This window comes from Triticum aestivum, chromosome 1D (genome assembly GCF_018294505.1).
Source record: "Triticum aestivum cultivar Chinese Spring chromosome 1D, IWGSC CS RefSeq v2.1, whole genome shotgun sequence".
NCBI lineage: Eukaryota > Viridiplantae > Streptophyta > Magnoliopsida > Poales > Poaceae > Triticum > Triticum aestivum.
This window is the reverse complement of record NC_057796.1, coordinates 38,666,319-38,738,407: the sequence shown is the minus strand read 5'-3', so window position 1 is coordinate 38,738,407 and position 72,089 is coordinate 38,666,319.

Genomic DNA, 72,089 nt, shown 5'->3' with positions numbered 1-72,089 from the left:
CTTCTCTTACGTAGGGTCCAAGTCTCCTGGATCTTGTTCGTTCCAAAAATCACGCTTCCGAAGGTTTCATTCCGTTTGGACTCCGTTCGATATTCTTTTTCTCCGAAACTCTGAAATAGGCAAAAAACAGCAATTCTGGGCTGGGCCTCCGGTTAATAGGTTAGTCCCAAAAATAATATAAAAGTGAATAATAAAGCCCAATATGTCCAAAACAGAAGATAATATAGCATGGAGCAATCAAAAATTATAGATACGTTGGAGACGTATCAAGCATCCCCAAGCTTAATTCCTGCTCGTCCTCGAGTAGGTAAATGATAAAAACAGAATTTTTGATGCGGAGTGCTACTAGGCATAATTTCAATGTAATTCTTCTTAACTGTGGTATGAATATTCCGATCCAAAAGCTTCAAGATAAAAGTTCATATTGACATAAAAATAATAATACTTCAAGCATACTAACTAAGCAATTATGTCTTCTCAAAATAACATGGCCAAAGAAAGTTCATCCCTACAAAATCATATAGCTTAGTCATGCTCCATTTTCGTCACACAAGAATGTTCTCATCATGCACAACCCCGATGACAAGCCAAGCAATTGTTTCATACTTTAGTAATCTCAAACTTATAAACCTTCACGCAATATATGAGCGCGAGCCATGGACATAGCACTATGGGTGGAATAGAATATGATGATGGGGGTTATGTGGAGAAGACAAAAAGGGATAAAGTCTCACATCAACGAGGCTAATCAATGAGCTATGGAGATGCCCATCGATTGATGTTAATGCAAGGAGTAGGGATTTCCATGCAACGGATGCACTAGAGCTATAAATGTATGAAAGCTCAACAAAAGAAACTAAGTGGGTGTGCATCCAACTTGCTTGCTCATAAAGACATAGGACACTTGAGGAGGCCCATTATTGGAATATACAAGCCATGTTCGATAATTAAAAATTCCCACTAGTATATGAAAGTGACAAAACAAGAGACTCTCTATCATGAAGATTATGGTGCTACTTTGAAGCACAAGTGTGGCAAAGGATAGTAACATTGTCCCTTCTCTCTTTTTCTCTCATTTTTTGGGCCTTCTCTTTTTTATGGCCTTTATTTTTTTATTTTTTTATTCCTCACTTGGGACAATGCTCTAGAAAATGATGATCATCACACTTCTATTTATTTTCAACACAATGATTACAACTCGATACTAGAACAAAGTATGACTCTATATGAATGCCTCCGGCAGTGTACTGGGATACGCAATGAACCAAGAGTGACATGTATGAAGGAATTATGAATGGTGGCTTTGCCACAAATACTATCTCAACTACATGATCATCCTAAGCAATATGACAATGATGGACGTGTCATGATAAACGGAATGGTGGAAAGTTGCATGGCAATATATCTCGGAATGGCTATGGAAATGCCATAATAGGTAGGTATGGTGGCTGTTTTGAGGAAGATATAAGGAGGTTTATGTGTGAAAGAGTGTATCATATCACGGGGTTTGGATGCACCGGCGAAGTTTGCACCAACTCTCAATGTGAGAAAGGGCAATGCACGGTACCGAAGAGGCTAGCAATGATGGAAGGGTGAGAGTGTGTATAATCCATGGACTCAACATTGGTCATAAAGAACTCACATACTTATTGCAAAAATCTACAAGTCATCAAAAACCAAGCACTACGCGCATGCTCCTAGGGGGATAGATTGGTAGGAAAAGACCATCGCTCGTCCCCGACCGCCACTCATAAGGAGGACAATCAAAGAACACCTCATGTTTCAAATTTGTTATATAACGTTTACCATACGTGCATGCTACGGGACTTGCAAACTTCAACAAAAGCATTTCTCAAATTCACAACTACTCAACTAGCACGACTTTGATATTATTACCTCCATATCTCAAAACAATCATCAAGCATCAAACTTCCCTTAGTATTCAACGCACTCATAAGAAAGTTTTTACTAAACTTGAATACCTAGCATATTAGGAATATTTAAGCAAATTACCATGCTATTTAAGACTCTCAAAATAATCTAAGTGAAGCATGAGAGATCAATAGTTTCTATAAAACAAATCCACCACCGTGCTCTAAAAGATATAAGTGAAGTAGTAGAGCAAAACTATATAACTCAAAAGATATAAGTGAAGCACATAGAGTATTCTAATAATTTCCAAATCATGTATGGCTCTCTCAAAAGGTGTGTACAGAAAGGTCGATTGTGGTAAACTAAAAAAAAGACTCAAATCATACAAGACGCTCCAAGCAAAACACATATCATGGGGTGAATAAAAATATAGCTCCAAGTAAAGTTACTGATGGAAGTAGACGAAGGAGGGGATGCCTTCCGGGGCATCCCCAAGCTTTGGCTTTTTGGTGTCCTTAGATTATATTGGGGGTGCCATGGGAATCCCCAAGCTTAGGCTCTTGCCACTCCTTATTCCATGATCCATCAAATCTTTCACCCAAAACTTGAAAACTTCACAACACAAAACTCAACAGAAAATCTCGTGAGCTCCGTTAGCGAATGAAAACAAAAGACCACTTCAAGGTACTGTAATGAACTCATTCTTTATTTATATTGGTGTTAAACCTACTGTATTCCAACTTCTCTATGGTTTATAAACTATTTTACTAGCCATAGATTCATCAAAATAAGCAAACAACACACGAAAAACAGAATCTGTCAAAAACAGAACAGTCTGTAGTAATCTGTAACTAACGCAAACTTCTAGAACTCCAAAAAATCAGCCAAAATAGGAAGACCTAGGAAATTTGTTTATTGATCAGCAGCAATTGGAATCAGTATTTTATCACGTTCTGGTGATTTTTAACAATTGTTTTCGTGAACAGAAAGTTTCTGGAAATTTCTGCAAGATCAAATAACTATCATCCAAGAAGATCCTATAGGTTTAACTTGGCACAAACACTAAAAAACACATCTAACCAGAGGCTAGATCAAAGGTTTATTCCTAAACAGAAGCAAAAGCAAAAAAACTAAAAGTAAAATTGGGTTGCCTCCCAACAAGCGCTATCGTTTAACGCCCCTAGCTAGGCATAAAAGTAAGGATAGATCTAGGTATTGCCATCTTTGGTGGGCAATCCATAAGTGGCTCTCATGATAGATTCATATGGTAATTTTATTTTCTTCCTAGGGAAGTGTTCCATGCCTTTCTTTAATGGAAATTGAAATCTAATATTCGCTTCCTTCATATCAATAATTACCCCCATTGTTTTAAGGAAAGGTCTACCAAGAATAATAGGACATCAAGGATTGCAATCTATACCAAGAACGATAAAATCTACGGGCACATAGTTCCTATTTGCAACGATAAGAACATCATTAATTCTTCCCGTAGGTTTCTTAATAGTAGAATCCGCAATCGTCAAACTCACGGAAATCTAGCAAATCACACAAAGTTTTGGGACTAGTGGAAACACTAGCACCCAAATCACACAAAGCATAGAACTCATGATCCTTAATCTTAATTTTAATAGTAGGTTCCCACTCATCATAAAGTTTTCTAGGGATAGAAACTTCCAACTCAAGTTTTTCTTCATAAGATTGCATCAAAGCATCTACAATATGTTTGGTAAAAGCTTTATTTTGACTATAAGCATGAGGAGAATTTAGCATGGATTGCAACAAGGAAATACAATCTATCAAAGAGAAATTTTCATAATTAAATTCCTTGAAATCCAAAATAGTGGGTTTATCAACATCTAACGTTTTGATTTCTTCAATCCCACTTTTATCAATTTTAGCATCAAGATCTAAAAACTCTGAATTTTTGGAACTCTTTCTAGGTAAAGGTGGATCATATTCAGTCCCATCATTATCAAGATTCATATTGCAAAACAAAGATTTAATAGGGGACACATCAATAACTTTTAGATCTTCATCTTTGTTTTCATAAAAAATAGAAGAACACGCTTTCATAAAGCAATCTTTCTTAGCACGCATCCTAGCGGTTCTTTCTTTGCACTCATAAATGGAAATTCTCATGGCTTTGAGAGACTCATTGATATCATGCTTAGGAGGAATAGATCTAAGCTTTAAAGAATCAACATCAAGAGAAATTCTATCAACGTTCCTAGCCAATTCATCAACTTTAAGCAATTTCTCTTCAAGCAAAGCATTGCAATTCTTTTGCGAAATCATAAACTCTTTAACACTAGTTTCAAATTCAGAGGGCATCTTATTAAAAATTCCATAAGAGGTATTGTAGGAATTACCATAATTATTAGAGGAATTGCTAGGATAAGGTCTAGGATTAAAGTTTCCTCTATACGCATTGTTACACAAATTATTCCTACCAACAAAATCCACATCCATAGATTCATTATTATTCTCAATCAAAGTAGACAAAGGCATATCATTAGGATCAGAAGAAACACTCTTAGTAGCAAATAATTTCATAAGTTCATCCATCTTTCCACTCAAAACATTTATTTCTTCTATCGCATGCACTTTTTATTAGTAGATCTTTCAGTGTGCCATTGAGAATAATTAACCATAATATTATCTAGGAGTTTAGTAGATTATCCTAAAGTGGTTTCCACAAAAGTGACTCCCACGGCCGAATCTAAAAGATTTCTAGAAGCAAAATTCAATCCGGCATAATTTTTTTATAATCATCCACAAATTCAAACCATGAGTAGGGTAATTACGTATCATTAATTTCATCCTCTCCCAAGCTTGTGCAACATGTTCATGATCAAGTTGCTTAAAATTCATAATATCGTTTCTAAGAGAGATGATCTTAGCGGGAGGAAAATACTTAGAGATAAAAGCATCTTTGCACTTATTCCATGAATCAATACTATTTTTAGGCAAAGACGAAAACCAAGCTTTAGCACGATCTCTAAGCGAAAAAGGAAATAGCTTCAATTTAACAATATCATTGTCAACATCTTTCTTCTTTTGCATATCACACAAATCAACAAAGATATTTAGATGAGTAGCGACATCTTCACTAGGAAGGCCGGTGAATTGATCTTTCATGACAAGATTCAACAAAGTAGCACTACAGGAAACAGCTACTTTGCCATCTGCCATGGCGGACGGCAAAGGCTCGAAAGGCGGACGGCAAAGACCTTTGCCGTCAGCCGCGGACGGCAAAACGCTCCGGCAAAGAAGGCTACGGTAAACAGCTTCTTTGCCGTCTGCTTCCTGGCGGCGGACGGCAAAGGCTCTTTGCCGTCTGCGGCGGACGGCAAAGAGGGCAGACGGCAATATTTGCGCTGTCAGTCCGTTAAGTGGCTAACGGCAGACCTTTGCCGTCCGCCGCAGACGGCAAAGAGCCTTTGGTCTTTGCCGTCCGCCTTATGATGTCATCTACACGTCACTAGATGCCAGGTTCTTTGCCGTCTGCCACTGTAGGCAAATTGCAGGTTCTTTGCCGTCTGCCACGGACGGCAAAGTCTTTGCCGTCTGCCACTGTAGGCAAACTGACCAAATGGGTCAGCTCCCAGGAAGCACAGTTGGCTGCCACGTGGCTTCTTTGCCGTCCGCGGCGGCAAGAGCTTGCCGGGGCAGACGGCAAAGAGCTCTTTGCCGTCGGTGGCAGACGGCAAAGAGCCTGCATATTGTCTGTTTTTTCTGTTTTTTATTAAATCCCACAATTTGCAGCACATATCACATATATAAGTTTCATATCCAGCACATATCCAACACATATCTAGCACATAAGTTTCATATCACATATCACATCAGTTTCATCCATACACATTGTTCATACATAAGGAAGTTCCATCCATACACATTGTTCCATCCATATATATATTACAATGCAAAGTGTCATGAAGATAGCAAGCTAGATACAATGCAAAGTTTCATCAAAGGAAAAGCAAGCACTCCATCATAGCAAGCTAGCTTCCATCAAGTGAATGAAATCTGCAAAATGGTAAATAAGAAAGTTAGAAATAGGTGACTAGAACAAGAAGAAGACTAGAACAAGAAGAAGACTAGAACAAGAAGTATATGTCATTTATGAGCTAACTTAGGTGAAATGGATCATATATGAGCTAACTAAGTTGAAATGGGTTGTTTATGAGCTAACTTAGTTGAAATGGATCATTTATGAGCTAACTTAGTTGAAATGGGTCGTTTATGAGCTAACTAAGGTGAAGGGCATCGTTTTTGAGCTAAGTAAGGTGAAATGGGTCATTTTGGAGCTAACCTAGTTGAAATGGATCGTTTTTGAGCTAACTTAGTTGAAATGGATCGTTTTTGAGGTAACTAAGGTGAAATGGGTCGTTTTTTAGCTCACTTAGGTCAAAAGGATCGTTTTTGAGCTAACTTAGTTGAAATGGATCGTTTATGAGCTAACTTTGTTGAAATGGATCATTTTTTAGCTAATTTAGTTGAAATGGATCGTTTTTTAGCTAACTTAGGTGAAATGGATCATTTAAGAGCTAATTTAGGTGAAATGGATCGTTTTTTTGCTCACTTAGGTCAAATGGATCGTTTATGAGCTAAATTAGTTGAAATGGATCGTTTATGAGATAACCTAGGTAAGATGGGTCATTTTGGAGTTAACGTAGGTGAAATGGGCCATTTTAAAGCTAACGTAGGTAAAATGGATCATTTAGGAGCTAATCTAGGTGAAATGGGTCATTTTTGAGCTAACTTGGATGAACTGCATCATTTATAAGCTAACCTAGGTAAAATGGGTCATTTTGGAGGAAAATAAGCTAACTCTAGGTCATTATGGTAAGCATATTGGAGGAAATAAAGCTAAGTCTAGGTCTTTATGCATTTGTTAAGCAAAACACTAGAGAAACTTACCGTGATCAGGGAGGTGTAGGACCGGGGTGGCTAGTGCCGCTACCTGGAGAAGGATCGTGCGATGCGTTTCTGGAGTTAAGCTGCAACAAAGATCATTTCCAATGTCTCGTTAGCATTACGACACTCAAATGTTGAGACTACCAACTAATGTCCATTCAAACTAAACTCACCGTGCTCCCAGGAGCAATCACTGGCATCGGCGGAGCGGGCTGACCGGACTTCTCGCACACAGACTGCACATTTGGTTTTCAGAACAGAGTCATACTAGTTAGTAATGAGACTCAAATGTTAAGACTAGCAAGTAATCTGCAGAAGAAACTTACCACAAGGAGCTCGTACATGGCCCTTGCCTGCATGTCATTCCGTGCCCTCTCCTCCTCCATCATCTTTCTCGTCCTCTCCTCCATCTCCCGCTGCCTCTCCGCCGCCTCCGCCAGAAGTTTCTCCGTTCTATCTCTCTCAGTCTGTATAGCAGCCTGCAACACCACTCACATGACCATTTGTAATCATTGATGGAAGCGCACACAATGTAATGGAGAAAGATAACTGAGTACGTATCACTAACCTTGATGGCGAGTTGCACTGGCCGTTCACGAGGCCTTATCTCAGGAGCGGAGCTCGACTGGCGCGCCTTGATCTCCGGGAGAGTGCTAGGACAACGGATAAGTCCATCTCCAATGGCTATGGAGCCATGGGACCTCCCGCCACCAGATATCATCACCAGCTCTGGATCAATGGGACCCTGGCTCGGGTTAAAGTCCTCCCCTTTCCTCGCCTTCCCCTCATCTCTATATCTCACGAGCTTGTTGTGGGAGGAGATGTTGGTGAAGTTGTTTGCATCATCGAGGTCAGACTGAGAGAAAGCCTTGACTTTCTTGTAAGAGCCAGTGTGGGCCATGGCATACAGGTCGTACACCTCTGGCACCTTATCCGCCTTATTGTGGCGTGCCTGAAAGAGAGAAGCAATGAAAGTTAGTAATTAAAGGGCTCAAGCTAGCATGATGAATGAATTGCATGAATCATGAAGCAAACCACATACCCAGTTGCGCCCGAACTGATATAAGTTGGAGCTGCCTTGATGGTGTGGCACACCTTCCATTTGGGCACGTTTGTCCTTGGCCTGGTTGTGGAGGGCTAGCCATTCTTGTGAGCACCACTCATCGACCAACACCTCCCAACAATCCATCCGATCCGCACACCATCTCGGAGGCGCCTAAGTTAGCAAATAGAAACTTGAGCGCTACGGCTAAGAATTACTAAATGAAGGAACTTAAGTAGAAGGCCTTAAGAATTACCTTCATGTACTGCTCCTTACTCAGGAACTTATCGCGGCACGCCGGCTTGGTCTTCTTGATACCACGCAAGGCGTAGTAGTCTCGAACAGCCTGCACCCGAGCCTCGTGCCGTAAGTTCTGGAGTAGGCGCTTGCAGACGTTCTCGATAACATTTGCGCAGTCCTCCTCGTATCCCTCCTCACACCTGTAGAATGTCTGCAATCAAATGAGACAATATTGATTAGTACAATTAATAACTAGCTAGTTGAAGATTTTGAAATGTGTAAAGGAGAAATTACCCAGAACGTCCTGATCACCATGTCTGCCCTCGTGTCGCACACGACACCGTCGATAATGACATCCGGCGGGGCCGGGGCAGCCACGTAGTGCTCCCAGCTCAACCCAAGCTCTGGAAGCCGACCCTCACCAGGCAACGTGACAAACCCCGGGAAGTTTTGCCGGCAAAGAACTCCAAGGACGGAGTTGGGCCGGCGGACACTATGATGGTGGTCCCAACCCCTGCAGCATGACAAGGCCAACGCATTAGTTATTTGAAGAAACGTGAATGCAGAAGGTACAAAAATTTTAAATGCACTTACGTACCTCTCCCCATCAGGGAAGATCAACCACCTCTGCTCGCGGGTCGCCGGCACGGACGGGAGCCGTGTAGCACCACGCTGGTAGACGGTGCCACCCTCCTCCTCAAGATCAGTCGGCTCCCCGCCATCATCAGCATGGCCACTCGGCTCCTCGGGCTGATCCGGCCAGGTACCCCATCCGGACGTGTGCTCCTCCGGGGTCTCGTGGGCCGAACTCTCGTGGGCCGAAGGCCAGTCGACCCGAGGCTCGTGGGCCCAAGACCCGTGGACCGGAGGCTCGTGGACCGGAGTCCGTGTAGCCTCCTCCTCGGACGAGTCCACCCTAGCAGTCACGTGCTCGGGTGAAACAGCTGGGGGTGGCGGCGAGGAAGGCGCCCTAGCAGTCACCCTACCTCCTCTCCCGCGACCACGTGCCCCACCTCCTCTCTTCCTACCTCGTCCCCTGCTGGGCACCGCGGTGGACGAAGAAGGGCCCGGCGGTGTGGACATACTGTCCAGCAACGCTCGGCGAAGAGGTACGTCTGGAATCGAAGACCTCAGACCACGCGCCGAGGAAGAAGGAGCCTTGGCGCGCTCCCGACCAGCGCCCACCATCTTTCAACACCTGCCATGACAAACAGTAAACGAAATTAGTACAACATAAAAAAAAGACCGACATGAATAATAATATGTGTATCACTTAAGTGTATCATCATCAAGTACAACATTAAAAAATTTAATACCTGACACTACTAATAATCTCGATCAGTATCATCAATAAATGCATAATCATCATCATCACTATAATCAATGACGGGCTCATAGGGTTCAGTGGCATCAACATGTGCAAGGCCACCTTGACGTAATCGGTCAAGCAATGACAGGTCATCCGCAGCAGTAACCTCTTCTTGTTCCGGCTCTTCTTGTTCCTCCTCTGGGGTGATGTCGGATTCACTGTCACTGTCTACTTCAATGTTTTGGGGTGAAGTATAGCGGTTCTTGAAACGCTTTTTGGAAAGACGTGTCTCTTGGAAGAATTCTCCTTCATATGTGTCTGGGTTAATGTGAGGTTCATAATCCTCTTCCTTTGGGGGAGATAGTCTAGCACGTGGCGGCACTTCATAAACGACATCCCAACCTTTCAGATTTGGATTAGTTTGGCAGGCCCACGGTAGATAGAATACTTGGGTCGCCTGTTGAGCCGTAATATAGACATCAGGAACATCTAAATGGGTGCTTTGGTTGATTTCAACTAGCCCTATATGTTCATGAGTTCTTCTAGTCTCCTTCGGCTGAAACCAATAACATTTGAAGACTACGACATTCGGTGGGTTTTCACCATAGAATAGAAGTTCATAAATTGCTTCAACTCTCCCATAATACTCGGTACCTCCTTCGCCGATAGCAGATACACAACAATTTGTAGACTTTCGGTCGGCCATAGATAGCTCTTTGCCATAGGTACGAAAGCGATACCCGTTGATGTCGTATTTGTCAAATGAACGGACCTTATAGTCAAAACCATTAGCGACTTGTCTCAATTCGGCGTCCATAGACTCTGAATTAGCCTACAAGTTTAATATGAAAGGATTGTTGCATTACGCACAAATTAGCGAATGAAACCGGGATAGCCGCCTACAAATTAGCCTACAAGTCTAATAGAAATTACCGTTTGTTTGAACCAAGAGATGAAACCGGGATAGCCGCCACCTTGCTTTGCGAGAAGCTCATACTCTTCGACAGAATCCTTTTGGATCACCGCTCCATACGAGAATAAGGCGACGTATCGACTGTATGAAATATCCAGGAATAAGAGCAGTTCAAAGGAAATAGAAGTTGCGAAACTATGTACCGAGAACTTACTCGATGTACGGCCGCACTTCTATCAGGTTGTTGAAGATATACAACGAAATGGTCCGCCATTGTTCGTTATCCAAAGATACTGGATTTGAAACACTGGCTGGTGCGAGATTCCCTTTGAATAGGCTGAGGTTGGATCCACCCTTTTTAGGGTCGTCAGCATTGTACCGAGGCTTCGGATTATGCAAATGACGATTTTTGGCTTCGTAGTGTGCTGTCACGAAGTTTGCCGCCTCCTCAGTGATGAATGCCTCAGCCATCGATGCTTCAATTCTACGTTTATTTTTACATTTTTGTCGAAGCGTCTTCTGCATCCTCTCAGTTGGGTAGCACCAACGATTTTGCACGGGCCCCCCCAATCTTGCCTCGGTCGGGAGATGCAAAATCAAATGTTGCATTGGATTAAAGAAGCCCGGTGGAAAGATCTTCTCTAACTTGCAGATCAACTCCGGCGCCAACTCTTCCATTTCTTCTAGCACGCTAGGCGATAGTTCTTTCGCACAAAGAACACGGAAGAAATAGCTGAGTTCTGCCAGTACTAGCCATTCATCCTCAGGGATGAAGCCACGCAACATCACCGGCATTACCCGCTCAATCCATATGTGCCAATCATGACTCTTGAGACCAAATATCTTCAATTTATCAAGACTGGCTCCCCTCTGTAGATTCGCTGCATACCCATCGGGGAACATCAACTGCATTTTCACCCACAAGATAATTTCCCTCATAGCCGGCCTTCCAAGATTGAACCATGCCTTTGGCTTCGTCCAGTTCTGCTTTCCTTTCGGTTCTTTCATGTTTTGTAACGGCCTATCACATAGCGCCTCCAGATCGACTCTAGCCTTAGTATTATCCTTTGACTTCCCATCTATGCCGAACAATGTACCAAAAAGTGCCTCGGCGATATTCTTCTCAGTGTGCATCACGTCGATGTTGTGTGGGCAAAGGAGGTCTTTGAAGTAAGGCAGATCCCATAAGCATGTTTTGTGAGTCCAGGCGTGCTTAGAATTATACCCCTTGAAGTACCCTGGACGCTCGGGATCTGGCTCGAGAGCGTTTAACTGATCCAGGGTCTGTTGGCCTGTCAATGCATGTGGTGCAGAGTTTTTGACAACTCTACCTCTGATGAAGTTCTTCTTGTCTTTCCTGAACTTATGGCGAGGATTCAGGAACTCTCTATGCATGTCGAAGCAAGAAAACTTGCGACCGGCCTGAAGCCAACGAAACTCAAGAGCTCCCTTGCATGTGGGGCACGGGAACCTTCCATGCACACACCAGCCAACGAATAGCGCATACGCCGGCAAGTCATGCGTCGAGTACATGTACCAGACACGCATTATGAAGTTCCGTTTGCTATAGGCATCGTATGTCTTGAACCCATTATCCCAGGCTTCTTGCAATTCGTCCTTAAGCGGTTGCATGTACACATTCATATTTTTCCCCGGATAGTTGGGCCCTGGAATTATCAACGTCAGGAAAATGTTCTTTCTTTGCATAATCTGTCCGGGGGGGAGATTGAGTGGAAAGACAAATACGGGCCAACAACTGTATTGGGCTGCCGTCATACCAAACACACTGAACCCATCCGTGCTGATGCCGACTCGAGGATGCCTCGGATCTGCCGCTTTGTCACCATGTAATTCATCAAACTTTTTCCACGCAACACCATCCGATGTGTGTACAATCATCAGATTCCCATCTGCATCTAGTTCGGTTCTTTTGCCCGTTTTGTGCCATGTCATCTGTCTGGCCGTCTCTTCGACCATGAAAAGACGTTGAAGTCTTGGTACGATTGGCATATACCGAAGAACACTAACGGGGATTTTGGTCTGTGTCTTCTCACCCATACCGTTGTCTACCACAACATACCTGGAAGACTTGCAAATGGGACAACAGTTCAAGTCCGCATAGTCAAGCCTAAACAAGACACATCCTTTCTCACAGGCATGTATCTTATCATAGGGCATCTTCAGTGCACGGAGGATTTTGTCCGACTGGTACAGGTTTGCAGGCATTACATGGCCTTTGGGTAGAAAGCGTCCAAATACTGTCATCATTGCATCATAGCATTCTCTGCCCAAGTTGAACTGAGCCTTCAGAGCCATTACTTGTGAGATGGCATCCAACTGACAAAGCTCAGTGTGCTCATGGAGCGGACGTTTTGCAGACTCCAACATTTCATTGAAGGCCTTTGCAGATTCCTCCATCTCCTCGTCCGAATCCCGAGCATCATCAAAGTCTTGCACCATGTTTTCCATACCGGTACCATGCTCGTCGGTGCGACGACGATCCACCTCAGCTCGGTCACGTTGGGCAGACTCACCATGAAATGTCCACACCGTATAATCGGGCGTAAAACCACTCTTCTGCAGGTGTTTGCCCATTTCAGCCTCTGTCCTCTTTTCCCAATTGCCGCACCGTAAACAGGGGCACCAGGTTTTCCTCTGGCCATTTGCAAATGCGGCTCGCACAAACCCCTTGGTTTTTGTGAACCATTCAGTGCTCCATTTGTTCTGACCAGTGTGACCGGTGTACATCCACGCACGATCACTCATCTTGACTTTCAGAGCTACTAGACACACAACAAATATATATATATATAATTCACCATGTATGTATTCATCAGTTGATCTACTTTGTCAATTTTATTACGTCCATGCAACCTACACTCTAATAGGTAATGATAGGTCCTAATCCCACCCGAGTATGTTTAGATTGGGTTCATTTTCCCATGCTATGCCCCGGATCCTACGCAAAATTTCGGCAGCACCTCCCCGCTGTTCTCCTGATACACGTCTCTGCAATAAACAGAGAGGATGTGTACCCGGAGAACAACAGGGGAGGCACTGACGAAATTTATGCGTCGGATCCGGAGCAAAGCATATGGGAAAACGAACCCAATCTAAACATACTCGGGCTGTCCATGGATAGCGTTGGACAATTCGAAAGAATCAAGGTTATAAATATGCAAATGCATGCATATTTATAACTATGACGCTTTCGAACGGGAGACACATATTGGTTACGCATACTGATGATTCAAGACACATATATATCTAGCTATCAAGTTTCATCGGAATAGATCAAATAATTAATGGGGGAGGAGGACATGTCATTTGTGCTCACCCACGAACGAAGGGGCAGAGCTCGTCAAACGCACGGCGAGGTCGTCGAACACCAAACCTCGCAGCGATGAAACAACTGCACATTTAAAACTACCCGATCAACACAATTATATATGATGTTTTTCATAACAAAATGGAAAGATATATGACCTAACTAATAATTCACAAATATATGACCCCGTCGGCTTCTGGAAGGCCAAAGAACACCTTTTCGGGGTCGGGGTCTCGGGGTCGGGGTGTCGGGTCGGGGTGCCGGGTCGGGGTCGGGGTGCCGTGTCGGGGTCGGGGTGTCGGGTCAGGCTCGGGGTCGGGGTGTCGGGGTCGGGGTCGAGGTCGGGGTCGGGGTCTCGGGGTCGGGGTGTCGGGGTGTCGGGGGTGTCGTGTCGGGGGTCGGGGTGTCGTGTCGGTCTCGGGGTGCCGTGTCGGGGTCGGGGTGGTGTGTCGGTCTCGGGGTGCCGTGTCGGGGTCGGGGTCTCAGGGTCGGGGTGCCGGTCGGGGTCGGGGTGCCGTGTCGGTGTCGGGGTCGGGGTGTCGGGTCAGGCTCGGGGTCGGGGTGTCGGGGTCGGGGTCGGGGTCTCGGGGTCGGGGTGTCGGGGGTGTCGTGTCGGGGGTCGGGGTGTCGTGTCGGTGTTGGGGGTCGGGGTGCCGGGTCGGGGTCGGGGTGCCGTGTCGGTGTCGGGGTCGGGGTGTCGGGTCAGGCTCGGGGTCGGGGTGTCGGGGTCGGGGTCGGGGTCGGGTTCTCGGGGTCGGGGTGTCGGGGGTGTCGTGTTGGGGGTCGGGGTGTCGTGTAGGTGTCGGGGTGCCGTGTCGGTGTCGGGGTGCCGTGTCGGGGTCGGGGTGCTGTTTCGGGGTCGGGGTTTCGGGGTGTCTCCTCCTCCTCCTCCTCCTCTTCTTCTTCTTCTTCTTCTTCTTCTTCTTCTTCTTCTTCTTCTTCTTCTTCTTCTTCCTCTTCCTCCTCCTCCTCCTCCTCCTCCTCCTCTTCTTCTTCTCCTTCTCCTCCTCCTCCTCCTCCTCCTCCTCCTCCTCCTCCTCCTCTTCTTCTTCTTCTTCTTCTTCTTCTTCTTCTTCTTCTTCTTCTTCTTCTTCTTCTTCTTCTTCTTCTTCTTCTTCTTCTTCTTCTTCTTCTTCTTCTTCTTCTTCTTCTTCTTCTTCTTCTTCTTCTTCTTCTTCTTCTTCTTCTTCTTCTTCTTCTTCTTCTTCTTCTTCTTCTTCTTCCTCCTCCTCCTCCTCCTCCTCCTCCTCCTCTTCTTCTTCTTCTTCTTCTTCTTCTTCTTCTTCTTCTTCTTCTCCTCCTCCTCCTCCTCCTCCTCCTCCTCCTCCTCTTCTTCTTCTTCTTCTTCTTCTTCTTCTTCTTCTTCTTCTTCTTCCCCCTTCTACATAACCTAAACCTAAACTAACCTAAACTAAAAACCTAAACTAATTAAAACTAAACTATTTAAACTAATTAAACCTAAACTTAAACAGAAAAAAACAAAAAAACAGAAGAAAAAACAAAAAAACAGAAAAAAGGGAGGAGGGGCTCACTGTGGGGGAGGGCCGGGGCGGGGCCGGCGACGGAGGGCCCGGGCGGGGCGGTGGAGGAGGCGGCGCGGCGGGGGCCCGGCCGGCGGGGGGCCGGGGCGGGGCGGTGGAGGAGGCGGGGCGTCGGGGGCCCGGCCGGCGAGGGGCCGGGGCGGCGGGGGGATGGGGGGCGGGGGGCCGGGGCGGGGCAGTGGAGGAGGCGGCGGGGGGCCGTGGCGGCGGTGGGGCGCGGGGCGGCGGTGGGGCGCGGGGCGGCGGGGGGCCGGGGCGGGGGGGCGGCGGGGAGCCGGGGCGGCGGGGGCGACGGGGCGGCGGCGCGCGGCGGGCGGGCGGGCGGCGGCGGGGTGGGAGGAGAAGGGCAAGGCGAGGACGAAGTGAGTAACGGGCGGGGGGTACCTGCCGTTAGGCAAGTGCCCTCTTTGCCGTCCGCCAGCCTTTGCCGTCCGCCTTTCTGCCTCTTTGCCGTCCGCTAGCGGACGGCAAAGAGGTGGGCCGTTAGGATTTTTCAGCGGACGGCAAAGAGGTGGGCCGTTAGGATTTTTCAAACGAGCAGGGGGTGGGGGCCACCACACTCTTTGCCGTCCGCCAGCAGACGGCAAAGAGCTGGCAGATGGCAAAGAGCTTCTTTGCCGTCAGCCTTTTCTTTGCCGTCTGTTTATGTGTAGCTGATGGCAAAGAGCTTCTTTGCCGTCAGCTAGCGGACGGCAAAGAGCTGGCCGATGGCAAATTAGCTGATTCCAGTAGTGTAGCATTGATTTCACAAGATTCAGTATCTGTAAGAGGAGCAATCAGAGTGCTAAGGAAATCATTATTGTTGGTATTGGTAAAGTCACATAATTTGGTATTATCTTGAGCCATCGTGACAAACAAGCAATCCAACACACAAGCAAACAGAAAGCAAGCGAAAAAGAGGCAAACGGAAAAGAGAGGGCGAATAAAACGGCAAGGGTGAAGTGGGGGAGAGGAAAACGAGAGGCAAATGGCAAATAATGTAATGCGGGAGATAAGGGATTGTGATGGGTACTTGGTATGTTGACTTTTGCGTAGACCTCCCTGGCAACGGCGCCAGAAATCCTTCTTGCTACCACTTGAGCACTGCGTTGGTTTTCCCTTGAAGAGGAAAGGGTGATGTAGTAAAGTAGCGTAAGTATTTCCCTCAGTTTTTGAGAACCAAGGTATCAATCCAGTAGGAGGCTACGCGCGAGTCCGTCGTACCTACACAAAACAAATAAATCCTCGCGACCAACGCGATAAGGGGTTGTCAATCCCTTCACGGTCACATACGAGAGTGAGATCTGATAGATATGATAGGATAATATTTTTGGTATTTTTACTATAAGATGCAAAGTAAAATAAAAGCAAAGTAAAAAGCAAAGGAAATAAATAAGTGTTGGAAGATTAATATGATGAAGATAGAGCCGGGGGCCATAGGTTTCACTAGTGGCTTCTCTCAAGAGCATAAGTATTTTACGGTGGGTGAACTAATTACTATTAAGCAATTGACAGAATTGAGCATAGTTATGAGAATATCTAGGTATGATCATGTATACAGGCATTACGTCTGATACAAGTAGACCGACTCCTGCCTGCATCTACTACTATTACTCCACTCATCGACCGCTATCCAGCATGCATCTAGAGTATTAAGTTCATGAAAACAGAGTAACGCCTTAAGCAAGATGACATGATGTAGAGGGATAAATTCATGCAATATGATAAAAAAACCATCTTGTTATCCTCGATTGCAACAATACAATACGTGCTTTGCTGCCCCTACTGTCACTGGGAAAGGACACCGTAAGATTGAACCCAAAGCTAAGCACTTCTCCCATTGCAAGAAAGATCAATCTAGTAGGCCAAACCAAACTCATAATTCGAAGAGACTTGCAAAGATAACCAATCATACATAAAAGAATTCAGAGAAGATTCAAATATTGTTCATAGATAATCTTGATCATAAACCCATAATTCATCGGTCTCAACAAACACACCGCAAAAAGAAGATTACATCGAATAGATCTCCACGAGAGAGGGGGAGAACATTGTATTGAGATCCAAAAGGAGAGAAGAAGCCATCTAGCTAATAACTGTGGACCCGAAGGTCTGAGTTAAACTACTCACACTTCATCGGAGAGGCTATGGTGTTGATGTAGAAGCCCTCCATGATGGATGCCCCCCTCCGGCGGAGATCCGGAACAGGCCCCAAGATGGGATCTCGTGGCTACAGAAGGTTGCGGCGGTGGAATTAGGTTTTTGGCTCCTGTTCTGATCGTTTGGGGGTACATAGGTATATATAGGAGGAAGGAGTACGTCGGTGGAGCAACAGGGGGCCCACGAGGGTGGAGGGCGCGCCCTGGGGGGGTAGGCGCGCGCCCCTAGCTCGTGGCCTCCTGGAAGCTTCTCTTACGTAGCGTCCAAGTCTCCTGGATCTTGTTCGTTCCAAAAATCACGCTCCCGAAGGTTTCATTCCGCTTGGACTCCGTTTGATATTCTTGTTCTGCGAAACTCTGAAATAGGCAAAAAACAGAAATTCTGGGCTGGGCCTCCGGTTAATAGGTTAGTCCCAAAAATAATATAAAAAGTGAATAATAAAGCCCAATAATGTCCAAAACAGAAGATAATATAGCATGGAGCAATCAAAAATTATAGATACGTTGGAGACGTATCAGTCCTCGGGCTCCGCCGTGGCGACGGCGTTTGCTCCAGCGTCGGCGCGGAGCTTGGGAGGTAGTCCAGGAGCGGATGCAGATTGTGGTCTGCATCGACGACATCTGGAAGACGGAGCATGTGCTGGGCTCGTGGTTCGTGGATGGCAGATATGGTTTCCTCCTTCGGCGTTTTAGTCATGGTGGGGTGCTAGATCTGAAGTTCGATGGCGTGTCCAGGGTGTTGCCCCGGTCTGATTCGTGCAACGGTAAGGGCTTCACTTTTGGTGAGCCACCTTGGAGGTCCGCGAAGCTGCATATCAGCGATGGAGCCGCGTCGAGCTCGGGTGAGAAGGTGATTCGTCATTCTTTTCTTCGGTGGCTACTGTGGTGGTGCCGGAGGCAGGTGACGGGCGTTGATGTCAAGCTCAGAGATGTTCTGCTATCTTTTCAGTTTTGTCATGCCGGTCTTTACGTGACTTGTACTTTGTTCTTTATGATATGAATGAAACAAGTATTACCATGAAAAAAACAATGATTTCCCCGTGGATCGTGTGTGCAGGTTTTTGCTTTTCTCACCCCCTCCTCCCTCTCAGTGGTCTTTCCTCTCGGTTGCCATGCTCGCCTCTTCGGCGGCGGGCTCTGTTCTCTCCTAGGCACTAACGTCCCTCCCTGCCGCCGCGTGTTGTTTTCATTTTGTGCGCATGCAGGTTGCCAATCTTTCAGGACCGCCTGAACTTGTCTGAATCCCTGATGTGGTCGGTGGTAATCAGTTTTTGTGATGTGTAGTCATGAGGCATGAATAATGTAATTAGGGATTAATGTTGCTGTAGAGTTGGTGCTGCGATATGAAAACCATTTTGCTGGTTAGGTGCCACTTGTTTCTGTCTGCTTAAATATTTGTTCTGAAAAAAGAAATGTAGGTGATGTACTACACTGACTCGATTTCTTCCTGAGGTCAACGTTTTTAGACGGTTTATACAGAGTCGTTAGTCTGTGCTTGATTGCATGTTTTTGTGTGAGCTTAGCTTCGAGATGAATGTGTTTGTGTTGGACAGCAAGCTGGTTGGATAGTGCTGGGCAGTGTTGCTGTGAATGGGTGCTGCCCATCAGGCTTGTGCGGCTCTGTTTTTGGTGTTCATTTATATTTTTTTGTCATGCAATTAGGGTGGTTTTGTGCAGTGTTTTGATGCAGTGGGTTGTAGATTGCCTGTAGAAGGATATGCAGGGTGAAAAACAACCTACAAAAAATTAATGATGGATTAAAAATCCATGTCAGGGTGATGATATGCAGATTTCTTGTAGGAGGAGGGTTTCGGTTGGAATCGTTGATTGAGTGGAGTGAACTGGATTGGGATTTACCGGAACACATTCAGCACTACCAGCGAGATCAGACTGGAGCCACACAGCTGAAATTCACATGATCAAGAGGACTAGATTTTGTAGCATCTGCAATATTCAAGGCTACAAAAAGAACTACTTGCCCACAGAAATGGGACGCCCCCAAAGTGCAAAGCAGGCCAAATGCAGCAACTGTGATGTTGTTGGTCATAGGAAGAACACCGTTTCTGCTCCGGTGCTCCCCCCCGGGCTGAACGCGAGGTGGAAAAACACATCGACGGCCAGGATGAACCAAAAACGGTTCATAACGAGGGACACGATGGTCTTTGTTGCCCCCGTGTATAGTCGTCGAGGAGCCCTGGGAGGCCCGTACGGGCCCGGTTAGATCGTATGCCCAGCCCTATACGTATTTGTATACGGCGGCCTTTCGTGCAGGCGTGCAGCCGCCCGCGCGTGGGGCAGCACGTGTCACGGGTAGTTGCCAAAAATGTCCCATCATATAAATGTGGACGGCAACCACCTCCGGCCGCATCGCCCACCATTTCCCCCCACCGCATCGTCTCCCTCTCTCCACTCCCCACTCCCCACTCCCTCTCCTATCCAACCTACTCGTCTACCTCACCACATCCTCTCCATCGCCATGGCGGACGCAGGAGGCGAGCGCCCGGATTGGCACGCAATTCTGGTGGAGCAGGCGCGACAGGTCGCTGCGGGCACCTTTGTGAGGAGGCATGCCGGTGTCCAGCGCGGTGCTCCCTCCGCTGCAGATCTGGAGAAGGCGGGGGCGGGCTGCAGCGGCGCGGTCCAGCCAGATGCGCCCGCTCTAGCGATCTCCGATGAGGCGCAGAAGGTGGAGGCGGGCTCTGGCGAGGCGCAGAAGGTGGAGGCGGGCTCTGGCAAGGCGCACGAGGTGGAGAAGGTGGAGGCCGGCTCCGGCGAGGAGCAGGCGGAGCAGAAGGTATCTGCTTATCACTTTTAGTTGGTAGTTTTCAGATTGTAGGGTTTGTGGCCAAAACTTTGTCTGCTTAGATTTGTTGGAGGTAGGGTTTTCTTTGCATTAGGGTTTTTCTGTATTTGATTCGTGCAAGAATGGTGGACCACATATGATTATTAGATTAGGTTAGAAGTAGCCGGATTGAGGGATGGGTTTTTTTTCCAGATGCTTATTAGATTAGTAGTGGAATTTTTGCAATTCTTTAGGTGTTTGGCTTGAGGATTAGACGATGGATTAGTCAAATATATACTTCTCTATTGGTTTGGGTTGGTGCCTGCTTTAGTTCTTTGGCTTGATGATTAATTAAATGGGTGCTTAGTTCTAGGGATTATGCCTGTCATAGTTGCAATTCTTAGATGCTTGATTGATGCATGTTGTCATAGTTGCAGTTCTTTGATGCTTGATTGGTGCCTGTCAGGCAGAGGCTATGAGATGGGTTGTGCATGGCCTTGTGTTTTTGGAAATTGTCTACCTGAGGTGATTAGATGGTGCATTAGTTTGGTTGTGAATATAGTGAAGGATGTGCTCATGTAATGGGTGTTGTCATGTTAATCAAAAAGAGCTTCTCAATGGTTGGATTTGTTTGTGTTGGATTGGGGCTTCTGGAGGAGAGGGGAAGGGCCAGTCTATGCTTATTTAGTTTGGGTTACTAGTGGAATTTTGCCGTTGCTTTAGAGATATTTACAACATTGAACATCCTCTGCAATGTCGTTGCTTCAGAGATAAAAGCATCTTGGGGTTTTTTCAGATGCTTATTAGATTAGTAGTGGAATTTTTGCTTGTTAGATTTTAATTAGTATGAGGTTGAATACCTTATTTAAGGGGGAATTTAAGGTCAGATAGACGTCATATGATTATTAGATCTATAGTTCAATGCTGCAGACATATATGGTTATTTGATTTGATCTGTGGTTCAATGATACTGGATGGAAACATATTTGATTTGGAATGCATTAATTTTGATGTGCCAATGAATTGATTTAGATGATACAAGATTCATCTATAGTATAATTTGTTGTTGTTTAGGTAAGTAATGAAATTTTAGATGTTTGTTGGAGATGTATGCATTTATAGTTGAAGTTGTACCTAATTAACCACTGCATTATGTTAATATGTGTAGGAGCTTTGTTGCATTATCCCAAAAACAGTAATTTGTGCATATTAAAATTTGTAGTTGGCTTCTGTAATTAGTAGCAATGGATGTAATTTTATATTTAGGGGGCTAAGAGATAACTCACTTTACAATTGCAGAAGGGTGGCCTCAAAAACAGTAACATGGCCTTGCAATATTGTCCTTGCCCAAAATTTTATAAACCAAATGTTGTACTCACCATTTGTCCAGCCTCATAAAATTAACCTGGCAGACATTTTCCTCTTGTGCAAATACTTATGATGAATTACAAAAATATCCAGCTGGGATGTCACCATTGTATAACTATGAAGTAAACATTCCAAGGGAGGATCCTAGCAACAAAATATACTATATGTTTCCATTAAGTAGTGTGGGGGGGGGGATTCCCTCAAAAGAAAAGTGTTGGGTTAATCCAGGGAATGTCAAGAATCCAGCTTGCATTTTCATTAGCATTTATGAAGGAAAGCATTTGTCTGTTGATTGATTGCTTAGATTCTGTATTTATAAGGAAAGCATTTGGTCACTTGCAACATACCAATGTGGTTCACATTCACAATTTTGTTTGTAATGACATTCTGTGAACTGCAATTCAATTCATTGTAATTGATGTGCTTGTTTGACAATATAGCAGGAGGAGGACGATCTTGTGGGCAACAAGAGGAAGTGGGACAAGACTGTGTTCTACCCATATGACTCTGATGAAGATGAGCCGTACGAGGTAAGGCCTAGTTGAAATGTTATTTGTGCATTGAGTTAGTATTACGTGTTTATAGTTTTTGAATGCATAATGTATTATTGTCAGTCATTAATGTGTGTAGTATGAATCTGGAGATGATGTGGTCGAGGGGAACGTCGAGTCCTTTGAAGAGAAGGAGGTGTTGAAGATCAGGGCCCAAGGACCTGGTATGTACCACAACTGGAGGAAAAAAAAGTACTGCTGCCCCTACTGCAGCAGGGCCAAGCCCAGGTCTGGGTTATTGGAGCATCTGATGGAACATTGCCGGGCTACATCGATCTCAAGTGATCATCAGAAGCTGGAAGCCGTACTCATCATCAGTATATTTGATGATGTTTTACTTTTGGAAAGCTGCATCTGGGTCTGAACTGCTTGGAAACTAGCTCTATTAATGTAATGTAATGTATTGTGTGTCTGAACTGGATCTGTAGTGAACTGCCTGGTACTTGTGGGGGTAACCTAGAATGCTATCTATATATGTGTGGCCTTAAGTTTATTGGTGGTGAATGCTTCCTTCATGTTTAGTTGTTGTTTCGTTGGTGCAATGATCACAAATGGCGCTTCAGTGTTGCTTCAGACATGCTGCAACACTTGTCTATGCTGTGGGCAAGTGCAACATGTTGTGCCCATGTGCCAATTATACCAAATATTGAATCTGGTAATGTTCCAAAATGGTTGTCATGAATTATAGTACATGGGGTTTAGTAAAGTTACTGATAATTGTTCATCCTCACACATTCCATCAATGCATAATTTGAATAACCAAAAAGATCAAATGTTCCATCATTTGAACCTATGTTGCAATAACAGAGCAAATATTCCATCATCAGAGTGTGAAGGAATTAAATGTAAATTTAGAAGAGTAATGTAATACTAGTTAAAAATAATGTGTGCAAAAAAAGGAATTTGAAATAAGATGTACTTTATTTTTTAATAAAGTTATATTACCCTACTTATTAGAATTTTGAAAATGTCACTTATTTATAAGAAAAGAAAATATAAATATTCAAAAAGATGTGTTTGATAAAAATACCCTTTGAATTTTTGGTATGTTATTATTTGAGGGGTCATGTAATTTTTATGTTATTTTTTGAGTGCTCAAGTAATTTTTATGTAAACAGAAGGACCCAAATTTTCTTGCACATGACCCAAATGACCCAAATTTTCTTGCACATGGTGACCCACATGTGCCAAACATGGCTATGAAAGACAATTTGGAAAAAGAATATTTTACAATGCCCCCCTGAGGTATAGACCAATGTTTTGACCAGTCAGTCTAGAGGGCATTATAAATTAATAAAAAATTCAAAAAAATAGAAAACCTTGGAAACCTAGCTTTGTTTGTGCAAGAGGTCATGTGTGCCAAAATTGAGGTGGTTTGGAGGTGGTCGAAAAAATGACCGCATTCCGCATTCCAAATGGCCCTCCGGAATGCGGTCATTTTTTCGACCACCTACAAATAACCCAAATTTTCTTGCACATGGTGACCCACATGTGCCAGACATGGCTATGAAAGAAAATTTGGAAAAAGAATATTTTACAATGCCCCCTGAGGTATAGACCGATGTTTTGAGCAGTCAGTCTAGAGGGCATTATAAATTAATAAAAAATCACAAAAAATATCAAACCTTGGAAACCTAGCTTTGCTTGTGCAAGAGATCATGTGTGCCAAAATTGAGGTGATTTGGAGGTGGTCGAAAAAAACCCTAGAACACTGCCCCGGCGTGACGCAACGTGCGTTTTGTGTCCGAATTCGTGCACACCTTGCCTGGGGGGCCACATTGGCCATGCCCACATGCTCCCAAAAGTTGGGATCATCTCATGCATGCCCCCACATGCACCATGTACAAGCCGGACCATTCGGGTCTGCCGGAGGGCAAGTCTGAAAGAGGTTTTCCTTGCCGGTCCCAATTCATACAGCACGGCCTCATTTTTGTTGAAATCCCATTAATATCCATGTGTATTACATGTAAGTGAGCATGTGTAAAATTTATCAGATGATTTGAAGGTCAAAACATTAACTTGTCATATATGCAAAAAAATGTGTATTGAATGCAAGTGAGCATGTGTATAGTTTAGTGTGTCATTTGAAGATCAAAACACATGGCAATATGCCAAAAAAAGTGCCCACCTACCAGAGCAGGAGAATTCATACACCACGGCCTGCATACGACTAGGAACCCTACCGTTAATGGGCCAGGATGCAGGCCCATGGTGTAGAATATCTCCGCTGCTAGTAGGCCCCACGGGGCAGAGGGGACGAGAGTTAGGCAATGTACTGCCTGCATATGATAGGAGCTTGGGAGGGGAGTCGCAGCTGGGTATATAAACCGGGGCGGCGCTCTCTCGCTTGGCGAGGTGGGACTAAACTCCCACCACCCAACGGCTGTGCGTTGCGCTGTGCCCTGCGCGGCTCTGCCTTGGGTCCAATTCGGACGGGCTGGCCTAGGGCAGCCTTACCCGCGCGCTGATCTGTTTTACATTCTCTTTGTTTTTCACTTCTTAACTCCAAAATTTCTTTTCTTGTTTACATTTCTAATATTTAAAATCAAATCTCTTTTTTCTATATTATTTCTAACAGTGTTTACTAAAATTTAAAAATTATGCCAAATTCTGTTGTGCTTTATTTCATTTGTTTGTTCTCTTTTTTATATTGATAATATTTATGAAATATAAACTAAAATGGTGTGTTTTATTTCAATTCTTCATTCTAATATTTCTTATCTTTATTATATTTGAAATATTTTTAGTTTGTAAGATAAAATGTTCTGTTTAATTTCACTTCTTCACTCTAATATTTGTTCTCTTCTTTATATCTGAAATATTTTCAAAATGTAAGATAATATGTTATCTTTTATTTCACTTCTTCATTCTAATAGATCTTATCTTTTTTATATTTGAATTATTTTTTAAATGTAAGATAATATGTTGTCTTTTATTGTACTTATTCATTCAAATTTTTCTTCTGTTTTCTATATTCTCCCCTTTTCTTTGTTCTGACATTTATAAATTTAAATAATGTATGATATAATGTAGTCTTTTATTTCACTTTTCATGGTTGTCTTTCCTAATTATAAATTTTCTTTTCTGTTTCATACTTGAAATATTATTAAATCAAATATAGTTGCGACAATCGCATGTATGCCTCCACTTGCACCATGTACTAGAAGCGGGGTTTTCTTCTCGGTCACACCAATTGATACCAAACTTTTATGCACACCCTACGATGAGCATAGAACAGTGCCCCGACGTGACGCAACGTGCGTATTGTGTCCGAATTCGTGCACACCTTGCCTGGGGGGCACATTGGCCATGCCCACGTGCTCCCTAAAAGTTGGGTTCATCTCATGCATGCCTCCACATGAACCATGTACAAGTCGGACCATCGGGTCTGCCGGAGGGCAAGTTTGAAAGAGGTTTTCCTTGCCGGTCCCACCAAATGATGCCCAAACCTTTTGCACACCCTATCATGACCATGCCATGCATGTGGGAGGAGAATTCATACACCACGCCTCATTTTAGTTGAAATCCCATTAATAGCCGGTGTATTAAATGTAAGTAGCATGTGTAAAATTTATTAGGTGATTTGAAGGTCAGGAACATTAACTTGTCATATATGCAAAAAAAGTTTATTTAATGCAAGTGAGCATGTGTATAATTTAGTGTGTGATTTGAAGAGCAAAACACATGGAAATATGCCAAAAAAAGTGCCCACCTACCAGAGCAGGAGAATTCATATACCACGGCCTCCATACGACTAGGACCCAGCTTCATGGGCCAGGATGCAGGCCCGTGGTGCAGAACTTTGCTGCTAGTAGGCCCGACGGGGAAGAGGGACGAGAAATTAGGCAATGTACTGCCTGCATATGATAGGAGCTTGGGATGGGAGTCGCAGCCGGGTATATAAACAGGTGCGGCGCTCTCTCGCTTGGCGACGTGGGACTAAACTCCCACCACCCAACGGCTGTGCGCTGCTGCTGTGCCCTGCGCGGCTCTCCCTTGGGCCCAATTCGGGCAGGCTGGCCTAGGGCAGCCTTACCCGCGCGCTGATCTGTTTTATATTCTCTTTGTTTTTCACTTCTTAACTCCAAAATTTCTTTTCTTGTTTATATTTCTAATATTTAAAATCAAACTTTTTTTATATTATTTCTAACAGTGTTTACTAAAATTTAAAAATTATGCCAAATTATGTTGTGTTTTATTTCATTTGTTCCTTCTCTTTTTATATTGATAATATTTACGAAATATAAACTAAATGGTGTGCTTTCTTTCAATTCTTCATTCTAATATTTCTTATCTTTATTATATTTGAAATATTTTTAGTTTGTAAAATAAAATGTTCTGTTTTATTTCACTTCTTCATTCTAATATTTGCTCTCTTCCTTATATTTGAAATATTTCCAAAATGTAAGATAATATGTTATCTTTTATTTCAGTTCTTCATTCTAATAGATCTTATCTTTTTTACATTTGAATTTGTGCGTTTTGTGTCTGAATTTGTGCACACCTTGCCTGGGGGACCACATTGGCCATGCCCACATGGTCCCAAAAGTTGCGGTCATCTCATGCATGCCTCCACATGCACCATGTACAAACAGGATCATTCGGGTCTGCCGGAGGGCAGGTCTGAAAGTGGTTTTCCTTGCCGGTCCCACCAATTAGGAAGTCATAAATAGGACAACATTTAATCATACATATTTGAAATGAAATTGAAAACTATGAGAAGAAGTGATATGGAATTATGAAACATGAAAAAACAATTAGGAATAAGAAGGAGAAAACATAAAATAGCAGGAAAACCAAATTAAAAGGGAAAGAGGAACAATACATTTGAATATATAATATTGTACAAATGATAGAGATACTATAAATATTGTTGAACATATACAAGTATACAATAACTAATAGGTGTCACAAAGATTTTTTTTTGAGGGAAGAACCAATGATATTTATTTTGAGGGAAGAAACAATGTAGGTAGGTGGGCCGGCCCAGACCGCAAATAACTGTTGGATCCATATTGTCGGGGCCCACAACGCTGCGCTTTCCATGCACGTCGATCACACGCACGTCGATCACGGGAGTAGTTGTCGTTCTGTTACACAATTTCAGGATCGTGCTAATCCATATGTTCCTAATCCCTACGATTGAGGAGCACATTCAGACTCACTTCAACAGAGAAAAATATAGATCACAAGATTGGCCACAGGGAAGTTACGACGACCTAGGAGTCGACCTCGTATATAATCTCCTCCTTGTCGCACATGTCGTCGACTAGATCGCCTCCTGCCGGCGAGTCGTCGACAGCTCCGTCCGCCGCATCAAACACGCCACAAAAACCGCGAGAAGATCAAGGTCGTCCGCACGTGCAGGCCGACCTCGATGAACTACGTCGACAACGCATCGCCGACTTCTTTCATCTTCGTCGACCGATCAAGTAAGTTGTCCTCCTTACTTCGCGCCTTCATAGCAAGCTAGTTCCTCCGTCTCGTTGCTTTGATGGACTTAGGTTTACCACGTATTTTCAACTAGTGTGAACTCGACTAGATGCGTTCTGACCAGATGGCGTAGATGAACTAAATCTTTGGTTCTTTCATAGCATGGTAGAATAAGATGTTGTTTCTCGAGAAGCATGATGCAATAGATTTTTTGTCACATGATCCAATTATATTTTTTTTCACACGATCCAATTATATTATTGTGCACATAGAACATTAAAGAGTTATACGCATTAGATGTTGATGAACCTCAAATAGGTACTATTGCTATAGACTGTAGTTATTTACAGCTAATCAATTTGTCACCCTGTTAATAAGACGAACAGATGAATTAGTAACAGTTTACCATATTAAATTTATTGATTATATAATTTATCTTATACTCAGAGAACTTGATCAGATGCAAGTAAATTCAATTACCAATTGTAGTTACTTTTTATTGCCTCATGTCAGCACACACTTGGTTGCATGCATTAGTGTTATTTTTTCATTAGTGTTAGCTACTGCCAGAAAGTTTTATATTTTTTGCATGTCTATTGTTACTTTTGCATTAGTGTTTGCTAATGTCACGATGTTATATATTTTCTTTCAACAGGATGGACGAGCTGAATGGAGAAATAGCATGCGCCATTGAAAAATGGTGCAAGCTTGTTGCCGCTCTATCGAGCGGTCAGCGCGCTAGAGTGGCTGATACAACATTACGCAGCATGCTGCAGATACCATCTATTAAGATGCATACCCTACTGATTAGGTATATGATTGAGAATTTTCAGGCCAGCACGGCCAGATTCTTTATACAAGAGCAGGTTGGGGAGGTGACTCTCGGTGCGGTCGACGTCGAGTGCATCTTTAACCTCGAGAACGAAGGACTGTCCACTTCGGACATTCTGACTGAAGAAGGCGAGGACATCAAGGAGCGGGTGCCGCCACACTTTCTCAGTAAGACATCAGAAAACATAGTGATAGATAATCTCAATGAGGACATAATTAAAAGTAAAGCCACCTACGACGATTTCCTTCAGAAAGTAGTCCTTGTCTTGTTAGGAACAATTATTGCTCCCATGTCGAGCAAGAATGTGGCAAAGCAGTACTACGCTTTGGTCGATGATGTGAAACGTATTTCAAAGATTAACTGGAATGCCTTCACCCTGCGTGTTCTCCTTGATTGCCTTCGCATAGTTAAGAAAGGCAAACACCTCCGCCAATGGCCGAAAGGCAATTTGGCTCTCTTGCAGGTACACATATGAGACCTGTTGCATAATGTCAATTATCATATCATTGCAATTTTATGTGATGCATTATACTAACTCTAAATCCTTATAATTTTTTGTAGTACTTGTACTGGGCCAAGGTGCAACCTGTCGAAGGCGAATGCGCCTATAATCCCAAATTCTCCATACAACCTCTTATGAGGAACTGGACCGAAGGTGCAGCCACTAGGAGAGATCGGTTCGACTATGACAATGGGTGCGACCGTGGTAACGTCAGGGTAAGTAATTGTGTTCCGTCTTTCTTAAATGTTTTGTAACTTAATAATATTTATTTTTTATTCATCACATGTACTTCAATATCGCATGCAGATCGAAAATAATATCACCCAGGAGTATAGGGCGCAGGAGCCCAACATCCCAAATAATGCGCCTACCATGAAGCCAAAAACCAAGCCTGCAAATGAAAACGCAAAGAAGTCGACGACAGCCCCAATGTCGGAAGATTTGATGGAGCTTCTAATGAAGCGGTGCATGGACTTCATACACACCCAGATGAGGCAAATCACTGATCAAGTTGCTGAGGTGTCACACCCAAACTTTATAGTTTACAGTATGTTTGCTGTTTTAAACCATGCTAGCATTACTAAATTTATATTGCTATTGCAGAGGTTGTTGAAGAAGTTGAACAAATCAGGTGTCATGTACAAGCTGGCTGCTGCCGTGCCATCCGCAGACAATGATTTGGATGAAGAACTGGATTCGTTCGAGAACGGTCCATATGAAAAGAAGGAATTCATGTACAAGGATGACATAGACTCACACGGAGAGGCTGTCATTGACATGACACAGCCTGATGAAGTGGTTGCCAACCACAAAACCATACCTGAGGTACTATGTATATATATTTCTGTCTATAATTTTCTCCTTTAATTTATTTAAGTGCTGAAATGTTCACACGATTTTGTTTGCCAAACAGAAAACCCCACCGAAGATGAATGGACACAAGGAAGCTTCACCTTTTAGGCGTAATGATGAATGTGGCGCTACACCCGAAAACCCTTGGGTCGTTCGTACTTCTACTCAAGCACCTTCATCGGACATAGACATTTGTCCATCTTCTGTCAGCAAGTTCATGGCTAAGGCGAATGGAAAAAAGGGTGCAGCAATCGATAAGGATGAGGAAGTTATGTCCGGCAAGCGCAAGAGGACAGGTCCTAAGAAATTTGAATCCCCCTACGCACTTGACAAGCCCAGCAGGCGTACCAACCGTGGTAAAAAACCCTCCGGTACTTCTACTTCTACTAGAGGTATCGTAACTAACTTTCTTATTTTGTTATATACTACGAATGCATATGATCACCATTGTTGACGTTCATATTATTTCATGCAGCTCTGTTTTCTGAAAATCATGAGCCGGAGGTTGTGGCAGATGAGTTGACGCCGGAAATAATTGATGCAGCTGTTTCATTTGTCGAGTTAGCTGCTAGCACCGAGAAGAATAAGGGGAAGAAAGTTTACTACAGTGAAGGGCGTGGCATATCTCTGACTTCTGAAAGGATTCGACCGGTACTAACTCACAGATGGCTGTCGGACGATGTAAGTACTACTTGCATGTCCTGTTATTAAAATTCTCAATAATCTATGTCTCAACTTTCAACATGTAATGCCCTGATATTCTATGAAGGTTATTGATGCTTATATGGGACATTTGGAGCTGCGCGTTGGTCATGATCATTACCTCTGTCCAGCGTGGAGGTCCAAATTCCTTGTAGATCGTGCTATCACACGAGACGATCCATTGCCGTCGAGCTGCAACATGGATAGTGCTCTGTCCAAAGCTGGAGCAGTTAATAGAGTCAAGAAAGAGTATACTGTGCGTGATAAGGTAAGTTATGTTTGTAATTCTTCACTACAGGATATTTCATCAAGTATTTCGTTTGATCCATAATGGTTTTTTGCACTGCAGACATATATCGCGTTGAATATCGACAATGCCCACTGGATGACCGTGGTCATGCACTTGATCAAGCAAGAATTCCAAGTTCTCGATTCGCTCTATCCTCTGGACCTCACAGAAAAGACTGTGAAAGCACTGGTAATATAACCAACATTTGTACCATTGGTCTTACATGTTGTTTATGATTCTTCTTTAACACTATCCTCTTTATAGTGAATGGCTATAGCACACGATATGCACCTAGCAAATCTTATTACACCAGGGAAATATCCGGACGTAAGTAAGTGGCCTATCAAGGAGTATGACATGCCCCAGCAAGAGGATGGGTGAGTTAATAGGACATCATGCACATTCAAACAACAACACACATGTTCGTATTGCCCACCGCTAATGTTTGCATATGTACCAGGAACTCTTGTGGCCTTTTTGTCACAGAATGTCTAGAACATTGGGACGGGGACCGAATGACCCGCGATTTTTCACAGGTATGCTGTTATTTACATTTGTAGACTAGCTACTATGGTCATGTAGCAACTTCGGTTCATGTAACCTTTATGTCATTTCTTGCAGGCCACCATTGACGCAAGGAGAAGACGTTTCGTCGCGGAGTTGATTATGTCACCTTCGAACACGATGGAGTGTGTGAAGAACGAAATTTGCGAAATCGCAAGGAAAAGGCGCGCCTGAAGAATTCATGCGGCATGCAAGATTGAAGTTTTAGTGGTTTGGATTTAGTCCGGTCGAAGGTTTCGACGGCATGATTATCTTATTGGTTCTATCATTTTTATGTAATAAACAGGGCATCTCGAATATTGTGGCACATACATCTGTATGTGTCTGTCAGAAAATTCGCTCGTACGAGAGAATTCGGTCATACAATTCGCTCGGAGAAGACAATTTGGTCGTACCAATAAAGTTTTGGCTTCACTTATCAATTGTTCTTGCTTAATATTTTTCTCGTTCTCCAATTTTTCTAATTGTATTCTTCACGGCTTCACTTATCAATTGTTCTTGCTTAATATTTTTCTCGTTCTCCAATTTTTTATAATAGTCTATTTTTCTCTTCAACTGCTCTCGTAAGTTTCATATTAAATTTTTCACATTCTTTACTTTTTTTGAAACTCTACCAAGCTTAGCCTTCTGCCTTAGCTATCTGCATGTCATCATCTTGCATAATCTCCTGGTAATCCCCCTCATCACATGATTATTAAAAGTAGTCATGGTAGATAAGTAAATATATCGAGCCAAACTGTAATATTACACTGATGAAAATTAGTCATGTCAGCTCGTTGGCTCTATCGCGTGTTATCAGGCATCATGTTTTTCTATTTTGTTTTACAAACCCGTCGTTTTTTATTGTATGTATAATTAACTTTTTTTGTACTCACCATGATGCCAGACACGGCCCATCTAACCACGTGAGGGGCCCCACAGGCGGGCTATCATGCCGGCAGCGCTACACCAGCCCATTTTGCCATGTTCACATCGATCTTTCCCCTTTTCTCGTTTCCCTTTCCAAATCCCTAGCCCTCTCTCTCCATTTGCGTCTCCAAAACTCGATGGCGAAAGCATGACAGTGAGCTGGGCGTCGGGCGGCGGCGGTTGCGGCAAGAAGAGCGGTGGGGCGGATGCGGCGAGAAAAGCATGACCGCAAGTTAGGTCGAACCCTAGGTCCTGCAAGCAGGCGGGGCGGATTCAGAGGCACAGGAGGCAGCGGCGGCGGATCGAATGGAACAGGGGACGGGGGTTTCGTGGGCGGCGGTGGGGCCGGGAGAACCCACGGCTAGGGTTTCTTCAGTGCTACACTTTGGTGGCAAAAAGGTAAGTTCTTTACCGTTGTTCTTTACATCCCAGCATTATCGCCCACAATTCATGACCTGTGGCCATGACAAGCTCCATCTATGTGGTCATCAGGAAACTCCTGGTGGCCGTGTCTGCATAGATGCAGACAATTTTGGCAGCGCACTCAGGGGATGTGTGTTTGAGGTTAGTCTACTGAGCATGATCTTCAAACTAGTACTGCTATTGCGGCAAGCTGCAAAAAAGTTCAGTGTTTAACGCTTGCAGTGACAAGTTCAGTTATAAAATGACTTGAATTTCTCATGATTTATTTAGGATGATATCACTTCTGAGTATGTTGAATGGGTTGATGGGGAGTGGGATAGCAAAGCAAAGTCAGTCATTAAGTATCTTGCCATGAAGAACAAGAAACTGGAGACTAAGATTACAGAATATGAAGCTGAAATTAAAAGGAATGAGAAAGAAAAGAGGGCAATGGTTAAGATGCACAAGGAAATATTGCTCTATAGGGATAGGATTTTAGGATTTGAGGTCTTCAGTATCTTGGCCTGCTTGCCATTATGATTGCTGTCATAGTTAGCAAGTAGATTGTTCATAAAGTTATTGACATCATTGTAATTGACATGATGAAATGCTGCTGAATTATTTGCTATTCAGTTTATGGGCAAAGTGTAACAGAGATTGCAGCATAAATAACATGGGGCCATCATGATTGGTAGACAATGCACTTTTGGCATGTTCTATATTTGGCAGACAATGCACTTTTGGCATGTTCTATATTTGGCAGACAATGCACTTTTGGCATGTTCTATATTTGGTAAGTGATGGACATGGGCACATCACCTAGCAACACTACTGATTTATGCAGCAGCCCAGTTCATTGTCTTGTTGCAACATAGGAGCAACATCTAGCAGCACCTACACCTTTGATGCAACACTGAAGCAAAGCAACAGTACATACTCAATATTCTGAAATTTAACTGAACTTGACACTTAGGGTGAGCAGTAGATATTCAGTTCTTCAGCCACAAAGAACCCGATCAAACCGTACCGATTGCATAACTTATATGCTTACATATAAAAGCATACATAACCAACCTGAAACCCAAAATAATGTTAACTTATATGCTGAAACATATAACAACATACCTAACTTAAGATAACCAACAGCTTCCTCCTCCTTCAGCAACTGTGCCCATCTTCACTTCTTCAGAAATTTGAGGTGGCGTGAGCGGCGCACCACACACGGAGAAGCCTTCTTCTTGACCACCGTTCTGTTCGACAGCTGCGCCACCTGATCCTGAGCCACCTCCACTTCTTCCACCTTCACTATGTCAGGGAGGAGGGGAATGAGCTCGACGTCGATGGGCATTGTCTTGCCACCCTCGACGGCAACCGGGGCTACCATCTGCACAACGTCCTCCTCTCCCTCCTCATGGTCATCAGGGATGACCAGTACCTCCTCCACATCATCCTCCACGACGTCAGAGCCCAGCGACAGGACTGGCTTCGGCATGTGGCGGACCTGGTAGTCCGGGCTGACGGGCGCAGGGAGAGCGAGCTCGACGTCGACGCGCTCCGCCCTCGACGCGACGCGTGCTGAATCTGGCCCCAGCGTCATGGTGGTGGAGCGGTACATCCACCACCTTGCGCGCTGAACAGGGGAGTCGCTCAGCGTGGCCTCTCGCATTGCCCACACGAGGAGGAGAGCCGGCGGGACGCCGCGGCCGTAGAGGAAGGCGCGCTTCCTCTCGGCGTCGGTGACGACTTTGCCGAGGCCACGCGCGTGGTTGACCAACATCTCTGTGCTGGGGAACCAGCCGCACACCTCCGTCAACTGCGCGCGCCACCCCTCGTCATCGCCGGCGAGGTCCATCATCGCTCTCTGCCAGCCGAGGCTTCTCTCCATGGAGGCAGCTGCAGCGGTCGCCGGCGAGGGTTTTCTCATTCTACTGTAGGTGGGGATAAGAGGGGAATTCGAACCGGCGCCCGTGGGAGGTGGGTGAGTGTGTGGTGGGGAGGAGAGTGGTACAGTTACTTATTTAATGGCATTTAGGACGGGGTATGGGAAATGTACAATATTCTTTCTACCTCCCGCCCCGGTCATAATATAGTAAAGAATTTTTTTGATTTTTGTTTAGAGGGAAACATCTTACTTTATTTAAACAAAGACTGGGATCTCGTCTGCTAATACATTAACGATACAATCAGGGAAAAACGTTGTTTTTGCCACTCTAGTTTTTGCCAACTTTGCTTATGCCACTCTAGAATTTGACATTTCACTTTTGCCACTCTTAGTTTTTGACAATACATCACAATTTCCATTATGTGGCAAAAGCAATAATTTTAGGGTGGCAATTGTGATACATTGTCAAAATCTAAGAGTGACAAAAGTGAAATAAAAAGTTATTGCATTTTCCACGGAATGGCATTTGTGATGTATTGTCAAAAACTAAGAGTGACAAAAGTGATATGTTAAATTCTAGAGTGGCATAAGCAAATTTGGCAAAAACTACAGTGGCAAAAACAAAGTTTTCCCTACAATCAGGGGGCGAAAGCCTCCAAACCAAAGAAACACAATCGCCTACAGCTACCTTAGCCAAAGTATGAGCCGTCCGATTAACACAGTAAATAATTGAAGCAAGTGTTCTACTCTTCTTCCTTCTCCACTTTTCTGCACATGATAAAAGACAAGCTAAGTTAATGAATGATACAAAATTTAATAATCCACAATGCATACAAACACTTACTTCTGATTTAGTTTGCATTTCTTGCTACGTCTAGTGTGTCCTACCAATTTGCAAGCGCCGCACCGGGTTTTCAACTCATCAAAAGAGAGTGGTCTACTATTTTTCGAGACAGGGCGGCTCTCATCTACCTTTGTTGCACCTTTGCTTGACACTTTCATAGGATCTTTAACCGCAATCATGTTGCCTTCACCATCGTCCACATATTCAACTGCACACTTACTGATGTCATTTGTTTGCTTGAACAAATTTTCCTGTAGCAGATCATACTCATGACTCTTAGCTATCACAGCCTTCAAACTCTCCTGTAACTGATCCCACAAAGCAGGGTGTTTGCATGCCGCATGCATAGCTTTAGATGCTAACACACTGACCTGGCTATATTTCATTCTTTCCCCAGCCCCAGTCCAACCAAATCCCAACAGATCGCTTGTGCGCCTCGCGGGCAGTCCCAACCTTGCTTCTTTCGTGAACCGAACAAGAACTAAACACTTTGGTATTTCAGATATGTTCAAGTGCTTCAATACATGGAATATGTGCTTGCAAGGTAGACCCTTTCAAATCATTCTTCTGCAGCTGCACCTTATAGTTTCTGCGGAATTTACTGGTGTATACTCCACCCAAAAACGGCGCTTCCGTTATTCTTCCAGGCCACGATGTACTGTTGTGATCCGTCTCCCAGCTTAATTTCTACAATCTCCATGTCGTCAATTTTTCTAAGATCATCTTGCAAACATATAGAAGTTTGCTGGAGTGAAGACGTGAGAAGCAGCTATCTCAAGTTCCCTCGAGCTAGTAACTGGCACCGGTAAACTCTGTGACGCCGTGCAGTCATCTCATGCCTCGTTTTCACGCATACGCACAACGGCGTTCTCATAGTGCAAAATCATATCCAGCAGGGTCATTTCACCGTCTAGGTGGAAGTGAAGGCATGAGTTCAGGCTTTCACTCCGCTGGTTGCTTTTCATGCGAAGCCAAAACCCCTCTGTTAGATAAGCCGCGGCCCACAGTCTCCTCTTCTTATACATCCGTCTCAACCATGTTACAGTTTTTTCCGACTGCCATCTTTTGGAAAATGCGTGCCATCTCTCCTCAAACGTGGTCGTGGACGTGCTGTAGTACAGAAGAGTTCGGAACTCCTTCAAGGATTTGTGACTGAGGTGAATCTTCATATTTTCATCTATGTGCCACGTACATATACGGTGCCACACGTCTGGCAAGACTTCGCGAATTGCCTTGATCATCGTAGCGTCGGCGTCTGTGATACACTCTTAGGCATCTTTTGACACATGGACCTCAAAAAAGTCCGCAGAAGCCACACGTATGTCTCCTCGGTCTCGTCCGAAACTATGGCACAACCAAAAACAGTGGTCTTCCGGTGATTGTTAAGACCAACAAAAGGTATGATTGGCATACCATAGCGGTTCATCTTGTACGTGCTGTCAAATACAAGCACGTCGCCGAAGTCCTCATAGTCATGACGAGACTGGGAGTCGCACCAGAACATCCTATTCAAATGTCCTTCCTTATCTAGCTTGTACTCGAAAAAGAAGCTAGGATTCCTCTGTTTCCTACTGGCCATGATGCCTATGGCTGTGGCAGCATCACCTTTTGAAAGCAGCTTCCTCTTCTCCTTGGCGCAAAGGTTGTATATTTCACGCCTGGTAAAACCAACACCGCCGTACCATAAATGTTTGTTGATGAAGCAATCCATCATGTCGTGAATTCTAATCCCTGCAGCTCCCATGGACATTATCTCATGCTTCTGGTACTCTTTGATTTTTCTATGGGACCAAAGAAAAGGTACCTCGTCCGGTCCTGCCAACATATGGCTATGCTTGTCCTCAAAACTTTCAACATACCAAACCCCACGCTTTTGGTCAAGCTTGACGGTCAGGTGCGCTTTGCAAAAGCAGCGTGTCTCGGCTCTGAGCCTACGGCTGTGTCCTTCCTCAGTTAGCAACTTGCTGTCACGTTTCCCTTGTCTGGAACAAACAAACCGCCTATAACGCATATGATGTGACTCCGTTTTGCTATACCTGACCTTATTCTTTCTAATGCTTTAACCATTATCTCTAGCATAGCTGTTGTAGAAATCATACGCAACATCGTGAGACGTAAAGGTCATTTCCATTATCTGCATGAACATATCCCTCTTATCATCTGTACTAGCAGTATCTTGGACATTCTTTGCCCCATCATCTTGTGTCACCTACACAATCAAACAACAGCCATGAAAACAGTTTTCTATGGTTTAACACTACTTCCATAGAACATTGATTACACACATACCTCACTCATGATGACCGACGACTGGGACTCCCCAGAATCAGGTGCATCTAATGATTCGTCGTTAAGGTCTGTCTCCGCGTCGGATTCACCGTAATAGTCGTACGCATTATGACATTCGGAAATGAAGTGAAAAATACAACACAAATACATAATTACTTATCATATAATATTCCAGAAGAAATTCAATTTGCATGCCAACAAAAATTTTCACTTACATACCTGACTAATGTAATCTTCATTCAAGAGCTCCGAGTTGTTTTCCTGATCATCATCAAGCTCATCGATCTATAAATTTTCAACACAAAGATTTAATGTTGTCGGATGCCACCAAAAAGTTACAACATGACAATGCCACTCACATTAAGATCGTCCCATTCGTTCCCATTCTCTGACCGATCTTCACGATCTAAATTTTCATCATCTGACCAATCTTCTATCTAGTCTTTGATTAGTTCTCCAAAATCCATGTCTACCATGATATCAGTTAACTCCTCGTCCGCCATTTCCTACAACCAATAATATGTATCATCACATGTGCAAACATTATCAATGATGAAATATACAACACATAGCACACGATCACAGATGTTATGTAAAGAACCGCAACCGAGGCCGTTCAGATCTGCCAAACTTAGTAAGGAAGATGGCCACGACACCCATCGTGATCACTTTCAATCGCGAGGAACTGCACGATCTCAACACCTAGCTAGATCTGTGATTACCTCCGCCGCCGGATACCTAGGTTAGCCGCCACATCAAATAACGATACTGGTGGTGCGCACAGCCGACGGCAACCGACGCTACGTGAACCCAGATCACGAGGAGCAGCACTACCGGAACAAGATCCACAATCGCATGCGCCGCCGGGTAGCTCGGTTACCCGCCCCGCTAGGTTAACCACTACCACTGGCGGCGACAGTTCGTTCGATGTTGCCGTGAGTGAGACTAGAGGGGGGACGCGGGATGCGGTACCTGTGCGCGCTCGTTGGAGATTCACGACATTGTCGCGCCCGCTGTCCGACGAGATCGCCGGCGACAAGATAGCCGCCGCTGGAGATCTACTACGTGACTTATGGAGCTGCGTCAATGCTCGCGAGATTGATGGAGCTGCGTGAATGATTGGATTCGGCAGGTCTTACGTGGACGTGGGTCGTGTTATGTATTTTTTTCGGACCAGGGTACTGTACGTATACGGTCTGGGTTATACAGGCCAAGACAGGGCTTGGATTTGGGCCGCGGCGGGCCAGGAAAAAAACAAACTCGCGGGGACAAAAATACCCCTCCGAAATTAGGTTAGGGGGGAGCACCAGAGGAGGGCTCGAAGAACACTTGTGTGACGCTGCGAGCCTGTGATTAGCAAGAGTGGTTGTGAGTACTGTTGTGAGGGTAACTGCAGACCAAAACAAGGTGTTCGAACTTAGTAGAGACTAGTTGACAGCCCGTGCACTTCCACGGTCTAGCATTGTTGAATAAAAACATCCTGGTGATTAATATATTGTTTAAAAATAACATGCCATATTAGACCATTGCATCTAAGCAGAGGAACAATTAACAATATAAGAAAATTATTTAGATCCTCTAATTTTTTTGCAACTAAGTAGAGGAATGGCCAATATAAGCAATTGAGTAGGGGCGTGCATGCTTTTTCCCCCTCGTCCCCGGCGTCGCCCGTGACTGGTGACACGGGGAAACCCTCGCCGCCGCACCGAGGCCACTTCCCCGCCGCCCCTGTCTGCATCGCCGTCACCGGAGGGCCGCCGGCAAAGCTACGCTGCGCCCAGGGATGGCGGCGGCGGGGTGGCTTCGTCCTGGGCCGCGGCGCACCGCGCACCCCAACCTCCCTCTCCCTCCCCCAGATCCAATCTGGTGCATCATGGGGTGATCTTCTCCGACGGTTGCGCCCCCTCTGTCGGTCTTGTGCAGCTGCACGGCCTCGGCTGCTCCTCCCTGGTTGCGATCCCTCGGAGGTGCAACTCCTGCTGCTGCTACTGTTGGTTGGCTCGAAGCCCATGGGGGACGGCCGGGCTAGTTGAGTCTTGGTTCGACCTCGGTGCAGGCCGCTCCTAGGCTCCGATCCTCCCCCGTGCTGCAGTGCGGGCTGCTGGTCTAGGCTTCCGTCGACGGCACAATCCATGACTGTATGCCGGCGCGGAGCTGATCTGCATGACCCTAGTGGTCTTTGCGCGAAGTCAACATTCTACCCGTGATTAGTCCTCTTTGATCTAGTCATCGGCGAGTTCTGGACTTCCCTTCAAAGGAAACCAAGGACTGGCGTATATGACGCTCTTCGGACACCTTGTTTGGATTTGGTCCGGTCGTGTGCACCCGCAATAGCAGCATAATCAGCTTCGTCGAGGTATCATGAAGCTCTGTTTTTGTTGACACCTTGGGACATGTCTGCAGCAAGATTTCCAAGGGTTCAACACATGCGGAGAATGCCATGGCGTGAAAACCCAAGGTCTGGCCTTTATTGGTTGTCCCTAACAGTGGCCTTGTTGAAGGCATTGTTTTTGGGAACGCGGTCTTTTTTCAGGGTGAAAACCTATGATCTTTGACCGGGCAACGACAACGCTTGTGCATTGTTTCATTCCTAGAGGCGCTGCTTTTGAAGAACCTTCTCCGTAGTCCAGATGTTGTATTTGGTGGTAGTTAGAGTGTTACTACTGCGGGTGATTGATCACCGTGGCAAGGTAATTTTTTCTTTTCTTTCTCCTTATTCTTGTTTTTGGTTGTATGCATCCTAGATGTTTTTAAGCATCCTATTGGTGCAGAGGCTGGGTGTAATTGGTATCTACTTGATATTAATATATTCCCCTTTTTAGAAAAATAAATAAGCAATTGAGTATAAGAACTTAGAGTGCACTTTGGTAGAAACTTACTGATAGTGCCTAAAGGGGTGCGAGAAAATACAATAGATCAAACAACGCACTTATGATTAGGTTTAAAGTCACATATGCTCCTCCAATGGGATTTTTTATTCTAAAATGCTAATATGAGTACTCTTATTCATTTGATCCAGCACTCAGCTTGACACATAGCAACGTATAGGCAACGCCATGTTGCACATTTGCTTGGGAATAAAGGACAATGGGACATGAAAAAAATTAGAATATTAAGATAAAGTGAGTAGATAAGTCAATGTTTTGTAAGTTTTACCAAGTATTGATACAGAAATATGAAGATAAAAAATAGCAAATCAATATCAGCATATCCAATATATTTTCTTAATATATTAATTCAATACTGTAGTTGTTGATATATTCTTCAATATACTTGGTCAAAATTAAAAATAATTGAGTTTCACATGAATTTATATGGCATCTTATGGGAAGAAGGGAGTATATTGAAATACATACCCATGCATTCTTTAATTTCAATTTTTTCAGGAAGATTACGTAGAAGAAGGACGAAGCGATGAGGCAAATCCGATGGCTAGTAGTCATTGCATCGCCTAAGAATCGTACGGTCCTAGCTCGACCGGCCAAATCATTGCGCCGGTGGCGCAGAGTAGTGCCCATCAAACACCCACATCAATTCGAGTTTCACTTGTTATTTAAGGTTAACAAACTAAACCAGAAACTGTGGGTGGAATAGAAAATCTAGGCAGTAGTGCGGTGCAGTAGTACCTCTTGATCTTAGTGAGAGGAATCGAATCGCGACTCCTGCTGCTTGCTGCCGTTTGGGTGGACGGGGCGGCAGACTGCTGCTGCCTGACCGACGATTTAGCTCCCTGCCGGCTGCTGTTGCTGGGTTGGGGAAACCGACACATGCTTGCTGCGTTGGAGGTGGACGGGATGGCGGCCGACGTCATCGTCGGCGTCCGTGGGCGGAGAACCGTGGAGGTGGCCGAGACGGATTTTTTTTTGAGGATTTTTTTTAGGAAATGCTGAGACAGAATTTTTTTGAGGGGAAACCAAGTTTATTCAGCAAAAACCACATGGAGTGGGATACATATTTGGTCATGAGGTACACCCAACCAGACGTGGTGACCCGAACCTCTAGATATCGCAAACTTGGCTAGACTATGTGCCTCATGATTAACGGCACGAGACTCAAACGAAAAATTACAATTAAAAGTAGCAGCTCTAAGGTTTATTTCAGTCACAATTGCACCATATGCACCCCGTGCACCTCCGGAGATATCAGAGACAACCCGCTGGCAGTCAGAGGCCACCACCAATTGCTGTATGCCCAGGTCTTCTGCTAGGGAGAGAGCTTCTCGGCAAGCTATTGCTTCAAGTGTTGCTGGATCATGAACTCCTTCAATTACTAGTGCTGCACTCCCCATGTAGTTTCCTCCCCTGTCTCTACATACAGCAGCTGCGGCTCCTCGTTGTCCCACTTGGACACCCGCATCGACGTGAATTTTGCAGAAACCCGTGGGCGGTTTCTTTGGCTGTTGAGTGACCCGGGGGGCAGCTCTTGCATGCGTATGCGCCTGCCTGTTCCTGATAATGCCGAGTTCATCAATAAATCTGGCAATGAAGCTGTGAGTATCCTGGGGGCTCTGGAGAATTGATTCATGTATCGCCTTGCATCTCGCATGCCATATTGACCACAACGTCACCGTCATCAGAACAACCTGCTCACGGGATAAATTCATGCAATATGATAAAAAAAACATCTTGTTATCCTCGATTGCAACAATACAATACGTGCTTTGCTGCCCCTACTGTCACTGGGAAAGGACACCGTAAGATTGAACCCAAAGCTAAGCACTTCTCCCATTGCAAGAAAGATCAATCTAGTAGGCCAAACCAAACTGATAATTCGAAGAGACTTGCAAAGATAACCAATCATACATAAAAGAATTCAGAGAAGATTCAAATATTGTTCATAGATAATCTTGATCATAAACCCACAATTCATCGGTCTCAACAAACACACCGCAAAAAGAAGATTACATCGAATAGATCTCCACGAGAGAGGGGGAGAACATTGTATTGAGATCCAAAAGGAGAGAAGAAGCCATCTAGCTAATAACTGTGGACCCGAAGGTTTGAGGTAAACTACTGACACTTCATCGGAGAGGCTATGGTGTTGATGTAGAAGCCCTCCATGATGGATGCCCCCGTCCGGCGGAGATCCGGAACAGGCCCCAAGATGGGATCTCGTGGCTACAGAAGGTTGCGGCGGTGGAATTAGGTTTTTGGCTCCTGTTCTGATCGTTTGGGGGTACATAGGTATATATAGGAGGAAGGAGTACGTCGGTGGAGCAACAGGGGGCCCACGAGGGTGGAGGGCGCGCCCTGGGGGGTAGGCGCGCCCCCCTAGCTCGTGGCCTCCTGGAAGCTTCTCTTACGTAGCGTCCAAGTCTCCTGGATCTTGTTCGTTCCAAAAATCACGCTCCCGAAGGTTTCATTCCGTTTGGACTCCGTTTGATATTCTTGTTCTGCGAAACTCTGAAATAGGCAAAAAACAGAAATTCTGGGCTGGGCCTCCGGTTAATAGGTTAGTCCCAAAAATAATATAAAAAGTGAATAATAAAGCCCAATAATGTCCAAAACAGAAGATAATATAGCATGGAGCAATCAAAAATTATAGATACGTTGGAGACGTATCAGTCCTCGGGCTCCGCCGTGGCGACGGCGTTTGCTCCAGCGTCGGCGCGGAGCTTGGGAGGTAGTCCAGGAGCGGATGCAGATTGTGGTCTGCATCGACGACGTCTGGAAGACGGAGCATGTCCTGGGCTCGTGGTTCGTGGATGGCAGATATGGTTTCCTCCTTCGGCGTTTTAGTCATGGTGGGGTGCTAGATCTGAAGTTCGATGGCGTGTCCAGGGTGTTGCCCCGGTCTGATTCGTGCAACGGTAAGGGCTTCACTTTTGGTGAGCCACCTTGGAGGTCCGCAAAGCTGCATATCAGCGATGGAGCCGCGTCGAGCTCGGGTGAGAAGGTGATTCGTCATTCTTTTCTTCGGTGGCTACTGTGGTGGTGCCGGAGGCAGGTGACGGGCGTTGATGTCAAGCTCGGAGATGTTCTGCTATCTTTTCAGTTTTGTCATGCCGGTCTTTACGTGACTTGTACTTTGTTCTTTATGATATGAATGAAACAAGTATTACCATGAAAAAAACAATGATTTCCCCGTGGATCGTGTGTGCAGGTTTTTGCTTTTCTCACCCCCTCCTCCCTCTCAGTGGTCTTTCCTCTCGGTTGCCATGCTCGCCTCTTCGGCGGCGGGCTCTGTTCTCTCCTAGGCAATAACGTCCCTCCCTGCCGCCGCGTGTTGTTTTCATTTTGTGCGCATGCAGGTTGCCAATCTTTCAGGACCGCCTGAACTTGTCTGAATCCCTGATGTGGTCGGTGGTAATCAGTTTTTGTGATGTGTAGTCATGAGGCATGAACAATGTAATTAGGGATTAATGTTGCTGTAGAGTTGGTGCTGCGATATGAAAACCATTTTGCTGGTTAGGTGCCACTTGTTTCTGTCTGCTTAAATATTTGTTCTGAAAAAAGAAATGTAGGTGATGTACTACACTGACTCGATTTCTTCCTGAGGTCAACATTTTTAGACGGTTTATACAGAGTCGTTAGTCTGTGCTTGATTGCATGTTTTTGTGTGAGCTTAGCTTCGAGATGAATGTGTTTGTGTTGGACAGCAAGCTGGTTGGATAGTGCTGGGCAGTGTTGCTGTGAATGGGTGCTGCCCATCAGGCTTGTGCGGCTCTGTTTTTGGTGTTCATTTATATTTTTTTGTCATGCAATTAGGGTGGTTTTGTGCAGTGTTTTGATGCAGAGGGTTGTAGATTGCCTGTAGAAGGATATGCAGGGTGAAAAACAACCTACAAAAAATTAATGATGGATTAAAAATCCATGTCAGGGTGATGATATGCAGATTTCTTGTAGGAGGAGGGTTTCGGTTGGAATCGTTGATTGAGTGGAGTGAACTGGATTGGGATTTACCGGAACACATTCAGCACTACCAGCGAGATCAGACTGGAGCCACACAACTGAAATTCACATGATCAAGAGGACTAGATTTTGTAGCATCTGCAATATTCAAGGCTACAAAAAGAACTACTTGCCCACAGAAATGGGACGCCCCCAAAGTGCAAAGCAGGCCAAATGCAGCAACTGTGATGTTGTTGGTCATAGGAAGAACACCGTTTCTGCTCCGGTGCTCCCCCCCGGGCTGACCGCGAGGTGGAAAAACACATCGACGGCCAGGATGAACCAAAAACGGTTCATAACGAGGGGCACGATGGTCTTTGTTGCCCCCGTGTATAGTCGTCGAGGAGCCCTGGGAGGCCCGTACGGGCCCAGTTAGATCGTATGCCCAGCCCTATACGTATTTGTATACGGCGGCCTTTCGTGCAGGCGTGCAGCCGCCCGCGCGTGGGGCAGCATGTGTCACGGGTAGTTGCCAAAAATGTCCCATCATATAAATGTGGACGGCAACCACCTCCGGCCGCATCGCCCACCATTTCCCCCCACCGCATCGTCTCCCTCTCTCCACTCCCCACTCCCCACTCCCTCTCCTATCCAACCTACTCGTCTACCTCACCACATCCTCTCCATCGCCATGGCGGACGCAGGAGGCGAGCGCCCGGATTGGCACGCAGATCTGGTGGAGCAAGCGCGACAGGTCGCTGCGGGCACCTTTGTGAGGAGGCATGCTGGTGTCCAGCGCGGTGCTCCCTCCGCTGCAGATCTGGAGAAGGCGGGGGCGGGCTGCAGCGGCGCGGTCCAGCCAGATGCGCCCGCTCTAGCGATCTCCGATGAGGCGCAGAAGGTGGAGGCGGGCTCTGGCGAGGCGCAGAAGGTGGAGGCGGGCTCTGGCAAGGCGCACGAGGTTGAGAAGGTGGAGGCCGGCTCCGGCGAGGAGCAGGCGGAGCAGAAGGTATCTGCTTATCACTTTTAGTTGGTAGTTTTCAGATTGTAGGGTTTGTGGCCAAAACTTTATCTGTTTAGATTTGTTGGAGGTAGGGTTTTCTCTGCATTAGGGTTTTTCTGTATTTTATTCGTGCAAGCATGGTGGACCACATATGATTATTAGATTAGGTTAGAAGTAGCCGGATTGAGGGATGGTTTTTTTTTCAGATGCTTATTAGATTAGTAGTGGAATTTTTGCAATTCTTTAGGTGTTTGGCTTGAGGATTAGACGATGGATTAGTCAAATATATACTTCTCTATTGGTTTGGGTTGGTGCCTGCTTTAGTTCTTTGGCTTGATGATTAATTAAATGGATGCTTAGTTCTAGGGATTATGCATGTCATAGTTGCAATTCTTAGATGCTTGATTGATGCATGTTGTCATAGTTGCAGTTCTTTGATGCTTGATTGGTGCCTGTCAGGCAGAGGCTATGAGATGGGTTGTGCATGGCCTTGTGTTTTTGGAAATTGTCTACCTGAGGTGATTAGATGGTGCATTAGTTTGGTTGTGAATATAGTGAAGGATGTGCTCATGTAATGGGTGTTGTCATGTTAATCAAAAAGAGCTTCTCAATGGTTGGATTTGTTTGTGTTGGATTGGTTCTTCTGAAGGAGAGGGGAAGGGCCAGTCTATGCTTATTTAGTTTGGGTTACTAGTGGAATTTTGCTGTTGCTTCAGAGATATTTACAACATTGAACATCCTCTGCAATGTCGTTGCTTCAGAGATAAAAGCATCTTGGGGTTTTTTCAGATGCTTATTAGATTAGTAGTGGAATTTTTGCTTGTTAGATTTTAATTAGTATGAGGTTGAATACCTTATTTAAGGGGGAATTTAAGGTCAGATAGACGTCATATGATTATTAGATCTGTAGTTCAATGCTGCAGACATATATGATTATTTGATTTGATCTGTGGTTCAATGATACTGGATGGAAACATATTTGATTTGGAATGCATTAATTTTGATGTGCCAATGAATTGATTTAGATGATACAAGATTCATCTATAGTATAATTTGTTGTTGTTTAGGTAAGTAATGAAATTTTAGATGTTTGTTGGAGATGTATGCATTTATAGTTGAAGTTGTACCTAATTAACCACTGCATTATGTTAATATGTGTAGGAGCTTTGTTGCATTATCCCAAAAACAGTAATTTGTGCATATTAAAATTTGTAGTTGGCTTCTGTAATTAGTAGCAATGGATGTAATTTTATATTTAGGGGGCTAAGAGATAACTCACTTTACAATTGCAGAAGGGTGGCCTCAAAAACAGTAACATGCCCTTGCAATATTGTCCTTGCCCAAAATTTTATAAACCAAATGTTGTACTCACCATTTGTCCAGCCTCATAAAATTAACCTGGCAGACATTTTCCTCTTGTGCAAATACTTATGATGAATTACAAAAATATCCAGCTGGGATGTCACCATTGTATAACTATGAAGTAAACATTCCAAGGGAGGATCCTAGCAACAAAATATACTATATGTTTCCATTAAGTAGTGTGGGGGGGGGGGGATTCCCTCAAAAGAAAAGTGTTGGGTTAATCCAGGGAATGTCAAGAATCCAGCTTGCATTTTCATTAGCATTTATGAAGGAAAGCATTTGTCTGTTGATTGATTGCTTAGATTCTGTATTTATAAGGAAAGCATTTGGTCACTTGCAACATACCAATGTGGTTCACATTCACAATTTTGTTTGTAATGACATTCTGTGAACTGCAATTCAATTCATTGTAATTGATGTGCTTGTTTGACAATATAGCAGGAGGAGGACGATCTTGTGGGCAACAAGAGGAAGTGGGACAAGACTGTGTTCTACCCATATGACTCTGATGAAGATGAGCCGTACGAGGTAAGGCCTAGTTGAAATGTTATTTGTGCATTGAGTTAGTATTACGTGTTTATAGTTTTTGAATGCATAATGTATTAATGTCAGTCATTAATGTGTGTAGTATGAATCTGGAGATGATGTGGTCGAGGGGAACGTCGAGTCCTTTGAAGAGAAGGAGGTGTTGAAGATCAGGGCCCAAGGACCTGGTATGTACCACAACTGGAGGGAAAAAAAGTACTGCTGCCCCTACTGCAGCAGGGCCAAGCCCAGGTCTGGGTTATTGGAGCATCTGATGGAACATTGCCGGGCTACATCGATCTCAAGTGATCATCAGAAGCTGGAAGCCGTACTCATCATCAGTATATTTGATGATGTTTTACATTTGGAAAGCTGCATCTGGGTCTGAACTGCTTGGAAACTAGCTCTATTAATGTAATGTAATGTATTGTGTGTCTGAACTGGATCTGTAGTGAACTGCCTGGTACTTGTGGGGGTAACCTATAATGCTATCTATATATGTGTGGCCTTAAGTTTATTGGTGGTGAATGCTTCCTTCATGTTTAGTTGTCGTTTCGTTGGTGCAATGATCACAAATGGCGCTTCAGTGTTGCTTCAGACATGCTGCAACACTTGTCTATGCTGTGGGCAAGTGCAACATGTTGTGCCCATGTGCCAATTATACCAAATATTGAATCTGGTAATGTTCCAAAATGGTTGTCATGAATTATAGTACACGGGGTTTAGTAAAGTTACTGATAATTGTTCATCCTCACACATTCCATCAATGCATAATTTGAATAACCGAAAAGATCAAATGTTCCATCATTTGAACCTATGTTGCAATAACAGAGCAAATATTCCATCATCAGAGTGTGAAGGAATTAAATGTAAATTTAGAAGAGTAATGTAATACTAGTTAAAAATAATGTGTGCAAAAAAAGGAATTTGAAATAAGATGTACTTTATTTTTTAATAAAGTTATATTACCCTACTTATTAGAATTTTGAAAATGTCACTTATTTATAAGAAAAGAAAATATAAATATTCAAAAAGATGTGTTTGATAAAAATACCTTTTGAATTTTTGGTATGTTATTATTTGAGGGGTCATGTAATTTTTATGTTATTTTTTGAGTGCTCAAGTAATTTTTATGTAAACAGAAGGACCCAAATTTTCTTGCACATGACCCAAATTTTCTTGCACATGGTGACCCACATGTGCCAAACATGGCTATGAAAGACAATTTGGAAAAAGAATATTTTACAATGCCCCCCTGAGGTATAGACCAATGTTTTGACCAGTCAGTCTAGAGGGCATTATAAATTAATAAAAAATTCAAAAAAATAGAAAACCTTGGAAACCTAGCTTTGTTTGTGCAAGAGGTCATGTGTGCCAAAATTGAGGTGATTTGGAGGTGGTCGAAAAAATGACCGCATTCCGCATTCCAAATGGCCCTCCGGAATGCGGTCATTTTTTCGACCACCTACAAATAACCCAAATTTTCTTGCACATGGTGACCCACATGTGCCAGACATGGCTATGAAAGAAAATTTGGAAAAAGAATATTTTACAATGCCCCCTGAGGTATAGACCGATGTTTTGAGCAGTCAGTCTAGAGGGCATTATAAATTAATAAAAAATCACAAAAAATATAAAACCTTGGAAACCTAGCTTTGATTGTGCAAGAGATCATGTGTGCCAAAATTGAGGTGATTTGGAGGTGGTCGAAAAAAACCCTAGAACACTGCCCCGGCGTGACGCAACGTGCGTTTTGTGTCCGAATTCGTGCACACCTTGCCTGGGGGGCCACATTGGCCATGCCCACATGCTCCCAAAAGTTGGGGTCATCTCATGCATGCCCCCACATGCACCATGTACAAGCCGGACCATTCGGGTCTGCCGGAGGGCAAGTCTGAAAGAGGTTTTCCTTGCCGGTCCCAATTCATACAGCACGGCCTCATTTTTGTTGAAATCCCATTAATATCCATGTGTATTACATGTAAGTGAGCATGTGTAAAATTTATCAGATGATTTGAAGGTCAAAACATTAACTTGTCATATATGCAAAAAAAATGTGTATTGAATGCAAGTGAGCATGTGTATAGTTTAGTGTGTCATTTGAAGATCAAAACACATGGCAATATGCCAAAAAAGTGCCCACCTACCAGAGCAGGAGAATTCATACACCACGGCCTGCACACGACTAGGAACCCTACCGTTAATGGGCCAGGATGCAGGCCCATGGTGTAGAATATCTCCGCTGCTAGTAGGCCCCACGGGGCAGAGGGGACGAGAGTTAGGCAATGTACTGCCTGCATATGATAGGAGCTTGGGAGGGGAGTCGCAGCCGGGTATATAAACCGGGGCGGCGCTCTCTCGCTTGGCGAGGTGGGACTAAACTCCCACCACCCAACGGCTGTGCGTTGCGCTGTGCCCTGCGCGGCTCTGCCTTGGGTCCAATTCGGACGGGCTGGCCTAGGGCAGCCTTACCCGCGCGCTGATCTGTTTTACATTCTCTTTGTTTTTCACTTCTTAACTCCAAAATTTCTTTTCTTGTTTACATTTCTAATATTTAAAATCAAATCTCTTTTTTCTATATTATTTCTAACAGTGTTTACTAAAATTTAAAAATTATGCCAAATTCTGTTGTGCTTTATTTCATTTGTTTGTTCTCTTTTTTATATTGATAATATTTATGAAATATAAACTAAAATGGTGTGTTTTATTTCAATTCTTCATTCTAATATTTCTTATCTTTATTATATTTGAAATATTTTTAGTTTGTAAGATAAAATGTTCTGTTTAATTTCACTTCTTCACTCTAATATTTGTTCTCTTCTTTATATCTGAAATATTTTCAAAATGTAAGATAATATGTTATCTTTTATTTCACTTCTTCATTCTAATAGATCTTATCTTTTTTATATTTGAATTATTTTTTAAATGTAAGATAATATGTTGTCTTTTATTGTACTTATTCATTCAAATTTTTCTTCTATTTTCTATATTCTCCCCTTTTCTTTGTTCTGACATTTATAAATTTAAATAATGTATGATATAATGTAGTCTTTTATTTCACTTTTCATGGTTGTCTTTCCTAATTATAAATTTTCTTTTCTGTTTCATACTTGAAATATTATTAAATCAAATATAGTTGCGACAATCGCATGTATGCCTCCACTTGCACCATGTACTAGAAGCGGGGTTTTCTTCTCGGTCTCACCAATTGATACCAAACTTTTATGCACACCCTACGATGAGCATAGAACAGTGCCCCGACGTGACGCAACGTGCGTATTGTGTCCGAATTCGTGCACACCTTGCCTGGGGGGCACATTGGCCATGCCCACGTGCTCCCTAAAAGTTGGGTTCATCTCATGCATGCCTCCACATGAACCATGTACAAGTCGGACCATTCGGGTCTGCCGGAGGGCAAGTTTGAAAGAGGTTTTCCTTGCCGGTCCCACCAAATGATCCCAAACCTTTTGCACACCCTATCATGACCATGCCATGCATGTGGGAGGAGAATTCATACACCACGGCCTCATTTTAGTTGAAATCCCATTAATAGCCGTGTGTATTAAATGTAAGTGAGCATGTGTAAAATTTATTAGGTGATTTGAAGGTCAGAACATTAACTTGTCATATATGCAAAAAAAAGTTTATTTAATGCAAGTGAGCATGTGTATAATTTAGTGTGTGATTTGAAGATCAAAACACATGGCAATATGCCAAAAAAAGTGCCCACCTACCAGAGCAGGAGAATTCATATACCACGGCCTCCATACGATTAGGAACCCAGCCGTTCATGGGCCAGGATGCAGGCCCGTGGTGCAGAACCTTTGCTGCTAGTAGGCCCGACGGGGAAGAGGGGACGAGAATTAGGCAATGTACTGCCTGCATATGATAGGAGCTTGGGATGGGAGTCGCAGCCGGGTATATAAACAGGTGCGGCGCTCTCTCGCTTGGCGACGTGGGACTAAACTCCCACCACCCAACGGCTGTGCGCTGCGCTGTGCCCTGCGCGGCTCTCCCTTGGGCCCAATTCGGGCTGGCTGGCCTAGGGCAGCCTTACCCGCGCGCTGATCTGTTTTATATTCTCTTTGTTTTTCACTTCTTAACTCCAAAATTTCTTTTCTTGTTTATATTTCTAATATTTAAAATCAAACTTTTTTTATATTATTTCTAACAGTGTTTACTAAAATTTAAAAATTATGCCAAATTATGTTGTGTTTTATTTCATTTGTTCCTTCTCTTTTTATATTGATAATATTTACGAAATATAAACTAAAATGGTGTGCTTTCTTTCAATTCTTCATTCTAATATTTCTTATCTTTATTATATTTGAAATATTTTTAGTTTGTAAAATAAAATGTTCTGTTTTATTTCACTTCTTCATTCTAATATTTGCTCTCTTCCTTATATTTGAAATATTTCCAAAATGTAAGATAATATGTTATCTTTTATTTCAGTTCTTCATTCTAATAGATCTTATCTTTTTTACATTTGAATTTGTGCGTTTTGTGTCTGAATTTGTGCACATCTTGCCTGGGGGACCACATTGGCCATGCCCACATGGTCCCAAAAGTTGCGGTCATCTCATGCATGCCTCCACATGCACCATGTACAAGCAGGATCATTCGGGTCTGCCGGAGGGCAGGTCTGAAAGTGGTTTTCCTTGCCGGTCCCACCAATTAGGAAGTCATAAATAGGACAACATTTAATCATACATATTTGAAATGAAATTGAAAACTATGAGAAGAAGTGATATGGAATTATGAAACATGAAAAAACAATTAGGAATAAGAAGGAGAAAACATAAAATAGCAGGAAAACCAAAGTAAAAGGGAAAGAGGAACAATACATTTGAATATATAATATTGTACAAATGATAGAGATACTATAAATATTGTTGAACATATACAAGTATACAATAACTAATAGGTGTCACAAAGATTTTTTTTTTTGAGGGAAGAACCAATGATATTTATTTTGAGGGAAGAAACAATGTAGGTAGGTGGGCCGGCCCAGACCGCAAATAACTGTTGGATCCATATTGTCGGGGCCCACAACGCTGCGCTTTCCATGCACGTCGATCACACGCACGTCGATCACGGGAGTAGTTGTCGTTCTGTTACACAATTTCAGGATCGTGCTAATCCATATGTTCCTAATCCCTACGATTGAGGAGCACATTCAGACTCACTTCAACAGAGGAAAATATGGATCACGAGATTGGCCACAGGGAAGTTACGACGACCTAGGAGTCGACCTCGTATATAATCTCCTCCTCGTCGCACATGTCGTCGACTATATCGCCTCCTGCCGGCGAGTCGTCGACAGCTCCATCCGCCGCATCAAACACGCCACAAAAACCCCGAGAAGATCAAGGTCGTCCGCACGTGCAGGCCGACCTCGATGAATTATGTCGACAACGCATCACCGACTTCTTTCATCTTCGTCGACCGATCAAGTAAGTTGTCCTCCTTACTTCGCGCCTTCATAGCAAGCTAGTTCCTCCGTCTCGTTGCTTTGATGGACCTAGGTTTACCACGTATTTTCAACTAGTGTGAACTCGACTAGATGCGTTCTGACTAGATGGCGTAGATGAACTAAATCTTTGGTTCTTTCATAGCATGGTAGAATAAGATGTTGTTTCTCAAGAAGCATGATGCAATAGATTTTTTGTCACATGATCCAATTATATTTTTTTCACACGATCCAATTATATTATTGTGCACATAGAACATTAAAGAGTTATACGCATTAGATGTTGATGAACCTCAAATAGGTACCATTGCTATAGACTGTAGTTATTTACAGCTAATCAATTTGTCACCCTGTTAATAAGACGAACAGATGAATTAGTAACAGTTTACCATATTAAATTTATTGATTATATAATTTATCTTATACTCAGAGAACTTGATCAGATGCAAGTAAATTCAATTACCAATTGTAGTTACTTTTTATTGCCTCATGTCAGCACACACTTGGTTGCATGCATTAGTGTTATTTTTTCATTAGTGTTAGCTACTGCCAGAAAGTTTTATATTTTTTGCATGTCTATTGTTACTTTTGCATTAGTGTTTGCTAATGTCACGATGTTATATATTTTCTTTCAACAGGATGGACGAGCTGAATGGAGAAATAGCATGCGCCATTGAAAAATGGTGCAAGCTTGTTGCCGCTCTATCGAGCGGTCAGCGCGCTAGAGTGGCTGATACAACATTACGCAGCATGCTGCAGATACCATCTATTAAGATGCATACCCTACTGATTAGGTATATGATTGAGAATTTTCAGGCCAGCACGGCCAGATTCTTTATACAAGAGCAGGTTGGGGAGGTGACTCTCGGTGCGGTCGACGTCGAGTGCATCTTTAACCTCGAGAACCAAGGACTGTCCACTTCGGACATTCTGACTGAAGAAGGCGAGGACATCAAGGAGCGGGTGCCGCCACACTTTCTCAGTAAGACATCAGAAAACATAGTGATAGATAATCTCATTGAGGACATAATTAAAAGTAAAGCCACCTACGACGATTTCCTTCAGAAATTAGTCCTTGTCTTGTTAGGAACAATTATTGCTCCCATGTCGAGCAAGAATGTGGCAAAGCAGTACTACGCTTTGGTCGATGATGTGAAACGTATTTCAAAGATTAACTGGAATGCCTTCACCCTGCGTGTTCTCCTTGATTGCCTTCGCATAGTTAAGAAAGGCAAACACCTCCGCCAATGGCCGAAAGGCAATTTGGCTCTCTTGCAGGTACACATATGAGACCTGTTGCATAATGTCAATTATCATATCATTGCAATTTTATGTGATGCATTATACTAACTCTAAATCCTTATATTTTTTTGTAGTACTTGTACTGGGCGAAGGTGCAACCTGTCGAAGGCGAATGCGCCTATAATCCCAAATTCTCCATACAACCTCTTATGAGGAACTGGACCGAAGGTGCAGCCACTAGGAGAGATCGGTTCGACTATGACAATGGGTGCGACCGTGGTAACGTCAGGGTAAGTAATTGTGTTCCGTCTTTCTTAAATGTTTTGTAACATAATAATATTTATTTTTTATTCATCACATGTACTTCAATATCGCATGCAGATCGAAAATAATATCACCCAGGAGTATAGGGCGCAGGAGCCCAACATCCTAAATAATGCGCCTACCATGAAGCCAAAAACCAAGCCTGCAAATGAAAACGCAAAGAAGTCGACGACAGCCCCAATGTCGGAAGATTTGATGGAGCTTCTAATGAAGCGGTGCATGGACTTCATACACACCCAGATGAGGCAAATCACTGATCAAGTTGCTGAGGTGTCACACCCAAACTTTATAGTTTACAGTATGTTTGCTGTTTTAAACCATGCTAGCATTACTAAATTTATATTGCTATTGCAGAGGTTGTTGAAGAAGTTGAACAAATCAGGTGTCATGTACAAGCTGGCTGCTGTCGTGCCATCCGCAGACAATGATTTGGATGAAGAACTGGATTTGTTCGAGAACGGTCCATATGAAAAGAAGGAATTCATGTACAAGGATGACATAGACTCACACGGAGAGGCTGTCATTGACATGACACAGCCTGATGAAGTGGTTGCCAACCACAAAACCATACCTGAGGTACTATGTATATATATTTCTGTCTATAATTTTCTCCTTTAATTTATTTAAGTGCTGAAATGTTCACACGATTTTGTTTGGCAAACAGAAAACCCCACCGAAGATGAATGGACACAAGGAAGCTTCACCTTTTAGGCGTAATGATGAATGTGGCGCTACACCCGAAAACCCTTGGGTCGTTCGTACTTCTACTCAAGCACCTTCATCGGACATAGACATTTGTCCATCTTCTGTCAGCAAGTTCATGGCTAAGGCGAATGGAAAAAAGGGTGCAGCAATCAATAAGGATGAGGAAGTTATGTCCGGCAAGCGCAAGAGGACAGGTCCTAAGAAATTTGAATCCCCCTACGCACTTGACAAGCCCAGCAGGCGTACCAACCGTGGTAAAAAAACCTCCGGTACTTCTACTTCTACTAGAGGTATCGTAACTAACTTTCTTATTTTGTTATATACTACGAATGCATATGATCACCATTGTTGACGTTCATATTATTTCATGCAGCTCTGTTTTCTGAAAATCATGAGCCGGAGGTTGTGGCAGATGAGTTGACGCCGGAAATAATTGATGCAGCTGTTTCATTTGTCGAGTTAGCTGCTAGCACCGAGAAGAATAAGGGGAAGAAAGTTTACTACAGTGAAGGGCGTGGCATATCTCTGACTTCTGAAAGGATTCGACCGGTACTAACTCACAGATGGCTGTCGGACGATGTAAGTACTACTTGCATGTCCTGTTATTAAAATTCTCAATAATCTATGTCTCAACTTTCAACATGTAATGCCCTGATATTCTATGAAGGTTATTGATGCTTATATGGGACATTTGGAGCTGCGCGTTGGTCATTATCATTACCTCTGTCCAGCGTGGAGGTCCAAATTCCTTGTAGATCGTGCTATCACACGAGACGATCCATTGCCGTCGAGCTGCAACATGGATAGTGCTCTGTCCAAAGCTGGAGCAGTTAATAGAGTCACGAAAGAGTATACTGTGCGTGATAAGGTACGTTATGTTTGTAATTATTCACTACAGGATATTTCATCAAGTATTTCGTTTGATCCATAATGGTTTTTTGCACTGCAGACATATATCGCGTTGAATATCGACAATGCCCACTGGATGACCGTGGTCATGCACTTGATCAAGCAAGAATTCCAAGTTCTCGATTCGCTCTATCCTCTGGACCTGACAGAAAAGACTGTGAAAGCACTGGTAATATAACCAACATTTGTACCATTGGTCTTACATGTTGTTTATGATTCTTCTTTAACACTATCCTCTTTATAGTGAATGGCTATAGCACACGATATGCACCTAGCAAATCTTATTACACCAGGGAAATATCCGGACGTAAGTAAGTGGCCTATCAAGGAGTATGACATGCCCCAGCAAGAGGATGGGTGAGTTAATAGGACATCATGCACATTCAAACAACAACACACATGTTCGTATTGCCCACCGCTAATGTTTGCATATGTACCAGGAACTCTTGTGGCCTTTTTGTCACAGAATGTCTAGAACATTGGGACGGGGACCGAATGACCCGCGATTTTTCACAGGTATGTTGTTATTTACATTTGTAGACTAGCTACTATGGTCATGTAGCAACTTCGGTTCATGTAACCTTTATGTCATTTCTTGTAGGCCACCGTTGACGCAAGGAGAAGACGTTTCGTCGTGGAGTTGATTATGTCACCTTCGAACACGATGGAGTGTGTGAAGAACGAAATTTGCGAAATCGCAAGGAAAAGGCGCGCCTGAAGAATTCATGCGGCATGCAAGATTGAAGTTTTAGTGGTTTGGATTTAGTCCGGTCGAAGGTTTCGACGGCATGATTATCTTATTGGTTCTATCATTTTTATGTAATAAACAGGGCATCTCGAATATTGTGGCACATACATCTGTATGTGTCTGTCAGAAAATTCGCTCGTACGAGAGAATTCGGTCATACAATTCGCTCAGAGAAGACAATTTGGTCGTACCAATAAAGTTTTGGCTTCACTTATCAATTGTTCTTGCTTAATATTTTTCTCGTTCTCCAATTTTTCTAATTGTATTTTTCACGGCTTCACTTATCAATTGTTCTTGCTTAATATTTTTCTCGTTCTCCAATTTTTTATAATAGTCTATTTTTCTCTTCAACTGCTCTCGTAAGTTTCATATTAAAATTTTCACATTCTTTACCTTTTTTGAAACTCTACCAAGCTTAGCCTTCTGCCTTAGCTATCTGCATGTCATCATCTTGCATAATCTCCTGGTAATTCTCCCTCATCACATGATTATTAAAAGTAGTCATGGTAGATAAGTAAATATATCGAGCCAAACTGTAATATTACACTGATGAAAATTAGTCATGTCAGCTCGTTGGCTCTATCGCGTGTTATCAGGCATCATGTTTTTCTATTTTGTTTTACAAACCCGTCGTTTTTTATTGTATGTATAATTAACTTTTTTTGTACTCACCATGATGCCAGACACGGCCCATCTAACCACGTGAGGGGCCCCACAGGCGGGCTATCGTGCCGGCAGCGCTACACCAGCCCATTTTGCCATGTTCACATCGATCTTTCCCCTTTTCTCGTTTCCCTTTCCAAATCCCTAGCCCTCTCTCTCCATTTGCGTCTCCAAAACTCGATGGCGAAAGCATGACAGTGAGCTGGGCGTCGTGCGGCGGCGGTTGCGGCAAGAAGAGCGGTGGGGCGGATGCGGCAAGAAAAGCATGACCGCAAGTTAGGTCGAACCCTAGGTCCTGCAAGCAGGTGGGGCGGATTCAGAGGCACAGGAGGCAGCGGCGGCGGATCGAATGGAACAGGGGACGGGGGTTTCGTGGGCGGCGGTGGGGCCGGGAGAACCCACGGCTAGGGTTTCTTCAGTGCTACACTGGTGGCAAAAAGGTAAGTTCTTTACCGTTGTTCTTTACATCCCAGCATTATCGCCCACAATTCATGACCTGTGGCCATGACAAGCTCCATCTATGTGGTCATCAGGAAACTCCTGGTGGCCGTGTCTGCATAGATGCAGACAATTTTGGCAGCGCACTCAGGGGATGTGTGTTTGAGGTTAGTCTACTGAGCATGATCTTCAAACTAGTACTGCTATTGCGGCAAGCTGCAAAAAAGTTCAGCGTTTAACGCTTGAAGTGACAAGTTCAGTTATAAAATGACTTGAATTTCTCATGATTTATTTAGGATGATATCACTTCTGAGTATGTTGAATGGGTTGATGGGGAGTGGGATAGCAAAGCAAAGTCAGTCATTAAGTATCTTGCCATGAAGTACAAGAAACTGGAGACTAAGATTACAGAATATGAAGCTGAAATTAAAAGGAATGAGAAAGAAAAGAGGGCAATGGTTAAGATGCACAAGGAAATATTGCTCTATAGGGATAGGATTTTAGGATTTGAGGTCTTCTGTATCTTGGCCTGCTTGCCATTATGATTGCTGTCATAGTTAGCAAGTAGATTGTTCATAAAGTTATTGACATCATTGTAATTGACATGATGAAATGCTGCTGAATTATTTGCTATTCAGTTTATGGGCAAAGTGTAACAGAGATTGCAGCATAAATAACATGGGGCCATCATGATTGGTAGACAATGCACTTTTGGCATGTTCTATATTTGGCAGACAATGCACTTTTGGCATGTTCTATATTTGGTAAGTGATGGACATGGGCACATCACCTAGCAACACTACTGATTTATGCAGCAGCCCAGTTCATTGTCTTGTTGCAACATAGGAGCAACATCTAGCAGCACCTACACCTTTGATGCAACACTGAAGCAAAGCAACAGTACATATTCAATATTCTGAAATTTAACTGAACTTGACACTTAGGGTGAGCAGTAGATATTCAGATCTTCAGCCACAAAGAACCCGATCAAACCGTACCGATTGCATAACTTATATGCTTACATATAAAAGCATACATAACCAACCTGAAACCCAAAATAATGTTAACTTATATGCTGAAACATATAACAACATACCTAACTTAAGATAACCAACAGCTTCCTCCTCCTTCAGCAACTGTGCCCATCTTCACTTCTTCAGAAATTTGAGGTGGTGTGAGCGGCGCACCACACACGGAGAAGCCTTCTTCTTGACCACCGTTCTGTTCGACAGCTGCGCCACCTGATCCTGAGCCACCTCCTCTTCTTCCACCTTCACTATGTCAGGGAGGAGGGGAATGAGCTCGACGTTGATGGGCATTGTCTTGCCACCCTCGACGGCAACCGGGGCTACCATCTGCACAGCGTCCTCCTCTCCCTCCTCATGGTCATCAGGGATGACCAGTACCTCCTCCACATCATCCTCCACGACGTCAGAGCCCAGCGACAAGACTGGCTTCGGCACGTGGCGGACCTGGTAGTCTGGGCTGACGGGCGCAGGGAGAGCGAGCTCGACGTCGACGCGCTCCGCCCTCGACGCGACGCGTGCTGAATCTGGCCCCAGCGTCATGGTGGTGGAGCGGTACATCCACCACCTTGCACGCTGAACAGGGGAGTCGCTCAGCGCGGCCTCTAGCATTGCCCACACGAGGAGGAGAGCCGGCGGGACGCCGCGGCCGTAGAGGAAGGCGCGCTTCCTCTCGGCGTCGGTGACGACTTTGCCGAGGCCACGCGCGTGGTTGACCAACATCTTTGTGCTGGGGAACCAGCCGCACACCTCCGTCAACTGCGCGCGCCACCCCTCGTCATCGCCGGCGAGGTCCATCATCGCTCTCTGCCAGCCGAGGCTTCTCTCCATGGAGGCAGCTGTAGCGGTCGCCGGCGAGGGTTTTCTCATTCTACTGTAGGTGGGGATAAGAGGGGAATTCGAACCGGCGCCCGTGGGAGGTGGGTGAGTGTGTGGTGGGGAGGAGAGTGGTACAGTTACTTATTTAATGGCATTTAGGACGGGGTATGGGAAATGTACAATATTCTTTCTACCTCCCGCCCCGGTCATAATATAGTAAAGAATTTTTTTGATTTTTGTTTAGAGGGAAACATCTTACTTTATTTAAACAAAGACTGGGATCTCGTCTGCTAATACATTAACGATACAATCAGGGAAAAACGTTGTTTTTGCCACTCTAGTTTTTGCCAACTTTGCTTATGCCACTCTAGAATTTGACATTTCACTTTTGCCACTCTTAGTTTTTGACAATACATCACAATTTCCATTATGTGGCAAAAGCAATAATTTTAGGGTGGCAATTGTGATACATTGTCAAAATCTAAGAGTGACAAAAGTGAAATAAAAAGTTATTGCATTTTCCACGGAATGGCATTTGTGATGTATTGTCAAAAACTAAGAGTGACAAAAGTGATATGTTAAATTCTAGAGTGGCATAAGCAAATTTGGCAAAAACTACAGTGGCAAAAACAAAGTTTTCCCTACAATCAGGGGGCGAAAGCCTCCAAACCAAAGAAACACAATCGCCTACAGCTACCTTAGCCAAAGTATGAGCCGTCCGATTAACACAGTAAATAATTGAAGCAAGTGTTCTACTCTTCTTCCTTCTCCACTTTTCTGCACATGATAAAAGACAAGCTAAGTTAATGAATGATACAAAATTTAATAATCCACAATGCATACAAACACTTACTTCTGATTTAGTTTGCATTTCTTGCTACGTCTAGTGTGTCCTACCAATTTGCAAGCGCCGCACCGGGTTTTCAACTCATCAAAAGAGAGTGGTCTACTATTTTTCGAGACAGGGCGGCTCTCATCTACCTTTGTTGCACCTTTGCTTGACACTTTCATAGGATCTTTAACCGCAATCATGTTGCCTTCACCATCGTCCACATATTCAACTGCACACTTACTGATGTCATTTGTTTGCTTGAACAAATTTTCCTGTAGCAGATCATACTCATGACTCTTAGCTATCACAGCCTTCAAACTCTCCTGTAACCGATCCCACAAAGCAGGGTGTTTGCATGCCGCATGCATAGCTTTAGATGCTAACACACTGACCTGGCTATATTTCATTCTTTCCCCAGCCCCAGTCCAACCAAATCCCAACAGATCGCTTGTGCGCCTCGCGGGCAGTCCCAACCTTGCTTCTTTCGTGAACCGAACAAGAACTAAACACTTTGGTATTTCAGATATGTTCAAGTGCTTCAATACATGGAATATGTGCTTGCAAGGTAGACCCTTTCAAATCATTCTTCTGCAGCTGCACCTTATAGTTTCTGCGGAATTTACTGGTGTATACTCCACCCAAAAACGGCGCTTCCGTTATTCTTCCAGGCCACGATGTACTGTTGTGATCCGTCTCCCAGCTTAATTTCTACAATCTCCATGTCGTCAATTTTTCTAAGATCATCTTGCAAACATATAGAAGTTTGCTGGAGTGAAGACGTGAGAAGCAGCTATCTCAAGTTCCCTCGAGCTAGTAACTGGCACCGGTAAACTCTGTGACGCCGTGCAGTCATCTCATGCCTCGTTTTCACGCATACGCACAACGGCGTTCTCATAGTGCAAAATCATATCCAGCAGGGTCATTTCATCGTCTAGGTGGAAGTGAAGGCATGAGTTCAGGCTTTCACTCCGCTGGTTGCTTTTCATGCGAAGCCAAAACCCCTCTGTTAGATAAGCCGCGGCCCACAGTCTCCTCTTCTTATACATCCGTCTCAACCATGTTACAGTTTTTTCCGACTGCCATCTTTTGGAAAATGCGTGCCATCTCTCCTCAAACGTGGTCGTGGACGTGCTGTAGTACAGAAGAGTTCGGAACTCCTTCAAGGATTTGTGACTGAGGTGAATCTTCATATTTTCATCTATGTGCCACGTACATATACGGTGCCACACGTCTGGCAAGACTTCGCGAATTGCCTTGATCATCGTAGCGTCGGCGTCTGTGATACACTCTTAGGCATCTTTTGACACATGGACCTCAAAAAAGTCCGCAGAAGCCACACGTATGTCTCCTCGGTCTCGTCCGAAACTATGGCACAACCAAAAACAGTGGTCTTCCGGTGATTGTTAAGACCAACAAAAGGTATGATTGGCATACCATAGCGGTTCATCTTGTACGTGCTGTCAAATACAAGCACGTCGCCGAAGTCCTCATAGTCATGACGAGACTGGGAGTCGCACCAGAACATCCTATTCAAATGTCCTTCCTTATCTAGCTTGTACTCGAAAAAGAAGCTAGGATTCCTCTGTTTCCTACTGGCCATGATGCCTATGGCTGTGGCAGCATCACCTTTTGAAAGCAGCTTCCTCTTCTCCTTGGCGCAAAGGTTGTATATTTCACGCCTGGTAAAACCAACACCGCCGTACCATAAATGTTTGTTGATGAAGCAATCCATCATGTCGTGAATTCTAATCCCTGCAGCTCCCATGGACATTATCTCATGCTTCTGGTACTCTTTGATTTTTCTATGGGACCAAAGAAAAGGTACCTCGTCCGGTCCTGCCAACATATGGCTATGCTTGTCCTCAAAACTTTCAACATACCAAACCCCACGCTTTTGGTCAAGCTTGACGGTCAGGTGCGCTTTGCAAAAGCAGCGTGTCTCGGCTCTGAGCCTACGGCTGTGTCCTTCCTCAGTTAGCAACTTGCTGTCACGTTTCCCTTGTCTGGAACAAACAAACCGCCTATAACGCATATGATGTGACTCCGTTTTGCTATACCTGACCTTATTCTTTCTAATGCTTTAACCATTATCTCTAGCATAGCTGTTGTAGAAATCATACGCAACATCGTGAGACGTAAAGGTCATTTCCATTATCTGCATGAACATATCCCTCTTATCATCTGTACTAGCAGTATCTTGGACATTCTTTGCCCCATCATCTTGTGTCACCTACACAATCAAACAACAGCCATGAAAACAGTTTTCTATGGTTTAACACTACTTCCATAGAACATTGATTACACACATACCTCACTCATGATGACCGACGACTGGGACTCCCCAGAATCAGGTGCATCTAATGATTCGTCGTTAAGGTCTGTCTCCGCGTCGGATTCACCGTAATAGTCGTACGCATTATGACATTCGGAAATGAAGTGAAAAATACAACACAAATACATAATTACTTATCATATAATATTCCAGAAGAAATTCAATTTGCATGCCAACAAAAATTTTCACTTACATACCTGACTAATGTAATCTTCATTCAAGAGCTCCGAGTTGTTTTCCTGATCATCATCAAGCTCATCGATCTATAAATTTTCAACACAAAGATTTAATGTTGTCGGATGCCACCAAAAAGTTACAACATGACAATGCCACTCACATTAAGATCGTCCCATTCGTTCCCATTCTCTGACCGATCTTCACGATCTAAATTTTCATCATCTGACCAATCTTCTATCCAGTCTTTGATTAGTTCTCCAAAATCCATGTCTACCATGATATCAGTTAACTCCTCGTCCGCCATTTCCTACAACCAATAATATGTATCATCACATGTGCAAACATTATCAATGATGAAATATACAACACATAGCACACGATCACAGATGTTATGTAAAGAACCGCAACCGAGGCTGTTCAGATCTGCCAAACTTAGTAAGGAAGATGGCCACGACACCCATCGTGATCACTTTCAATCGCGAGGAACTGCACGATCTCAACACCTAGCTAGATCTGTGATTACCTCTGCCGCCGGATACCTAGGTTAGCCGCCACATCAAATAACGATACTGGTGGTGCGCACAGCCGACGGCAACCGACGCTACGTGAACCCAGATCACGAGGAGCAGCACTACCGGAACAAGAACCACAATCGCATGCGCCGCCGGGTAGCTCGGTTACCCGCCCCGCTAGGTTAACCACTACCACTGGCGGCGACAGTTCGTTCGATGTTGCCGTGAGTGAGACTAGAGGGGGGACGCGGGATGCGGTACCTGTGCGCGCTCGTTGGAGATTCACGACATTGTCGCGCCCGCTGTCCGACGAGATCGCCGGCGACAAGATAGCCGCCGCTGGAGATCTACTACGTGACTTATGGAGCTGCGTCAATGCTCGCGAGATTGATGGAGCTGCGTGAATGATTGGATTCGGCAGGTCTTACGTGGACGTGGGTCGTGTTATGTATTTTTTTCGGACCAGGGTACTGTACGTATACGGTCTGGGTTATACAGGCCAAGACAGGGCTTGGATTTGGGCCGCGGCGGGCCAGGAAAAAAACAAACTCGCGGGGACAAAAATACCCCTCCGAAATTAGGTTAGGGGGAGCACCAGAGGAGGGCTCGAAGAACACTTGTGTGACGCTGCGAGCCTGTGATTAGCAAGAGTGGTTGTGAGTACTGTTGTGAGGGTAACTGCAGACCAAAACAAGGTGTTCGAACTTAGTAGAGACTAGTTGACAGCCCGTGCACTTCCACGGTCTAGCATTGTTGAATAAAAACATCCTGGTGATTAATATATTGTTTAAAAATAACATGCCATATTAGACCATTGCATCTAAGCAGAGGAACAATTAACAATATAAGAAAATTATTTAGATCCTCTAATTTTTTTGCAACTAAGTAGAGGAATGGCCAATATAAGCAATTGAGTAGGGGCGTGCATGCTTTTTCCCCCTCGTCCCCGGCGTCGCCCGTGACTGGTGACACGGGGAAACCCTCGCCGCCGCACCGAGGCCACTTCCCCGCCGCCCCTGTCTGCATCGCCGTCACCGGAGGGCCGCCGGCAAAGCTACGCTGCGCCCAGGGATGGCGGCGGCGGGGTGGCTTCGTCCTGGGCCGCGGCGCACCGCGCACCCCAACCTCCCTCTCCCTCCCCAAGATCCAATCTGGTGCATCATGGGGTGATCTTCTCCGACGGTTGCGCCCCCTCTGTCGGTCTTGTGCAGCTGCACGGCCTCGGCTGCTCCTCCCTGGTTGCGATCCCTCGGAGGTGCAACTCCTGCTGCTGCTACTGTTGGTTGGCTCGAAGCCCATGGGGGACGGCCGGGCTAGTTGAGTCTTGGTTCGACCTCGGTGCAGGCCGCTCCTAGGCTCCGATCCTCCCCCGTGCTGCAGTGCGGGCTGCTGGTCTAGGCTTCCGTCGACGGCACAGTCCATGACTGTATGCCGGCGCGGAGCTGATCTGCATGACCCTAGTGGTCTTTGCGCGAAGTCAACATTCTACCCGTGATTAGTCCTCTTTGATCTAGTCATCGGCGAGTTCTGGACTTCCCTTCAAAGGAAACCAAGGACTGGCGTATATGACGCTCTTCGGACACCTTGTTTGGATTTGGTCCGGTCGTGTGCACCCGCAATAGCAGCATAATCAGCTTCGTCGGGGTATCATGAAGCTCTGTTTTTGTTGACACCTTGGGACATGTCTGCAGCAAGATTTCCAAGGGTTCAACACATGCGGAGAATGCCATGGCGTGATTGGATGACCTGCAAGCGGCGATGGCGGGTCTTAGGTGATGAAGACTTTGCTTCACAGGTAGTTGCTCAGACTTGGCTTGCGGGATGTGTTCCCTCCAGACCAGGCATGAGTTCCTGTGAACCTGGTGATACGTGACTTGTAGTAGTAGCCTCCGCAAGTGGGGGGGACAACATTGGAGGACTTCTTTGTTGGTGGTGCTCCATGGAGTACCGAGTCATGATTTTCAGGGTGAAAACCCAAGGTCTGGCCTTTATTGGTTGTCCCTAACAGTGGCCTTGTTGAAGGCATTGTTTTTGGGAACGCGGTCTTTTTTCAGGGTGAAAACCTATGATCTTTGACCGGGCAACGACAACGCTTGTGCATTGTTTCATTCCTAGAGGCGCTGCTTTTGAAGAACCTTCTCCGTAGTCCAGATGTTGTATTTGGTGGTAGTTAGAGTGTTACTACTGCGGGTGATTGATCACCGTGGCAAGGTAATTTTTTCTTTTCTTTCTCCTTATTCTTGTTTTTGGTTGTATGCATCCTAGATGTTTTTAAGCATCCTATTGGTGCAGAGGCTGGGTGTAGTTGGTATCTACTTGATATTAATATATTCCCCTTTTTAGAAAAATAAATAAGCAATTGAGTATAAGAACTTAGAGTGCACTTTGGTAGAAACTTACTGATAGTGCCTAAAGGGGTGCGAGAAAATACAATAGATCAAACAACGCACTTATGATTAGGTTTAAAGTCACATATGCTCCTCCAATGGGATTTTTTATTCTAAAATGCTAATATGAGTACTCTTATTCATTTGATCCAGCACTCAGCTTGACACATAGCAACGTATAGGCAATGCCATGTTGCACCTTTGCTTGGGAATAAAGGACAATGGGACATGAAAAAAATTAGAATATTAAGATAAAGTGAGTCGATAAGTCAATGTTTTGTAAGTTTTACCAAGTATTGATACAGAAATATGAAGATAAAAAATAGCAAATCAATATCAGCATATCCAATATATTTTCTTAATATATTAATTCAATACTGTAGTTGTTGATATATTCTTCAATATACTTGGTCAAAATTAAAAATAATTGAGTTTCACATGAATTTATATGGCATCTTATGGGAAGAAGGGAGTATATTGAAATACATACCCATGCATTCTTTAATTTCAATTTTTTCAGGAAGATTACGTAGAAGAAGGACGAAGCGATGAGGCAAATCCGATGGCTAGTAGTCATTGCATCGCCTAAGAATCGTACGGTCCTAGCTCGACCGGCCAAATCATTGCGCCGGTGGCGCAGAGTAGTGCCCATCAAACACCCACATCAATTCGAGTTTCACTTGTTATTTAAGGTTAACAAACTAAACCAGAAACTGTGGGTGGAATAGAAAATCTAGGCAGTAGTGCGGTGCAGTAGTACCTCTTGATCTTAGTGAGAGGAATCGAATCGCGACTCCTGCTGCTTGCTGCCGTTTGGGTGGACGGGGCGGCAGACTGCTGCTGCCTGACCGACGATTTAGCTCCCTGCCGGCTGCTGTTGCTGGGTCGGGGAAACCGACACATGCTTGCTGCGTTGGAGGTGGACGGGATGGCGGCCGACGTCATCGTCGGCGTCCGTGGGCGGAGAACCGTGGAGGTGGCCGAGACGGATTTTTTTTTTGAGGATTTTTTTTAGGAAATGCTGAGACAGAATTTTTTTGAGGGGAAACCAAGTTTATTCAGCAAAAACCACATGGAGTGGGATACATATTTGGTCATGAGGTACACCCAACAAGACGTGGTGACCCGGACCTCTAGATATCGCAAACTTGGCTAGACTATGTGCCTCATGATTAACGGCACGAGACTCAAACGAAAAATTACAATTAAAAGTAGCAGCTCTAAGGTTTATTTCAGTAACAATTGCACCATATGCACCCCGTGCACCTCCGGAGATATCAGAGACAACCCGCTGGCAGTCAGAGGCCACCACCAATTGCTGTATGCCCAGGTCTTCTGCTAGGGAGAGAGCTTCTCGGCAAGCTATTGCTTCAAGTGTTGCTGGATCATGAACTCCTTCAATTACTAGTGCTGCACTCCCCATGTAGTTTCCTCCCCTGTCTCTACATACAGCAGCTGCGGCTCCTCGTTGTCCCACTTGGACACCCGCATCGACGTGAATTTTGCAGAAACCCGTGGGCGGTTTCTTTGGCTGTTGAGTGACCCGGGGGGCAGCTCTTGCATGCGTATGCGCCTGCCTGTTCCTGATAATGCCGAGTTCATCAATAAATCTGGCAATGAAGCTGTGAGTATCCTGGGGGCTCTGGAGAATTGATTCATGTATCGCCTTGCATCTCGCATGCCATATTGACCACAACGTCACCGTCATCAGAACAACCTGCTCACGGGTTAAGGCCTGCATTAACGTAAACAGCCACTGCTTTGCATTAGGCTCCGTGTTCGCTATGGTTTTATGTGTGAACTCATCATCCGCTAGTGCCCAGACGCTTCTTGATGCTGTGCAATCCAGCAAGGAGTGACGCCACGAATCCTGAGCTCCGCATAAACCACATTGGTCAGAATCAGCCATGTGTCGATGTGCGCGAACATCGTTAGTCGGCAGCGAATGCTTGGAAAATCTCCAGAGGAACATTCTAATTTTGCCCGGCACTTCAATTTTCCATAGTGATTTCCATGCACTTTCTTCTGTTCTAGGATTTGAAGTACCACCTGACCCATCAAGTAATGCCTCCCTTCGTTGCTTCGTAGCAACTAACTTTCTGTATGCAGATCTAACCGAAAAGCAGCCATGTTTCTCATTGTGCCAGGCCCAGAAATTTGGTATACTGCGCGTACACAGAGGAATTCCCATAATGGTTTGTACATCCATGGGCATGAACGTGGCCTGGATTGGTTGGGCGTTCCAAGAGGTACTTGAGCTCACGATAAGATCAGACACTCTTTGTTGTGGGTTCGGTACAATGCTTCCATAAGGCCGTAGCATATCATCACGGGGAAGCCAATTATGAGTCCATATGTTGGTGTCAACACCATTGCCAATGCGTCTAATTAGCCCCATCTTCAGAGTGTCTTTTCCATCCATAATGGCGCGCCACACCTGGCTCGGATGACTTCCCAGTTCGGCTTCGAGGAAATCCCCGTTTGGGTAGTAGATGCTTTTGAGGACACGCGCACAGAGAGTATCCGGGTCCTGCAACAAGCGCCACACTTGCCTGGCCAGCATCGCAAGGTTGAGTAACTCAAAGTCTTTGAATCCGAGGCCCCCCATACCCTTGGGTTGGGTCATTGTGCTCCAAGACACCCAATGAGGCTTCCTCTTTCCTTCCTTACTCCCCCACCAAAACTTTCTAATCAGCATATTTATATGTTCGCAAAGCCCTCTTGGAAGCTTAAAACAAGACATAGAGAAAACTGGCACTGCCTGAGCGACAGACTTGACTAATACTTCCTTACCAGCCGTGGACATGGTACGTTCAATCCATCCCTATACCTTCCTCCATAGTCTATCTTTTAGGTATTTGAAGGCGCCATTCTTTGAGCTACCAATATCAGAGGGCATCCCTAAATACTTCTCATTAAGGGTTTCATTAGGGACATTGAGTACCTCTTTGATCTCTTGTCTTACCGGATCAGGCACTCCCTTGCTGAAATATATTGATGACTTGGAGTGATTGATATGCTATCCTGTCGCCTGACAATAAGTATTCAGAACATGGTATACCTTATTAGCACCCACACTATTTTCCTTGAAGAACAGCAGGCTGTCATCAGCGAATAGGAGATGGCTCACTGGTGGCGCCGTTGGAGCAACCTGTAGACCACTCAAGTTTGATGACTCACTTTTTGATTTTAACAGGAACGAAAGGCCCTCTGCTGCTAGCAAGAACAAGTATGGAGATATGGGACCCCCTTGTCTGATTCCACGTGATGGTTTGAATTGTTGGAGTTTCTTTCCGTTAAACAGCACAGAGAAAGTTACTGTGCTAACCAGGCTCATAACAATATCCACCCACCTAGCGTTGAAGCCCAGTTTGAGCATTATGGCCTTTAGGTAAGGCCATTCTACCCTATCATATGCCTTCATCATATCCAGCTTGAGGGCACAAGACTGATGTTTCTTGGCCTTATTCCTCTTCATGAAGTGTAGGCATTAATACGCCATTATGATGTTATTTGTGATAAGCCTCCCCGGGACAAAAGCTGACTGTTCCGGTGAGATAATTTCAGGCAATACTACCTTCAATCTGTTGGATATTACCTTCGATGCAATCTTATACAAAACATTACAGAGGCTGATTGGACGGAATTGGGATAGGAGTGATGGATTTTTTACCTTTGGGATAAGAACCAGGATCGTGTCATTGATACATTCTGCTGATTTGGTGCCATCAACTATTCTCAAAACAGCCTTGGTGACCTCCTCTCCACAAGTGTCCCAATGGTGTTGGAAAAGATGGGTAGGGTAACCGTCCGGGCCTGGTGCTTTAATAGGGTACATTTGGAACAAAGCCGTTTTAACCTCTTTTTCGGTGTAAGGCGCACACAAATTCTCATTCATTGCTTGTGTAACTTTTGTTGGTACTGTCTCGAGAACCCTTTCCACATCGTGGACCTCTTCGGATGTGTACAAATCGTGATAAAAGGCGGTGGCCATGTTTTCCGTTTCCGTCAAGTTTTCAGTTAACTGCCCATCCAGTTTTTGGAGCGATTTTATCTGGTTTTTCCTTCTTCTCCGGCTTGCACTTAGATGGAAAAAATACGTGTTCTTATCCCCATTTATCAGCCAGTCTAGCCGGGCTCTCTGTCGCCAAAGTATTTCTTCACGGTGGTACAACTCAGTGAGCCTATCGACAATTTTTATCTCTGCATGCATTGGACCGGTGCGGTTTGGCGTGTTCCTCAACTCCTGTAGCTCCTTTTTTAACTCCTGAATTTCCCTTCTCACATTCCCAAAGTGGGTCCTGTCCCAGTTTGAAAGATCCCAGGACAGCGACCTGAGCTTGTTGTTCACCGCACTGACAGAATCTGCCGCTCCACTCTTCCACCCTGTCTCCACTGTTGGCTGCAGGCTCGGATCCCGCTCCCATGCCACTTCGTATTTAAATGTCCGTGGGGCCCGGCTGCATGCATCTCCAAGGGTACGTGATCGCTAGGGTACGTGATCGCTAGTGACGGCTGTTTTGTGTTCCAAGCGTGCATTCGGGAAGGCGATCGACCATGTCGGGTTAGCCACTCCCCGGTCGAGTCTCACCCTTGTAAAATTTCCTCCTGCTACTTTCCGTTCAAACGTCCAGCTGGTACCAGTATATCCTATATCCGCTAAACCGCAGGTATCAAGTGCGTCTCTAAATACGTCCATTTGCGCTTGGCTTCTGTTTCCCACTCCGTCATGCTCATGGGGTTGCAGCACCTCATTAAAGTCACCTAAGACCAGCCATGGTAAGTCACTCGCACCAACAATTCCCCTTAACGTGTCCCAAGTTTTGTACCTTTCATTTACTTGGGCTTCTCCATAAACAAAGGCCACCCGTGTTCTGACATCAACAAGATCATCAATAACAGCATCAAATATGGTACTGAGAGTAACCGACAATTTCAAGCTTCATTTCATCGTTCCAAAAAACACCTAATCCTCCACTTCTCCCCGAGCTACTGACAGCAAAACTTTTATCATAACCTAGTGAACCACCCATACTCTCGACTCTAGATCCCTCTATCTGGGTTTCAAGGATACAAAGTACAGAGGGGGCACACTGCTTTGTTAGATCACGAAGCTCTTGAACTATCGCAGGTTTGCCAGCGCCGCGACAGTTCCAACATAGGAGATGATGACCCACAAGTATAGGGGATCTATCGTAGTCCTTTTGATAAGTAAGAGTGTCGAACCCAATGAGGAGCAGAAGGAAATGATAAGCGGTTTTCAGCAAGGTATTCTCTGCAAGCACTGAAATAATAGGTAACAGATAGTTTTGTAATAGGATAATTTGTAACGAGCAACAAGTAACAAAAGTAAATAAAGTGCAGCAAGGTGGCCCAATCCTTTTTGTAGCAAAGGACGAGCCTGGACAAACTCTTATATAGAGAAAAGCGCTCCCGAGGACACATGGGAATTATTGTCAAGCTAGTTTTCATCACGTTCATATGATTCGCGTTCGGTACTTTGATAATTTGATACGTGGGTGGACCGGTGCTTGGGTGTTGTCCTTACTTGGACAAGCATCCCACTTATGATTAACCTCTATTTCAAGCATCCGTAACTACAACAAAAGTATTAAGGTAAACCTAACCATAGCATGAAACATATGGATCCAAATCAACCCTTACGAAGCAACGCATAAACTAGGGTTTAAGCTTCTGTCACTCTAACAACCCATCATCTACTTATTACTTCCCAATGCCTTCCTCTAGGCCCAAATAATGGTGAAGTGTCATGTAGTCGACGTTCATATAACACCACTAGAGGATAGACAACATACATCTCATCAAAATATCGAACGAATACCAAATTCACATTACTACTAATAGCAAGACTTCTCCCATGTCCTCAGGAACAAACGTAACTACTCACAAAGCATATTCATGTTCATAATCAGAGGGGTATTAATATGCATATAGGATCTGAACATATGATCTTCCACCAAATAAACCAACTAGCATCAACTACAAGGAGTAATCAACACTACTAGCAACCTACAGGTACCAATCCCAGACTTAGAGATAAGAATTGGATACAAGAGATGAACTAGGGTTTTGAGAGGAGATGGTGCTGGTGAAGATGTTGATGGAGATTGCCCTCTCCCGATGAGAGGAGCGTTGGTGATGACGATGGCGATGATTTCCCCCTCCCGGAGGGAAGTGTCCCCGGCAGAACAGCTCTGCCGGAGCCCTAGATTGGTTCCGCCAAGGTTCCGCCTCGTGGCGGCGGAGTCTCGTCCC